Raw genomic sequence first — 72,089 nt, 5'->3', positions numbered from 1 at the left:
GGCAGTCTCGGGGGGCTGTTTTGGGCACTGCGTTGTGTATTGCTGAAGCTGGTCAGATAAATTGTATTGTCTAAGATGGGCAACCCAGGGAGCTGTACCTTTGGTAACTGAAAACATAAAGCCTGAACTAAACGTATACATTCAGTTTATGCAAATAATCTGAAAACCTTTAAAAAGTAAGAGTACAAAATGAAGTTTGAAAGTCTAACTTTCATCAAAATCATGAAGGAGTGTATCATGGTTGTGTGTGTAGAGGTGGAAAGAGTAAAGAGTGAAAAACTGAAAAGGAAGAAAGATGATTAAAGACTTCCCTACCCATTCCAATTTAATTAATTTGAAATATAAATATTTAGAAAAAAGACGTTTTTTCATATACCTTTATTAAATCCCAAGTAGACTTTTAAAAATCCACAACATATTAGATCTATTTTGTAACTCAAAATTCTTTTTTAATCCTCCCCTAAGGATGTGTTTTTATTGATTTTTCTTTAGTGAGAAGGGAAGGGAGAGAGAGAGAAGCATCAATATGAGAGAGAAACATCGATAGGTTGCCTCCCATATGCACCCTGACCAGGACTGAACCCACAACCGGGAATTGAACTCACAACCTTTTGGTGTTCAGGACGTCACTCCAACCAACTGAGCCACCCGGCCAGAGCTGTAATTTGAAAAAAAAATTTTTTAATAGAAATTTCACATAATTTTAATTATAAAATCTCATAGCCGTTCATCTTCAATGAAATGAAAAACTGTTTGTGCCAGTATTTTTAAGGGCTCTAAAGTCAACTATAGAAATGAGGCCTACCAATACATTTAAACTTTTCTGGTACTGGCAATTCCAAAATACTATTACCTTCTCCCCTCCTCCCTCCAACAGGGCTGAGAATGTGACTTTGGGCTGCCTTATCCTGCTTATTCTGGGAGGTGTGCGGAGTAATCACATACTAATCTGGATGCATTGTTAAGTAGACCAGATCCAGATGTGCTGTAATCCGTTTGTACTGCAGTTTTTATGGACATGGGCTCAGCTCATGTGCTTTTTCAGCAGGGGGAAAGCTGTACTTATATAGAAGAAAGTACGGTGGATGCTTAGAGGTTAGCTGGTTTATGTAATATGTTTCTAACCTAGTTAAAGGAAGGAAAGCAAACCCCAAAACAAAGAAAAATAATCAAATTTGGGGGCTATGGTAATCATGTTACTGGCTAATCAGAAAACCTCGTTTTATTTCTGCCAGAGGGGGTGGGGGAAATGCACTTGCTGGTCACCATTATAGTCAGAACATCTACTCCAGGTAATTGCAATAAAGTATACTTAATATATAAATGCTTCATTTATATATTAAAGCTTTGACTTTATAAGAAAATTGCTTGTTTTCCAAAATAAAAAGAAGGTGTCTCAGGTTTGTTTTTTTTGGGTTATCTAAAAGCCTCCATGTCTCAGAACTTAGCCTGTACCTGTGAAATGGTATTATAGCCTTAATATTTTCATATTACATCTATATTAGATCAGATAATTGCATAGCATTATATATTCATTTGTGTGTTTTTTAGCTATGAAACAAATGTGTAATAAAAAGCTATATTTCATTAGATGTTTATAACTCAAGGATGACTTCTTATTTAACCTCTTATTATTTTTGTATTTTATCATGTATGCTTTTAATCTGTACATAGTGACTATAATGCATAGTTGTACCTGAAATAGATTTTAGGGACACAGCATTAATATGTAGCTTTTACTGTTCAATATAGCAAATTAAAAATTCTGAATCTGTAATTACCTATAATAGGACACCATTGCCGAAATAATAAAAATCACTTTCATAATCATAAAGTTTTACTTTATGTTGTAGCAAATACAGCCTAATGCATCTATTCATTTCAACTACTATTTTTTAAAATATATATTTTATTGATTTCAGAGAGAAATGGAGAGGGAGATAGAAACATCAATGATGAGAAAGCATTATCAATTGGCTGCCTCCTACATGGCCCACACTGGGGATCCAGAATCGAACCGTGACCTCCAGATTCATAGGTCGATGCTCAACCACTGAGCCACACTGGTCAGGCCTTCCTATCAACTACTATTGTTAAGTGATTAAGTTAAAATGTTGCATTGTAAGCATTTTATTTAGTCATTCTACATTTTAGGTTGCTTCCTTCCTTCCTTTCCTTTTTTTTTTTTTTTGTTTTTTTGTTTAATAGGCTTATACCACTCAGCTTCCTACCAACTTTGTGACTTCATATTTTTGAATTTGTAAGAACCAACACAGACATTCAGTTTGAATAGCAAACAACACCACCAATGTCAAAATTAATGGGAATTCATTTTAGTTTTGAAAGATTGAATTGAGTGGGACTGTAAGACTCTGGCCTTATATTTCTGCTTCGTCTAAAAAATGGAGGGCGCATTTTTCCTTGCAACAGCACATGAATCTTTTCCTTGATATTTCATTCCTTGTTTTTGGTTTTTGGGGTGTTTTTTTTTACATGTTTTATTTGGTTGATACACATTCATTCATTTGTTTTAAAAATACATACATATTAATTAATGTCCAATAAGATAGAATGGATGAGCATGTTCTGTAATACACCGCACGGGAATACTTTTCTGATGCTTATTTACCTGGGGAGACACTTGGCTTCTCAGGGCCCCTCCGTGGGCTCCAGGCCTTCACGGCCCCACCCTCCCAGAGGGCAGCGCCATGCAGCACCAAGGGCTCTGATCGCTTCCAGACTTTAGCTCCCATTGCTGTGAAAACGAGAAGAGAGATTGTGAAGTAAAATTGCACACCATGTTATTGATACACTGGCTTGAGAACATGACTTTAGCAGCCAAGGGTACGGCTAGGAATTGGTTTAACAGAATACTCACTTATTTTCCAGATGTACTAGCAAAGGATCTTGGGAATGGTAATAAAGTTTCAGGACGATTGAAGTAAATATTTTCAAAGGAAAAACAAACACATTTCTTTAACAAAATCCTAATTGGGGTCAGGTGTTGACAAACATGACAAGCCGAGTTGGGCTGTACCCAATCAATGCGCTAGAACAGCAGACTGAAGCTCAGGGTAGGGAATGAATGCAGCTTGGGACAGAAGACAGGCGTGGTTGTTGCAAACTCAAGGTCATTTCTATAACCAGTCAATCTGTCTGCACAAGGGCTTCAGAAGTTTTGGCTGCTAACGCTCCCTTATTTTGGTTCAATGACTCATATACTCTCTGCTCTCCAGTTCTGACCTATGAGTTATAATTCTTAGAGGGGGGGGAAGGAAATGAATACGATCAAATACATTCAGAAGCAGTTATTTTGAATGCAGAAGACTGGAGAAAAATAATCTAGTTTAAATAGGTAGGGGCAATCTGTAGGCAAGGAACAGCCTTTGTGTGTGGCTCCTTTATTCATGCGCACCCAGTCTCTGTAGGCTTAGTGAACACTCTTCAGTCTGTGTCAGGTGTGAGGGGAAGGAATGGAACTAAAGTATACTGAGCACTTACTGTGTATGAATCACCATGCTGATCACTGGAATGCATACAACACAACCCTGTGAGGAGGCCAAAAGTATACATTTAGAAGTGGCCATTATAAAGTCCAGCGCGGCTAGGGAGTGGACAGGAGTACTGAGGAGGGGCGACGGGGGATTGGGAAACGGAAAGAGACAGACGCAAAAACAGTAGGGAAAGCTGGGACCGGGTGGGACAGCTGTCCTCTGGTGGAGACAAGTGACCCAGAGCCGGTGCAGTGCGTTTATTATATACAGTATAATTCCAGGAAGTTTTACTAGCGTTTAAACTAAGGAAATTATGTGAAATCATGGTTAAAGATCAAGCTGTAATTTTTCATTCTTGTGGCTTGTTTGTAATGGTCACTCCTGGCTAAGCCCAGATAGTTGTGTCGGTTCCTTGGGGTGGGGGGGTTGGGTTGGGGGAGAGATCAGGGATGGGGCCAGATGGGGTGAGGGGCTGTGGGCCGATCAGGGGCAGGGCCAGGCAAGGGGAGGAGCCACGGGAGGTTGGCTGGCCAGCTCCACCCCTGAGCAGGCCATATTGGACGTCATAGCAACAGGTCGTTCTGGTTGAGAAAGCGTTCTGGTCCCTGGCTTCTTATTATAATTCAACTAGCCCTGCGCACGAATCCGTGCACCAGTAGCTCACCAATAGCTCACTGCCACCTCCAGTAGCTCTCTGCCCCTGCCCCCTGCCCCCTCCTGTAGCTCTCCGCCACCCGCTTGTAGCTCGCTGCCCCACCCTCCTGCTGATCCCTGATCCGGGCATTTCTCGGTTGGTCATTTGCATATTACATCTTTATTATATAGGATGCTATAAGTGTTCACTGAGCTTCTGGACATTGGGCATATAACACTAAACAAGGCGACCAGCTCTTAGAGCTGACATTCTAGTGGGGTGGGTGGAGAGAGAGAAGATAAAGAAATAAGACTTTAGTTCATTGTAAGTGTGCTGTCTGTAAAGACAATAAAACAGAGTGAGGTGTGTGTGTGTGTGTGTGTGTGTGTGTGTGTGTGTGTGTGTTACGGAGACTCTAGAATGAGTAGCCAGGGAAGACTTTCTGAAGGAGGTGACATGAAGAGGCAGGATTAGGGACAAGCATCCTCTCCCTCCCTCCCTATGTGAAGTAAATAGGAGCCCTGCGTTATCAGACAATAAATTAATTACCAGAAGAAAAACAAAGCTGGTTGGGAGCCATTAACTTTAATTTATGGTCACTAATGCATCACAGACCGCAGTCTAAAGTAAAATAACCTCAGCACACCCAATGACAGATGTTCCAGGCAGGCCCTTAATCAACCCCGGCTTTTGGTTTTGCCAAATGGCATCGGTGCGGTCCAGACTGTTTCCTGCCTGAGACTCCCAAGTTCATTCTGGACCATGTTCCCCTGGGAGCGCTGGAGCCATTCCTGAGGAATGACGAGGTGGCAGGCGCCCCGTGTCTCAGAGTGTGCTTGGATGCAAGTTAAAATGGCACGCTGGTCCTTCCATTTTACGTGCACCAAAAGATTTCAAATGGATTCTTTGAAACTCATCACGGATCTTCTTCTGGAATACTTGATCAGTCTGCCCCGGCCCTTAAGGAAACGTTTCTTAGGTCTGATGAAAAGGATGTCCACCCTGGTCTCCGTGGGATGCTGAGAAGCCTGTGGGCTACTGTTTCTGGGACACCAGGGCTTGGGCCACACCCAGCTTCGAGAGGGCCACACAGTTCCATCCCACACATGGAGGAAGCTGCCAGGGCTGCCTCGTGTCCGGCAGGCTCTGTCCCCACCGTCCTGGCGCTTCCTCTGGTGCGGACTCCCCCTGCTCACATGTCACTGCTGCTCAGCTACGGGCCAGAGGGCACTTCGGTCCTCTCACTGCCCTCCCCAGCAATCACCATTTTGATCAAAGAATCTGCCTCTGCCGTTTCCACAGCCCCCAAGCAAATCCGGTTGGCACTGCTTTCCCACGTTTGGCATTGACCTTGAGGGAAGAAGTGGGGAAATAACAGGCTGGACAGAGAGGTGGAAGAACAAAGTTGATTTTTTTTACTGTTGTGTTTTCCAACGTGGTTTCCAGAAACTTACTGCAGTATATAAAAAAAAAAAAAAGTAGAGAGAGCCTGCCCACCACTTAGTTTTAATTTCTAATTTCCAGAGATGGTTCCGGAAACACCTACCGTGGCTTTGTTAATAAAATCGACACAGCTGTCCTTCCTCAGTGCACCGCAGGCTCACTGTTTTTGTGACAAAGTGTCAGTGAGTGTGGGTCATGGAACAGGCCTGCCACTGGCTCTGCAAAGACAGACCAGAGTCTTTCTCATTGTCTTTGCCCCTCCCCCCATCTCCCTCTCGTCTGAGCTCAGACCCCACCCAATTAAAGAAGCCTCTCTTGACCACTCGGTTTAACATTCAGTCTGCCCAGCACCACCTCCTCACCCCTCTCCCACCCCGGCACTCTCAACTTGCTTTGCCTTGCTTTACTTTTTCTGTTTTTCTTCCCCTCTGCTCCCCTTTCTCATAACAGTGCCTCCTTTTGATCTCACATAAACTTACACTTTGAATCTTGTGTATGGTTTCTTGTCTGTCCCTATCAGAATATAAATACCACATGGGTGTGCGTATCTTCCTGATTCTTGATCACTGGACTATCCAATCGTCCTGCTGGATTTTCTACATGATATCCAGCAACTGGTTTGCATTATAGTTTCAATTCACATGGTTTGAATTCACTGCCCACATAAACAATCCACTCACAAAAGAAATTAATCATTTGCCTTCGAGCCATGTGCTAGCCAACAAGGTAGTCATTAGTCACGCACGGCTATTGACATGTAGAGTAACTAAAGTTAAATAAAGTTAAACGTGCAGTTCCCTCATCACACTAGCCATATTCCAGTGGCTACTGTGGTGGACAGCACAGATCTAAGCCACTTCCATCCTGGCCGAAAACTCTGTTGGACTGGACAGTCTGCTATGGGTGAATCAGTCTGTCAGCTTCCTGGATTTTCTGGTCAATTTGTTGAATTTTTTCATTTGTCCAGAAACCATGTATTTAGCATCTACTTTACGTAATTAGAAATGTGAGCTGCGCAGGGAGGACTCAGAGACCTTGCTTCTTTCAGCAAATAGGTCTGTAGATACAGGTAACATGAGGATATGAATCAGGAGCCTTGAGGTAAATACAGAGAAAGTGCTGGAGAAATCCAAAGGAAGGAGAGACTCGTGTTTCCCAGTTCAAGGTAGGCAATCAAGGCAGGCTTCTTGGAGGAGGTGGGTCTGAAATGGAACACTGCCTATTACCTCAGTTCTGAAGCAGAGAACATGTAACACCTGATAACTAAAGGAGAGAAACTGTACAAAGTAATAATCTGGTGGGAAGGTTAACTCCAAACAAGGAGTCTCAAAGTTGTGGTTCCCAGAGGTTTGGAGTTATGATTTTAACCTCTCTGCCTTGGGCTCATCCACTCCTTCCCTTGAGCCCACAGGGGCTGACCTGTATGTACCTGGCCTTCACCAGAGTGGAAGAACCCAATGCTCCCAGTGGAAAATAAACGCAGGTTGAAGACACAAGGCATGGGAGGAGAACAATTATTTTCAAAGAAAAAAATTTAAATACCCAAGAGCCAGTGTGGCTTTCTATCGATAATACCATTGTATCACGTTGACTATTTCCTGAGTATTTATTCTGATACTGTTCAGATGGACTCAGTGAGCTCCATTGCAACCAACCATCTCGGTAGGTGAATCCTCTGTGGTTTACACCAGAGGTCCATGGGCTATGGACCAACAATACATTTTATTGGTTTCAGAGAGGAAGGGAGAGGGACAGAGAAACGTCAATGATGAGAGAGAATCATTGATCGGCTGCCTCCTATACACCCCACCCTGGGGATGAACCTGGAACCTGGGCATGTGCCCTGATCGGGAATTGAACCATGACCTCCTGGTTCACAGGTCAGTGCTCAACCACTGAGCCATGCCGGCCAGGCCAAATTTCAATATCTTTAAGTAAAGTCATGTGGGAACAACAACCACACTCAGTTATGGTCCATGACTGCTTTCCTGCTACAGTGGCAGAGTTGGGTAATTGTGACGGAGACCACACAGCCTGCAAAGCCTGGAATATTTACTAACTGGTCCTTTATAGCAGTGTTTTTCAACCTTTTTTGGGCAAAGGCACACTTGTTTCATGAAAAAAATCACGAGGCACACCACCATTAGAAAATGTTAAAAAATTTAACTCTGTGCCTATATTGACTATATATAAAGTAATTCTCTTGAATAGGAATCAAATAAACACAAAGAAAGTATTTTATAATTACTTTATTATGAAATATTAAGTAAACAAAATAGTGAAAAATTATAAAATTCTTGTCTTGTCTGCACCTACGGCACACCAGGCAACATCTCGCGGCACACTAGTGTGCCGCGGAACAGCGGTTGAAAAACGCTGCTTTATAGAATAGGTTTACCATCCTGGTCTATACCATCAACTTCTCAAGGAACCAGCTAACAATGATGATAATCTCTTCATGCAACTCAAGCACTTTGTGGTTAACAAAAGCACTTCCCCACGCATCATTTCTACCTCTGCCTTGAATCATCCAGCACTGAGCCAGAGCCCTGGCACTGCTGCTGCTTCTCAGAAAGACAGGAACCCCCAAAGCCAAATCCCCAACTGAGGTCACTAGGGATCTAGAAGGAGGTCAAAGGCATTTTTCATGAAGGAAATATCCCAGGTTGTTTGAAAATGTAGGCGTTTTACTAGAGACTAGAGAACACAGCAGTTAAATCCCCGCAAAATTCAAGCCCAGGCAATGTAATAACATCACTACAATGAAATCTAAAAACAGACTGTGGCTTCAGGACATGAAGTCCTTGTTCAATTTTCTTCTTCTTACGAACTCTTTGGTCTGTGTAGTTTATATCATCGGAGAGCATGCCACAGTTTCTCAATTAGTACACATAATCTACGATGATGTAGCAATCAAATAAGCTACGTTCTTCCTCATACGATCCCAGGGGACACTCTGGTATGTGTGTTTGAAGAATTCTCATATGTTCTTATGTGCAGAGCACAGTAAAACCAAGTATAACGTCACATGCATTCAGATCAGTCCAGCCAGAATTTATTCAGCACATGCTTTAGATTTCTAAACATTAAGTACTATTAGATCTTGTTGTAAAATAAAGACATCTCCTGATTCAGAGGTCTTCATTGTCTATTCCAGGAGCCTCGCTCAACAAACACCCCTCACACAGTGGGATGGATGGTGTACCAGAGATGCATACAAAGTGCTATGGCAATAAAGTTTAGGAAATACCGCCTTCTCCTAGGGAATGTGGGAAGATGGGGTTAGAGCAGAGGCACTATGTGAGCGAGGCCATGAGAGTTGCGTAGGGGTTGACCAGAGAGACGCATTACTGAGGAAGGCGGATGAAAAGATCCTGGACAAGTCCCTGAGGCATGGAAGGGCCTGGTCCTGTGTCGTGTCCCTGCTGAGTCCCCAGGGCATGGCACAGTGCTGGCACCTCAGATGTGCTCAATAAATACCTGTTGAATGAATGGATATGATGGGGGTGGCAATAACCCAGGGGGAGTAGGGGACTGTGTTATATATGCTTAACACACTATTTGGGGACCATTTTAGGGACTAGCTGAGACTGACTTTTCATTTAATATCTCAAGTATCTGTGGACCAATAAATGGTACTTCTTGGAGCCCTTGAACTCTTTCTTCAGCAGCATTTCTGAAGCTCTCTCCTGCTCTGGCGCATATGGTCGACAGCATGTACATGTCTGACATGCCCATGAAACCCCCAAAACTTCCTAGGGCATTTAAGATAATAATACTGAGATACTCAACTTGTGATTACTAAATGGCCACTTGCCATCCAATATTCGGTCTTAGGTAAGACGGGCTGTGGATCTTGGGCAACTACATTTGGGAGACACTATTTTTTTTTTTTTTCTCACTCAGAAGAGCTTATTATGATTCAAGTGAAAAATGTTATTATAGGGAGTAACCTTAATTCAACCAGTCATTTGTTTGTAAAGGACATTATTTGCACTAGCTGGTACTTTATTTTTAGTAGCACAAAACTGTCAATCTCACAATGAATTACGGTATAATAACTGGGATTAACAATCACTGCTTTGAATGACAACTGAGCCTTGAAATTTATAGATTGGGAAGCCATGGAATGAGTGGCTAAAGATCCATCCTGCATGGTCACTTTGCTGAGATTTGAATCCCATACACAGGAAGGCCGGAATATGGGAGTGAACTGCCCACCCTCTCATGTCAAAGTAGAATGAATGTTTTCTATTTGACTTCAGAGTCCCTATAATTCTTGGGAACTGTTTTTTTTTTTTTTTTTTTTTTTTTTAAGTTTGTAGAAAACAGCCCCTGGGTGGGAGGGGAACAGCAGCTGCTGATAATGGCAGTTAAAAGAAAGAGAAGTAGAGGAAGAAGGCTCCAGAGGCAGGTTCATAAACGTCTATGAAGAATCATCAAGAGGATGAAGGTCACTCTACATTTCTCACTTCCACTTCACTGCCCTGTGCACAAGAAATTTAAAGTCTCATCACCACTCACAGCTGCCTCCAGACATAACATTCTGATTGAATGTGAAGGGTTGAGTGTATCATCAACACCTTTCCCCCAAATTTTGTTTTCACTGTGAATTTGTATGACCCTGAAGGAAGAATTGGCAAATCAAAGATAAACATCAAACCATGCTTCACCTAATTGCATAGATTCCAGATTAAGGAAGCCTGAGCTAATGAGGTGTCATGCCCTAGAATAAATCTTAATCCTTGTCACTGAGGTTGGTGATGTATTTCCTAAGCATGTTCTTTCCCCCTCGGGCACAGCCAGCCTCACCAGGTATAGCTTGTTCTACCCTCGCCACAACTCTGATTCAGGCCTTATAGATAATGTGCCCTTTGTCATGCTTTTCAGATAATTTTTCCAGGTGGAAGGTTCACAGGAGCAAAAGATTACCCAAGAGTGTCCTCGTATGCTACTTTTCTCTCTCATCTCTTTCTAAATCTTAGCCACTGAGACAATTCAGGAGAGTTCTAAAGGATAATGTATTGCTTTTATAGGCAGGAAGCTAGGTTCAGAGTAAGAAGTACTATTCAATTTCAAATCGTGACGCTTCTGTTAGAGCACAGTGTGTGTGTGTGTGTGTGTGTGTGTGTGTGTGTGTGGTGGGGGGACCATAAATACAAATACAAATCACCCCAAATTAAATAAGAGCCCATTACAATTTTTGAAACTCATGTCTTTCAAGTAGAGTCTTATAGTTCAGAGTGCTTACCTTTTTACAATCTTCTTATAGTTATTGCCTAATTTTCTGTTTACATAGATCTTATAGATAATGACATCAATCATAATTTATTAGAATAACACATGTTATTACACCAATTCAATAGATGAGGAATGAAAGTAATCACTCTGAGCCATATGATGAAATTGTCCTTTGTTCCTACTTTAAGAAATACATGTGGAGTTCACAGAGAATCATGTTTTCTCTTGATTCCAAGTTCTTAATGAGCTGACCGGAGATTTCATTAGAAATTGAGGCATCATGGGATATCCAGGCCAGCTTTTCTGCCCAAAACTAGATGGCATTCAGTCAGGCTGGGCACAGGCCCAATGAACTTCTTAAGGCTCCACAAACACATCTGAGGTTTGAAAACAATGTGATGGGCTGGTCACATATTTGCTTTTTCAGCAACAGGAGGGGGAAATCAGAGAAATTAGTGCTGTATGTGGGGATATATAAAGGAGATATGGTCAAGAAAGGTATTTTTTCAAAGGAAGTGATGCTTAGGCATGTGCATATGCTGGGCTCAGTGGTCCTTTTATCTTTCCTTCTTCTTCTTAAATAATACCCTTCAACGTCCTATATAATAAAAGTCTAATATGCAAATCATCCCTCCATCAAGAGTTCGACTGGGAGTTCAAGCAGGGAACAGGGCCACTGGCCAACCTCCCGAGGCCCCTCCCCTCTGCCATCCCTGCTCCCTATCATCCCCACCCCCTCCCAGTCAGGGAACCTCATCTGTGCACGAATTTGTGCACTGGGCCTCTAGATTCATATAATACTGGTTTGGTAGATGAATTCCTTTAGCTTTTTCTTGTTTGTGAAGCTGTTTATCTGACCTTCAATTCTAAATGATAGCTTTTCTGGGTAATCTTGGTTGAAGGTCCTTACTATTCATCGCTTTGAATATTTCTTGCCACTCCCTTCTGGCTTGCAAAGTTTCTGTTGAGAAATCAGCTGACAGTCATATGGGTACTCCCTTGTAGGTAATTAACCGCTTTTCTCTTACTTCTTTTAAGATCCTCTCTTTGTTTTTTAGCCCTTGGCATTTTAATTATGATGTGTTTTGGTGTGGGCCTCTTTGAGTTCCTCTTGTTTTGGACTCTCTGAGCTTCTTGAACTTATAAGTCTATTTGTTTCACCAGGTAGGGGAAGTTTTCTGTCTTTATTTGTTCAAATAGATTTTCAATATCTTGCTCTCTCTCTTTTCCTTCTTGCCACCCCCCCCCCCCCCCCAATAATGTGAATGTTAGTATGCTTGAAGCTGTCCCAGAGGCTCCTTACACTTTCTTCATATTTTTGGATTCTTTTTTCTCTTCTGGTTGGGTGTTTTTTGCTGCCTTAGACTCCAAATCATTGATTTGACTCTTGGAATCCTCTATTCTATTGTTGAATCCCTATAAATTGTTCTTTGTTTCAGTTTATGTATGCTTAATTTCTGAGTGATCTTTTTCATGTCTTTGACATTCTCACTAAGATCCTTGAAAGTCTCATGAAGATCCTTGAGTAACCTTATAACCATGGTTTTGAACTCTGTAGTTTGCTTGCTTCCATTTTGTTCATTTGTGACACGTTTCTCTGTCTCTGCATTTTGGCTGCTTCCCTGTGTTTGTGTCTATGTGTTAGATAGAGCTGCTATGTCTCCTGGAATTGCTAGAGTGGCCTTGTGTAGTAGGTGCTTTAGGGCCCAGCGGCTCAGCCTCCCCAGTCACCTGAGTGGGCACTCGAGGTGCACCCCTGTGGGCTGTGTGCACAGTCCCGTAGTTGAGCCTTGATTGCTGTTGGCATCTCGGGAGGAGACAACCTCCAGGCCAATTGGCTGTGAGGACCAGCTGTGAGAACAGTGGGAGAGCTGCTGTGCGAGAGCCAGTCTCGGGCCTTTTATTGAAGGGTTTGGGGCACCAGCTGCAGCTGGTCTGAAGCCTGAGGCAGCACAGGCTGTTCATAGGGAAAAGCTGCTGCAAGCAGCTTAGGCTGAGCCTGCAAATTAGATGGGGCGGGGTCTCAGGGAATCACTAGGGCAGAGCAAACAGTGAGCTCCAGGCTGATGCCTGCCACAGGGGAGGTCCCAGCACCGGGACAGTGACCCTTGCGAGCACCCCTGTCTGAGAGAAAGCCGCCCGAGTTCCTGCCCTGATGCCAGACAACCCAGTTGCTCCCCGTCTGTGTCGGGGTCCCCAGCGCTGGAGCTCAGAAGAAGCCGACTGACCCTGTAAGTTTGGGCACCGGCCCTTCACACCTGGGCCTCCCGCAGCCTCAGAGTCACCTAGCCCCAGTCCCCGATGGTTTTCACAGCCTGGCCTATAGTTGCGTGGACTTCTCTTCCCAGCCCTGGAACGCGGGGCTGGGGTTTGGTGTGGGTCTGGGACGCCCTGCTCCTCAGAGACAGTCTCCCTGTGGATTAAAAATACAGCACACCTGGGTGTGAGGGCGGCTGGTCCTCGCCTCCACCGCTCCGACCAGTCTCAGAGTACTTGCTTTGTTACTGTTCTAGCGTGATGGAAAGTAGGCCTTCCATTCAGCCAGCTTTCGTGGTGGTTCTGCATTTCGGTTGTGATCTGGATGTGATTGTGGGAAGCGGCGAGTGGGGCGTTTATGGATGGCTTGGGGCACTCTGCCACCAGCTGCAGCTTATTGGAGGATCTCAGCCAAGTCTGAAGCCCAGGCCAGCACATCTTGGTTCTCCTCTACCCCATCTCTTTCTTGAACAAACCAAGTCGCCCAGAACAGGGCCCGTGTCTGGGGAAACTGAGAGCTGGAGGGAATGTTCTGGGAGTCTTAGTGTCTGGGTCAGCAAACTGCGGCTCGAGAGCCACATGTGGCTCTTTGGCCCCTTGAGTGTGCCTCTTCCACAAAATACCATGGCCTGGTATTTTGAAGAAGTGGTGTTAGGAGAAGTTCAAGTTTAAAAAATTTGGCTCTCAGCCAAAACCGGTTTGGCTCAGCGGTAGAGCATCAGTCTGCGGACTGAAAGGTCCCGGGTTCGATTCCGGTCAAGGGCATGTACGTTGGTTGCGGGCACATCTCCGGTAGGGGGTGTGCAGGAGGCAGCTGGTCGATGTTTCTCTCTCATCGACGTTTCTAGCTCTCTATCCCTCTCCCTTCCTCTCTGTAATAAATCAATAATATATATATATATATATATATATATATATATATATATATATATATATATATATAATATATTTTAAAAAATTGGCTCTCAAAAGAAATTTCAGCCGAAACCAGTTTGGCTATGAACATAGGGGTGCATACATTCTGACAGGTGTTTCAGGTTTCTTGTCCTAAGTGGGATCACTGGGACAAACGGAAGTTCCATGTTTAGTTTTCTTAGGAAACTCCATACTGTTTTCCATGATGGCTAAATCAGTCTGCATTTCCACCAGCAGGGTACTAGGGTCTCCTTTCTCCACATTCTTGCAGTCATGTGTTGATGGTAGCCATTTTGACATGTGTGAGGTGACATCTCATCATCATTTTTTTGTTTTTTTTTTTTGTTGTCTTCTTTTTATATATATTTTTTTATTGATTTTTCACAGACAGGAAGAGAGAGGGATAGAGAGTTAGAAACATCGATGAGAGAGAATCATTGATCTCTCCTGCACACCCCCTACTGGGGATGTGCCGGCAATCAAGGTACATGCCCTTGACCGGAATCGAACCTGGGACCCTTCAATCCACAGGCCGACGCTCCATCCACTGAGTCAAACTGGTTTCAGCTCATCGTCGTTTTAATTTGCATCTGATGATCAGTGACTGAGCATTTTTTTCACGTGTCTCTTGGCCATCTGTATGTTTACTTTGGAGAAGTGTCTGTTTGGGTCCTTTGCCCATTTTTTGATTGGATTGGTGTCTTCCTTTTGTTAAGCTATATAAGCTATATAAGTTCCTCATATATTTTGGATATTAACCCTTTTTCAGATGTATCGTTGTTCTCCCAGACAGGGGGCTCCCTTTTCATTTTGTTGACGGTTTCTTTTGCTATGCAGAGCTTTTAATTTTGTTGTCCCACGTGTTTGTTTTCTCCTTAGTTTTCTGCCCTAGGTGATGTATCTATAAACATATTGCTATGAGAGATGTCTGAGATTTGCTGCCTGTGGTTTCTTCTATGAAATTGTGGTTTCCTGACTTATGTTTAAGTCTTTTATCCATCTTGGGTTTATTCTTGTGTATAGTATAAGCTGGTGGTCTAATTTCATTTTTTTGAATGGATCTGCCCAATGTTTCCAACACCATTTATTGAAGACTATCTTTTATGTTATTGCCTCCTTTCTCAAATGTTGACCATAACAGTTTGGGTTGATTTCTGGGGTCTCTGTTCTATTCCATTGATCTATATGCCGGTTCTTGTGCCAGTAGCAGGCTGTTTTGATACGGAGACTTTGTAGTATAACTTGATATCTGGTATTGTGATTCCTCCAACTTTGTTGTTCTTTAAGATTGCTGCAGCTACTTGGGATCTTAAGATTGCTGCAGCTACTTGGGATCTTTTTTGGTTTCATATAAAATTTTGGAGTGTTCTAGATCTGTGAAATATGCTGCTGGAATTTTAATAGGGATTGCATTGAATCTGTAGATTGCCTGGGATAGTATGAACATTTTAATGATGCTAATTCTACTATCTATAAACATGGTATGTTCTTCCATTTGTTTATAGCTCCCTCTCTTTTTTTCAACTTCCTGAAGTTTTCTGAGTACAAGCCTTGGTTAAGTTTACTCCTAAGTATCTTAATTTTTGTTGTTGTTGTTGCAATGGTAAATGGGATTGTTTTTCTTCCTGAGAATTCATTATTGGTGTATAAAAAAGCCATCGATTTTTGCGTGTTGATTTTGTAGCCTGCTACATTGCCAAATTTATTTATTAAATCTATTGAATAGTAGTTTCTTGAAAAAAAAATCACTTATTAAAGTAGGAATAGAGAAAAAAAATTTAACTTGATAGAGAAGGTTTACAAAAATCCACAGTTAACATTCTTGTTAGTGGTAAGAAACTGAACACTGTCTTTCAAAGAACAAAGCATGCATGTCTCCTTTCAAAACTCCTGTTTAACACTCTACTGGTCACCCTCGTTAATACAACACGATTTTTTAAAAGGAAATAAACTTATATGGATTGTGAAGCTATAATTAAAACTATCATTGTTTGCAGATGACATAATAGTCTATGTAGAAAATCCCAAAGAATTGACAAAAACTCCTTAAATCATTAAACAATTAGTGTGAGATCGCAAGTATACCAGATTAATCTTGAAAAATCAATTGCTTTCTCGTGTGTCTGCTATAACAATTGGACTTTAAAGTGAGAAACCATAACACTTATAATAGTGCATAAAAAGGAAGTACCTAGGGCCCTGCTGGTGGTGCAGTGGTTAGAGCACTAGCCCACACATGGAAGGGGCTCAGGTTTGATTCCTGGTCAAGGGCACCTATGTACCTGGGTTGCAGGTTCAATCCCAGGCCCTGTTTGGGCCATGTGAGGGAGTCAATCAATCCATGTATCTCTCTCACACTGACATTTCTCTCCCTCTCTCTCTCTCTCTCTCTCCCCCTCTCTCTCTCTCCCCTTCCCTCCCTTATTTTCACTCTTTCTAAAAAAAAAAAAAAGAGGGGAAAAAAAAGAAAAAAAAATCAATGGGAAAAATATCCTCTGTCAGTATCTGTCTTTTTAAGCGTTGCTCAAAAAATATCATTATTTTCATCGTTACTAACAAAACTCAAGTCAAAGCTGGACACAAAGGCACTCAGGCTTGTTCGGCTTCCAGGGGGCTGCCTCAACGGGAACCACATAGAATCCAGAGGCAGGCCTCGCCCCCACCTGTCCACAGCACACCTGTGAGCACCAGCCCTGTGGGCTGCGAGGGGCCCCGAGGGTAACCCGCCGTCCTCTGTTCCGATTCCAATGGATTTCTACTGTCGCCTGCTATGTGGCAGCTCTATTCCTGACGCTGGGGGCCCAATGCCTGAAGACGTGTGGTTTGTCTGGCTGTCCGCCAGCTCAGGAAGACGAAAGGACACAGGCCATGTCCCCAAATGCTGAGACTCTGTCACAGAAGGCACAGAAGGCACGGGGGGAGGGGTGGGAGGGGGGGGACACAGACAGTGGTAACCAGCTCTGACCACACAGGAGGCAAACTTCCCAGGGAACAGCTTACACAACACGGTATCGGCTTTCTCCCTGGCGCTGACCCCCATGGACCGGGGTAACGGAGCCAGGCACACAGAACACAGCTTACTTGGTTGTCGGGAAAAGCCGCAGACACCCCCAGGGAAGGAAGGGCAACATACTTTGCGAGGCCGGATGCTCCCGCTCCTGGGGATGGGGCTCTGGCCCCATGACGGGCTCCAGAGCCAGGGCAGAGCCCTCCCCTGGAAAGTCCCCGGAGTCCTTCTCTGGGGCTTGGGGCATTTGTGCTGGCTAACATGGAGCCAGAAAAAATAAAATCAATAAAACAAATAAATCAATACATAAAATGGAGCCAGAAAAAAATAAAAAATAAATAAATAAAATGGAGCCAGTACGAGCCTTTCTGTGGTCTAAATCACATGTGTCAAACACAAGGCCCGCGGGCCAAATCCGTCCCGCCAGGCCTTGCAATGTGGCCCGCACCGCGCTGTCATCACTGCACTCCGCTGCGTTTCCATCACAAAGACAGTTTATGACTGTTCAGTAAACCATTCGGTCCGCGATTTAGGCTGGATTTTAGATTTTGGCCCCTTCTCTGATTGAGTTCGACACCCCTCTAAATGGTGGACGAAATGGCAAAGAAAAGAAGGGGGTGAGGGAGAACAGGGCTGAGCAGAGGGAAGGAGGGTGGCAAAAATCCTGGACGCCGGCCTTGCAAGATAAAGTCAGCAACTACCAGGCTATCGAAGCTTCCATGGACTCACAGAACACCTGAAAGCATGGCTTTTTGTTTTTTCTTAACGTTTTTATCCTCTTGGCATCTCCCTGTGAGAGGGCTGTGTCCCGGCTCAGGCATCAGCCGTCTGTCACACTGTGTGGCTTCCTGACCTCGGGGAGCTGGTGCTTCAGCTCAGGGAGCCCGTGGGGAGGATGAGCGGAGCCCACGTGTGCAGTGCCTGTGAAACAGTCTCTTTACGGGCATGTGGGGTTTCCTGCATTTGGACAAGGCAGCAAGAGGTGCTGATTATTCCACGGCCCTCATCCTCCACTTCCTTTGGGGGTGGGGGTCTGGATTCCTGCTGGGTCTACACAGTCCATGTAACCCCTGGCTCACAGTGAGATCAGGCATATTGCCAGCAAGGCTCAACTTAAAGTGAACCATGATCGTACATCAATAGTTTTTGCAACATATACTCCCATTTGTCATGTCACATCCTTCTTTTTTTTTTAATATATATTTTATTGATTTTTTACAGAGAGGAAGAGAGAGGGATAGAGAGTTAGAAACATCGATGAGAGAGAGTCATCGATCAGCTGCCTCCTGCACATCCCCCACCGGGGATGTGCCCGCAACCAAGGTACATGTCCTCGACCGGAATTGAACCTGGGACCTTTCAGTCCACAGACCGACGCTCTATCTACTGAGCCAAACCGGTTTGGGCATCTCATATCCTTCGTATGTGAACCCTGTGAGCTGGACACAGCAAGAGGGAGTGTCCCAATGGTGGATGCTTGGTTTGCTGGAGATCACACAGACCCATCGTGCTCCTGGCAGGTGGTGGCTGTTTCCACACGATGCATCAGGTCTCTGTGATGACATCTCCCTGGTTCTCTATCCTGGGCACCACTTCATCTCTAAGTTGGGCCCATCAACAAGGGTCCACCGATTGTGTGCCAGCAAGGCTATTCTCTCTCCCATCTCCTTGTTTTCTTCTTGTTCTCTTTAATTCTGACCCCTGACTTCCTTCCTCGTTGGCAGCCCTGTCCCTGTTGTGGTAGCTCAGGCTGTGGACCTCCAATGAGCTGTGTGCAGCTCCAGACACAGCTGTGCATGCTTAGAATACAGTGATCCATGTAACACCGCTGGGGCCGTAGGAGGATCTGTGGCCAGCATGGTGCAATGGGGAGGATGGCTCTCAGGATGCTGCTGCCTCCTGCTGGTTAAACTAGATCTAAACCTGTTGCTTCATTTTAGTCTGTCCCATCTTTCCCACTCTCCCTTTCCCCCCATTTATCGAAGAAGGCTCATTTATAGAATGGTCTATTTTACATGTCACCTTTACCCATTATATTAAACTTGCATATGTATTAAAGTATATTTATTGTCTTCCTATATGATTTTACTGCTCTGTTCATTTATTCACAACACTGCTTTAAATATTATAGACTTACAATACTTTTAAAAAAAATATCTGGTAGGTATGGCTTCCCTTCCTTACTCATCTTTTTCAGAATTTCCACAAGTACTCTTGCTCTTTGTTTTTCTACTTGACTCTTAGAACACAAAAAAAAATTGTGTTGGTGTTTTAGTTGAAATTACACTAAATTTCAAGATTAACTGAGGAAATTTTTTATAACTTTAGGATTCTGTCTTCTTAGTCAAAATGTCTTTCTGTTTGTTCAAACCCTTGGGTCCTTAGATGTCTGCTTACCTATCAGGCTGGATTCTGAGGTTTATTCCTAGCTATTTGGTTTTGTTATGTGGTTATGGTAAATGGGATATTACATCTTCTAACTGGTTGTTATTTGTAGATGTGATCCAAATAGGTTCAATTTTAAAATTAAAAACAAAACAAAACAGCATTCCTCATGTGCATGCTGGGAGCTGAGAACATGACCAGCCTGAGACCCCTGTGGGAGGTGGGGGGAATACGCAGCCATTACTCTCAAGCTGGCCTCTTTGTAAAGAAACCGGGTGTTGGTAACACACAGCTGAGTTTGGGGAAATCACACAAACTTTTCCCTCACCCCCAGATTTCTGTGACCAACGCAGACAGCCAAATGCAATAGTCCCGATTGGGGGCATCTGAAACTGTGAGATAGATAGCAATCTCAACGAAGTATGCTGTGAAATGTAGATTATAGTTATGGAAGAGTGAAAATTCACGTAATTGCATCAAAATGCAAAGGGAAACAAAGTAAGACAGAGCAACATCTTGAGGGGAAATTCCCACAGCCAGATGAAGCCAATGGTCCCCCTATGTGGAGCAGGGCTCCGTTCCAGGCGAGCCCCATGAATATATCTTACATGGACACCAAGCTCCCATCCAAAGCCCATCTCAAATTACTGTTTTCCCTCCAGTGAGCCATTTCCCCCCACCGCGGGAGATATTAGTGTGTTCTTGGCTAGGTTAATAATGACACAAATTTCAACAAGTCTTTCTTTGTTTTTAGAAGGCTATCTTCTTAAGCATTTTTTTTTTTTTTTTTTTTTTTTTTTTTTTTTTAGGTAAATGGCAACAAAGGAAACAGTTCCTACAGCCATTAAACCTTAAGTGGTTTAAGATTGATTGTATGGCTCTGACCCTTCTTTGCTCACTGGACAGGCCCCGGCAGGGAGCCAGGACAGCTGGGTCGAGTTCCTATTCTCTCATTTGCTAGGTATGTGACCTCCAGCAAATCTAACCTTTGGTCCAGTTTCTCCATGGGAAAATGAGGATGGCATCACTTTCTTAACCTATGTCAGCATGTAAAAAGCTTTCGTTGAAATAGGAGATGTGATAACCGTTTGAAAAAGTAGTTTAATATGAAGATAAAGCAGGGTTCGTTTTTCATCTGGAACTTTTGTTAAAAAGTATGTTTTTATAAGCTTCAGAGAGAGGAAAAGAGAGAGGTAGAAACATCAATGATGAGACAGAAATCATTGATTGGCTGCCTCCTGCATGCCTCCTACTGGGACTGAGCTCGCAACCCAGGCATGTGCCTTGAGTAGGAATCTACTGTGATCTTCTGGTTCATAGGTCAATCCTCAACCACTGAGCCATGCCGACCAGGCTGTATTTCCTCTTTTACCAATGACTAGTTCACATCCTTTGCCCACTTTTTCATCCACATGAAGGAAATTACTTTGTTTTGTAAAAGTTTCCATCAAAGCAACAATGAAACACTCACCGAAGTCCATTTTATTGGATTGATTTAAGTATTTTATTTAAAGAAAGATTTAAAAGAAAGATTCTGAAGAGTTTATTGATAGGAAAAAATATAAAGCATACATTTTTAAAGATCGTTTTATACTGACATTATAGAAACAGACTTCTCCAACTAACATGATTGGTAGTGTGCTACTAGTGAATGCATTCTACAGAAACATGGCTTTACCTTCAAATCTGAGTGTATTGCCCTTACATAAAAAGAGGATAATAAAAAAACACAACTTTAATAAGTTTAATATTTAGTAGACCACATCTAATTTGTTGAAGAGGAAGTTCTTTTATTTACTTCTTCATCAAGGCCAGGCTTATTTTTTTCACCTCTTCCTCTGCATCTTTATCCTATCAAGAAAGCACAAACACGCAATGAAAACTCACACATTCCTCCTGATACTCAAGGTACTTGGAGGTAGAGCTCCACTGGGTGAGGGGAGACTTTTCTGAATGACCGTTACAATAAAAATGTGGATTTCTGAGGACCAGGCATGTCCCAGATCTCTGAGAACATGAGCACCATGGAGAACTACGTCTCCACCAGGTGTGGAGGGGCAGCAAACAAGGAGGAGAGTGTATTAATGATAACACTGTTTTCTTCTTCAATTATCAGTCCTAGCCCTAGCAGCAGGGTCTGAAGAAATCTGAGATTCCACTGTAAGACCCACATAGGCAAATACACATTTCATTACTGACATTCTCAGGGACTTTATAGGTACAATTAAAAATCATACATGTTTGCCCAGCCGATGTGACTCAGTGGTGAGTGTTGCCCTGTGACCCAGGAGGTCACGATTTGATTCCCAGTTAGGGCACATGCCTGGGTTGTGGGCTCAATCCCCAGTAGAAGGTGTAAAGGAGGCAGCTGATCAATGGTTCTCTCTCATCATTGATGTTTCTATCTCTCTCCCTCTCCCGTCCTCTCTGAAATCAATAAAGATATATATATATATTTTAAAATAATGTATGTTTATGATTTTTAATCTTATACTTTTAGTCATATGTTTTACAGGACTCCATATATACTATCATTTCTTTAAAACAAGTGTGTAAGTTAGAAACAGTGGCAATAAATTCAAGTGGTAGGATATCCTATTCATTTTTATATTTAACAAACATTAACCCAGCACCTATCAGAAAGAATTTAAGGAATGTGCCGAAACCAGTTTGGCTTAGTAGAGCGTTGGTCTGCCAACTGAAAGGTCCCAGGTTCAATTCCAGTCAAGGGCATGTATCATACCTTGGTTGTGGGCACATCCCCGGTAGGGGGTGTACAAGAGGCAGCTGGTCGATGTTTCTCTCTCATCGACGTTTCTAGCTCTCTATCTCTCTCCCTTCCTCTCTGTAAGAAAAATCAATAAAATATATATATATTTTTAAAGAATTTAAGGAATGTAATACATTTAAAATAAACATATGAGGAAAACTTGTCAACACAGATGTCTGAAGTAGCTGCTAGCTAGATTTTTTTTTAACGGAAAGTTCTTCAATAGCTTTAATTATAAACATTAATACACTGACTCAATTGTAGTGTCTGACCAACTAGAAGTTTACCTTCTATCGAAATATTTTGTGAAGGTTGTGGGAAAATATGATAACTAACCTAGGGTGTTAATGTATTATTTAAAAGAACTTATAAAAACACCATCATTTGTGTTTGTCTTTGTTGTCCTAGGGCAGCGGTCAGCAAACTGCAGCTCGCGAGCCACATGAGGCTCTTTGGCCCCTTGAGGGTGGCTCTTCCACAAAATACCATGGCCTGGGCCAGTCTATTTTGAAGTGGCCTTAGAAGAAGTTTAAAAAATTTGGCTCTCAAAATAAATTGCAGTCGTTGGACTGCTGATATTCGGCTCTGCTGACTAATGAGTTTGCCGACCACAGTCCTAGGGCTAGTTCAGTGCCTGGCACCTAGAAGCCCTAAATAAACGTCTGCTAAATTAGTGGTTAGGTGCTGGAACACAAGAACACTAGGAAACCAAGGCTAACCCTAACTCTGGGACACGCCTCCTGGTCTAAGGTGGGCAGCCTGTCCAGCTGTCTATCGCCCGCTCCCCAGAAGTATGCTGTCCCTGCTCTTTAGGGTGGGATTTGTCCCGTTACCGAACAAGCATCAGGATGTCTGAACTGCCAGCCCATGATTTGTGAGTCCCTTAAAGACACGAGGGGTCTCCTAGTGAAAGGCTACCTACAGCAAGCGTTAACGCTTTGTAGTTCACACTGAATCCAAGCTGAGAGATTCTATATGGAGCAGTGCTCCAGAGGTATGCCAGCCACTGTTGACATTTGAAGCTGGAGTAGGTCTGGTAAAATAATAGCGCTCTTTGGCGCCGTCTGGGCTCACCTCTCTGGTTATACAAGGAAGCTGCTTTGCCAAAGCACAGAACTTCCTGGCATTCTCTATTTGCTTAAGATCCCTGTAACACTGGAAAACAAGAGAAGAGCCAATGTTAAAGATAATCGCATTTTATGTAATGGATTCAAAGTGATCTTAAAACAGCTGCTTGCATTACCTTGGAAAGGTAGATGTAATTGGCCTTCGAAAAATCATGCTGTAGCTCTTCAACCTGATTTTAAGAGGAAACAGGAAAGAGAAAAACAGGGTTTTATTCAAGCAACAAAAACTACCGGAGGAGAGGACGTATTTCAATAAATCAAATATTAGCCAAATTGAAGCAAACTGCCCTAAGAACTTAGGTTGGGTGTGTCTCATCTGAATCCTTTTATTGGTTTCAGAGTGTCCTTTGGGTACAAAATAGCTTTTTAGCTTATCCATTACAGTGAAATTATCATCATGGTCATAAAGCTTACAAAGCAATGGGATCCTTTAAGGTTTGGGGGTTTCTTTGTATAACCATCTCCCCGCTTCTTCTGCTCTATCCTTTCTCTCTCTTTCTTTAGAGAACAAAATCACCGGTTGTGTACTCCCAAACAACTGAGCCACCGGCCAGGGCTCAGACCACTAACTCTTCCAGAAAGCCTTCTAGGCAGCCACTAGCCACTGTTCAGAAAGTGCAATGAAATCATCTAGTTCTCATTGTAGACTATATGATCTCTAATTCCCTCTCAGTTCTATAAGATTGATCCTTGAAGCACCCCTCCCCTCAAAAACAAAACAAAACAAAACAAAAAAAACCCCAGCAGGTACAATTTGTTGGACAATACAATTCAAAGCCTGATTTTGTTTGTACTGTTATAAATCTGAAATCATAGGTGGGGGGAAAATACCTTAGTACTAGAAGAATCTCTAATTAGTCCCAGACAAAGATGAGGGGATTAGCACAATGGGAAATTGGTTATATATGTGGGTATATTACACATTTACATGTGTGCACACACATAGTGCTGCTTAGAGTTCTATTCACGTAGCGATTATACATTTTCAGACACCAGTGGAAATACTGATTTGGCCTGATGCCCCAAGAATGTTTCTTAGACCTGTCTGCAACTTATGGAATGGCTTTTAAAATAACTCTTCCTTTTGGCATCTTTTGAGTCTTTAAGATTAAACTGTTGCCAAAACCGGTTTGGCTCAGTGGATAGAGCGTCGGCCTGCGGACTGAAAAGTGCCAGGTTCGATTCTAGTCAAGGGCATGTACCTTGGTTGCGGGCACATCCCCAGTAAGGGGTGTGCAAGAGGCAGCTGATCGATGATTCTCTCTCATCGATGTTTCTAACTCTCTATACCTCTCTCTTCCTCTCTGCAAAAAAAATCAATAAAATATATATTTTTTTAAAAGATTAAACTGTTGTCTACATTAGGCTAATCAGGAGTATTTGAGTCTAATATTGAGGGCATACATTCTTTTAAACATATTCCAGTGACCTGGAGAGTTGCCCTCGGACTTGGTAATAAGGGCCATTGTACCTGTGACCTAGGGCATAACCAGCTGCTGCTTGGATTAAAATATAACTCACAGTATGAGAGGCTTAAAACAGAACTAGGATTCACACTGTTAGAGGTCTACACGTGTAGACAAGAACAGTTTCCTTGACAAGGAAAGGTAGGAAAGGCTGACCCAGATAGAACCCAGTTTGATACTAAAATAATGGATAGATACAATATACAATACCTTAAGGAAATTTTGCAAAGCTTCTTGTATAGTTGAGGTTGGTACTGTTCCAAACAGAGTAGCAGCCATCTTTTTCTCAATCCAGCTCAGTTGTGAGACCTGTAAATACAGAGCAACATTACTCTTAGAAAGTGTTCGCCTTTTGAATGGATAACCTCTCCCCAATTAGAGGTTTGTGCATGTTTCTATGTATTTATATACATATAATATATGTAAATGCTTATCCATAAATAACATATGAGAGGCATCAGCTTTATGGTATTGATATTTTACTTCCTTTTTCATAGTTCAAAAAAACTCTGAACTCTGAAAGCATTGGCTACAAAACCAATTTGAAATACTTGTAAGAAGATTTTCACATTGGGGTGGGGATGAAGAATAATGTTAAATTAACTTTGTTTGTTCATCTGATTCATGACTCTCAGATGATGGCATGATGTTTCTCGGCATAGAGGTACCAGCTACAAGATCCTGCCTTTGCTTTCTTCCCACATCCTCCATGCTACCAACCTGACCCAGAGGGAAGCATCTCAGAAATGTAAACAGATGGACAATTCTCAACCCAGAGGGAATATAGAGTGAGGGCCCAATTTACATATTCACAAGCCAGGGGACATTTTTAAACCAATAACCATCAAAATTAACTACCATATTACCATTTATTTTTATTTTTTTTCTTTGAAAACTTTTTCATTTCCCCCAAATATGAATATTAGATCTTTATTATAAATAAATATATAAAATGTTAATATATCGATAAAACAAAAAATATAAATTATAAAATATATAAACTCAAAGTTTGTAATGTTTTTATCTATTTCCCTATAGTAAGCAATAGGTAAAACAATAAAAGAATGAATAAGTCACTGAAAATATATCACATAATCAGAATATACTCAAATAAGATTTATCGATATAGATAAAAATATTAAACTTACAGCATAACAGTATCTTCCATTGAGGTAATACAAAAGGGGTTCTTCAGGTAATAATTCAATTGCTTTATCTAGATGTTCCTGCAAGAAAATCCCAAAGAAATATCATCTCCTAAGGTTTCAAGGCAGATTCCTCCTCAATCCCTATCATTAACACAACTCATTATTATCAATAATTCATTACCAAACATGATTGCTCAGAACTAGAACCAGAACTGTGACTATGATTTAATAAGACTACAGATAACTTAAAGCCAAAATCCATATATATGAAAGGCTAACATGCAAAGTGTCTCCTTGGGAGTTCGACCAGGAGAATAGGATTTTGATGGTTTGCTATGGGGTGTGCTGACCACCAGGGAGTGACAGAGAACATGGCAGACAACTAGCAGCAGCAGCAGCAGCAGCAGCAGCAGCAGCAGCGATGGGGTGCTGAGGGAGCAAGGGAAGGAGGAGGCAGGTAGGCGGGGAGACAGGGGAACCTGATTGGCCCTGACCACCGGCCTAGGGATCCTACCTGTGCACTAATTTTGTGCACCGGGCCTCTAGTGTCACATTAAAAACAGAAAACACCCAGTCACATTATTGTCTGCCCCTGACTAGTGCTCGATTCAGAGGAAAGCTTATAAATATCAAATTGTGAGGGTACAATGGAGGAAAAAATAGCAGAACTGGATGGGATAGAAATCTACTCCACTGATATCATCAAATGGTTACAGAGGGTTGAAGAACAAAAAAACTCTCTGCCCATCACTATAATTATTGAAACTGAGGGGTTACTTATTGAGCTATGACAACTATAGGCACATTATACATAATGTGTATTACATTACTTATTTTATTCATCTACCATGGTCATTTTAAGGCAGAGATTGGATTCTACTCTAACTGCAAATCAGAAATGCAGAAAATGTTAACTAATTAGTCCAGTCATGTTTACAGTATTAGTGAGCTCATGGCCAACAGGCTAATTCTCTATCTTTGAATATACTCGTTTACTATGTGACTTCTTTCGGGATCTAGAATAATAAAATCTCTAATTACCTAAACAGTTTGATTCCTTTTGGCACAATCCTATTTGAAGAATGTCATTTCATTTTATTTAAATAAAAAGGATGACTTCCTAGAGGTTAATTTGTTGAATAATTCCATTTAGACATGTTAATATGGCTACATTAAAACATTTTTGCCCCGCCCTGGCCCAAAACATTTTTCATATCAAGAAATACCTTGAAGCAATATCCATAGTTGATTTTGTTTTGTAAGCCCTCAAACTCGGATACATAGCCACACAAAACTGCGTACCTGAAAAAAGTAAAAACAGTGGATGTTGTGTGAACTTTTATTCAAATACCACCAAATAAAACAGTTAAAAAATGTCTTTGGCCTAGCTGGTGTGGCTCAGTTGTTGAGCGCTGACTTATGCTCCAGAAGATCGTGGTTTGATTCCCAATTGGGGCATGTGCCCAGGTTTCAGGCTCAATCCCCGGAGTGGGGTGCGCAGGAGGCAGTCAATCAATGATTCTCTCTCATTATTGATGTTTCTATCTTTCCATCCCTTTCCCTTCCTTCTGAAATCAATTGAAAGTATATCTCTAAAAATGTCTTTGAAGAAGTCATTAATATTTAACAAAAGTATTCGCGTGGATGCAAGGGCCCTGGAAACAATGAATATTTGATGTGAATGTGAGACCAGTTTCCTCATCTATAACTGAGGATACCACCACCATCTGCCTCATATGCATGCTGGGAGGGTAGATCCCCAAAACATGCAATTGCTTAGAATACTGCCTGGCATATAGTGAATTTCAAGAAATGTTAGCTGCCACTATCATCATCATCAACATAAAAGTCACAACGAGGCTCTCAGGAAAAAATCTAATCATGCAAGGATTAAACTGAGAAATACATTGAATCAACAAATCCCTGCTTCTTCTTTAAAAGTTAAAATTAAAATGTCAAGGCCTCCTTTAATGTCATTTGAAGATAAAAATAAATATGATGACTCAAACTAAATAAAAATCAAGGTAATTGTAGAATATGCTTTTTCAAAAAATTCCCCATGTCCTTCTATCCTTCCTTGGAAACCCTGCATTACTAGAACAGAGCAGACCATGGATTGTTTACTTTTTTTTTCCCATTGGGAACATAAAATTTATATAAATACTTGACTGTAAATTGAGTATGTTGTCTGTTCAGCAGTTTGCTTACTCTAAAAACTGGAGATGTATTACTTTTCACATTCCGAGTGCTTCTGTCTATGCAAAAGTCTTTGGAGTATTTATTTCAGAGTGTTTCTTTCTTAGGCAAAAATATTCATTTACCTAAGCATTTCAAGAGGAGGTGTTAATTTTCACTTGCATCATCCTAACTGAAACGAAAAAGGGAATTCTAGGTGCTACTGATCTCTGTTGTTTCTGTGGATAAGCATAACTTTCAAGTTTAAATATGAAGTGAACAATTTTCTTATTTTGGAACAATAACACTGTTTCTGAACAGAAGATCACATAGTTCACATACCTTAGGCACAACCAATAAAAAATGACTACTTTTCTTTTTTTTAAATATTTTTATTAAATTATTATCTGTGTACATATTTTAACATTGCCCCTCCCCCTCCCATACATACCCTCCCTCCCCAGAGTTTTGTGACCATTGGTTGTACTTATATGCATGTATACAAGTCCTTCGGTTGATCTCTTATCTTCCCCAGATATTCCTACCCTCCCCGCTGTAATTTGACAGTCTGCTTATTGCTTTACTGTCTTTATATCTGTCTTTTGGATCATCAGTTTATAATGTTTTTTAAGATCCATAAATGAGTGAGGTCATGTGGTATTTCTCCTTCATTCACTGGCTTATTTCACTTAGCATAATGTTCTCTAATTCTATCTAGGTTGCTGCAAATGATGAGAATTCCTTCTTTTTTATGGCAGCATAGTATTTCATTGTGTAGATGTACCAAAGTAAAAAATGACTACTTTTCAATGATGACTTTTTGGAACCTCCGACCGCGGAAGCAAGAGTGATGACTAAGCCAGCCTACTAAAAGTGATGTGAACACTTACTAGATGAGGAGATACTACTACTACTCGCAAATTGTCAACTCAGAGTGCATTTCACACACATCTCTGCAGCCACAGAGAACTTCTGTTGAGATCACGGGGGGAGAAAGACTCTTGAATTCACCAATGGAAGCCACTACTGCCCCTTCCATGTTCTTTGGAAATGTTCTCTGTTCTGTCATTCCTCCCAAAGAGTTCCAGAATGTGGAGCAGCGTCCCACACACCAGTGTCTCCAAACTCCCCGTTTTTGTTATGGGTGTTGTAACTTATTTGGACTGAAAACCTTAGCCCACTTTTAAAAAAATAAACTTTTATTTTAAAGAAGCTTGTGATGTTCAGGAAAGGTGCAAGCAAAGACAGTACAGAGTTCTCATATACCCATACCCAGTTTTCTCTATTGCTTTCATCTTACATTACTAGACTATGTATATCACGACTGTACCAACATTGACCTACAATATTGATCCATCTTCACAATGAACCAATATTAATAAACGATTAACCAAACTCCACTTTATTCAAATTTCCATTTGTTTGTCCCAAATGTCCTTAAATTTTGACACTTTCTCCCCCATCCATTCTTCCTTATTATTCCTATTGTTTAACACCTTGTTCTGTATTTTTTAACATGTGACAATCTTTTGAATTACTACTGTTATCCATCATATGCCCTGTTCCTCCTAATTCGTGTTATTTTTTAACTTCTATATCTTTCCCCATTGACAAAACTACTAACCACACTAGTGTTTAAGACATAGACCTGGAACTCTAGAATCATCTCCAGATTGAAAGGATATTGACAATAGCTATTCTATGGAATAATGAGGCCCAAACCCTCCTGTCAGCATGGACAGCTCAGAAGCTTGCCCACATTTCTACATCCTGTTCACAAAAATTTTAGGAGTGAACTTGCACTAATGCCTTGCTTAAATCCAGATACACTGGCTCCATTTCCCTATTCTATCTACTAGCAAAGAAAAGAAAAAAGACCATGTCACATTTTAAGAAAATCCATATTGGGCCGGGACCGGTTTGGCTCAATGGATAGAGCGTCGGCTTGGGGACTGAAGGGCCCCAGGTTCGATTCCGGTCAAGGGCATGTACTTTAGTTGCGGGCACATCCCCAGTAGGGGGTGTGCAAGAGGCAGCTGATGGATGACCCTCATTCATTGATGTTTCTAACTCTCTATCTCTTCCTCTCTGTACAAAAATCAATAAAATATATTTAAAAAAAAAAAAAAAAAGGAAAATCCATATTGGGTCTATTTGAACGTCCTTATCCAGAGATTACAGAAGAGCCCAACTAACCATCAGGGCTGGAATCAAAGGAAAAGAATCTATGCTCACCGATCTACAGCGGTGGAATCTATCTTCTATTTTCTCAAAATGAGAACGACTTAATGCACATGTAGTAGTTCTAGGCTTTTATAGTGCTCTCGGCACATTCTCTCCAAGTTATTCTTAGAAAGAAAAAAACGTATGAAATATGTACATTTTCCCTCACAAATAATCTGTCACTAGAGTCTTATGTTTTGTTTTGTTTTTATAATCCCTTCCAAAGTCTGCTTCTTTAAAGTCTAAAGTACTACTGATCTTCTTACATATCATAAATTCACAGTACACATGACCACTCTTTCCCAAAGGATTGTCACTTCTTTCCTGGCAATTAATTCCACCTACATCTCTGGGTGGGTGCTGTTGTTTTTTACACTGTTCAGCACTAAAAATGTAATTTAAATTGTTACTTCCTAAACTCTCAAGTCAATGGGAACTCTGAAGGAAGTTAATTCACAACATGGTCTATTGCCTCCATCTAGAGGTCATTCTAACTACACACATCTTGACAAAAACTCTGTATTTTATTGACATTGGTGTGGAATATATCTTTAATAATCAACAAACAATCTTGTTTCAACAACTATTAAAACAACTCAGTTCATTTTCCTGTAGCACTTCTGCCTGAGCATGAATGCTGTTTATACTGTACAAAAGCAGAGGAAGAATATAATGTGAGAGAATACTGAGTATTTAAGAATATAAGCTCTGCCTTTGTTTTTCCATTTGTTGTGTGAACCTTGGTTATTAATCTACTCATCAATACACACACACAGCCTTGCTTACCTCATCTATGAAATGAAAACAAGTTGTTCTGTGAATCACACGCTCTGAGGCATGTGGATACAATTTGTAAATAGTAGATCACAACACGTATGTAAGACATTATTTATAATTAAGGTCAGGCCAATTTGGCTAACAAACTGCAAACCATTGGTGGTTTTAGTTTCTTCGTTCCAGAACTCAAAGCTTGTGTAGCCTTAAGGTTACAAAGCAACTTAATTCTGGAAAAGATGAAGATGAAAAACAAGTCTTTAAAAGAATATGGTTTTTCAGTTATTCCCTCAATGTTAGTCTTTTAGGATAAATATTCCTGAGGATTTCGTCTTTTATTTCAAAATGAAGGCTTATAAACCATCACATAATCCTGTAAACCATGGATCTGCAAACTTGCTGCAGGGCCAGCTAGCGACCATGTGAGACTGTGAAGTCAGAGCATTTCTGCTGCAACTATTCAACTTCATCGTTATATTCTGGTTAGAAACAGCATCATTTTAGCTTTTTTTTTTTTCCTGTTAAATTAGTTTTAATTAGAATTTATCAAATTCCAAGCTACTGGACTTGGTAGATTCACTTATGAAATCTTCAATGAAAAGTTCACCTTAAATGTATTGAAAATATATACAATGAAAAATTCCTGAGGATAAGCAGAACAAGAACAGCTGCTGTTATCTACTAAATAGGTTTTGCAGTGAATGTGACAAATAGGTTAAATTAAGTCAATCATATTTTTACATTTCATTCACAGGGGCATGTTAGAAATTGAAGGCTGCATAGATTTTACGTACTTACCACAGATGACAACATCCATTCTCGGGGGCTTTAGTAACAGCTCTTTCACCTAATGTCCTTCCTGAAAGATAAACGGACTTACAATTAGTACCTCTGTGTGAGTTGGTAAGTTATTGAATTAAACTAGTGGTTTCCAAAGTATGGTCCCAAGACCAAAAACCTCACTTGGAAACTTGCTAGAAAGCTAAAGTTTTGGCCACAGGACAGTGTTTAAAATTGAGGACTCTCAGAACATTTAATATTGATATACTTTAATTTTTCTCAGTAGACATTAAAAAAAAAAAGTTTGTTCCCTGTGGTTAAATTTTTATTTACCTTTGAGTTAATAAATCTTTTGTCTACATTTTGTCTATGGCCTGTGCGATGAATTGCTATGGAAAAACGGGTGGTGACTATGTAAAGAACAAGAGAAACCTCAGAGGGAAGGTAGGGGAAGGTGGGGATAAGGGGGAGAGATCAACCAAAGGACTTGTATGCATGCATATGAGCCTAACCAGCATCCATGGGGAGGGGTTTGGGATGGGAATGGGGGGATGAGGACAATTATGTGATACCTTAATCAATGAAGAAATTTAAAAGAGAGAGAGAGAGAGAGAGAGAGAGAGAGAGAGAGAGAGAGAGAGAGAGAGAGCTGCTTCCCACCCTCCTCCCACTGAAACAGAATTATGGTGCAGAAGTCAATTGGCAAGGAAAACTACGGTTCGAGAAAAGGAATTACTGGAAGTTTGAAAATATTTCCTACTTGGAAACAAAGATGACAGAGAGACTTGGAAGAAGGTCTGGAGGGCCCTGCCTTCCTGCAGATTCTTCCTCCAGCTCTTAGACAAGGAAAGTTTGGAAAAGGGAGGACTTTGGAATGAAGAAATTAAAGAAGTTTAATGTCAAATTATTACCCTGAAGGTCATCACAGAGATGGCAGTTAAGGAGCTTTTTGCGAGAAAGGGTTTTGTTATGCAGTGTGAGTCCTGGGGCCATGTGTATGTATAGACAGCTTGATGTTCTGGCTGGTTTCCTTTCATTGTTGTTATTACTGAGAAGTTCAAAAATATGCAAGAGTATAGAGTACAGTATTAAGAGCCACCATGTACTTCTTATTCAGCTAAAACAATTATCTGCTCAAGGCTAATCTGGTTTTATTATGATCAGTTTTGAAAAAACATTCAAGTCTGAGCAGTTATTTCTTCGTGGACCTGGAGTTCTCAGATCTATAATAGGCAGTAAGAGCGTTGTTTTAATTGCCGTGAAAGACTGTTGCCTTCTGCCTGGCATTGGTTCATGAAAATTACTTCATGTCTCTTCTGGGGTTTTATAAACATTTAAAGCTAAAATCTGAGATTTTTAGTCGCTATTCTTTTATGCTCACATGTTTTTAAAGAACATATACTTTAGTCCTAAAAAAAAAAAAAAGTTCCTGTCCTTAGACTATGTGTATTTTTTAGTACCAGGATATACTGAAATAGAATAAACATATTAGTTTTAGCTAAGATACTTTAGCTTTAATTAAAATTCACTAGTGTTTTATTATTGGCAACAACTGTCACTTAAGGAAAATCAATCTTTACAAAGTACTTACCGATATTAGCATAATGTTTCTTTTCTTCTGTATTTGTAGACAGATCATACATGTCTCCATAAGCACGAACTAACCGCCAAATAAACTCTATTTCATCTTTAAACTGAAAAGATAGACCTGCACATTAGATGAACTCACTCACTTGACCAGACTATAACTGTTTTCCACTGAAACATCAAAAAGATTAGGCAGGTAAGCTGGTATTTATAGATGACTGAACCTATTCCTGTGCATATAATGTTTTCAATTAAAATATTCCTGGCTACAGAATGTGATTTAATATAGTGTAACATGTGGAACTGAAAACTAAGTAATACTATCCAGGCACTAGCTCCCACATACGTGGAAGAGAGAACTGACAAGTGCCAGAGTCCATACCTCCCCCTCGGTTGTAGTATCTTCTCGTTTCCTTTATAAGATATCGACTATCGATATGATGCTTCAATGAACATTTCAGATAATATCAGTAAGTTACTACAGATCACATATGCTCAAAAGAGCAGACTTTTTTTTTAAACCTAAATTACTAAAATATAATTCTAGAGATTAAAAAACTTTTAGACAATGTGTTTAGAGTTGCTAGATCCTCAAAGATCAGGCTTGTTCATGGGAAAGAGATTTCTTGCTCCTTGACATACTGCAAACCCTTATTTGGTGGTAGTGGTGGTGGAGTGATGTGGTGGTATGGTGGTGGTGGTGGTGATGGTGGAGTTGGTGGTGGTGGTGATGGTGGAGTTGGTGGTGGTGGTGGTGGTGGAGTTGGTGGTGGTGGTGGTGGTGGTGATGGTGGAGTTGGTGGTGGTGGTGGAGTTGGGGGGGTGGTAATGGGGGGGGGGTGGTGGTGGTGTGGTGGTGGTGGAGTTGGTGGTGGTGGTGATGGTGGTGGTGGTGGTGGTGGTGGTGGTGGTGTGGTGGTGACAATGGCAGAGATGAGCTTTCCCAATTCATCCCAACATTAAACACTGAAAACCAATCGCTGGTAGAAGTAGATTAAAATACTGCTGGTGTCCTGGGTGGCTTGGTTGGTTGGAGCATTGTCCTGTACCCCAAAAAGGCTGCAGATTCGATTCCCAATCAGGGCACATACCTAGGTTAGAGTGAGGGATTGATTCCCAGTTAGGGTACTTACTAAATGATGTTTCTCACATTGATGTTTCTTTCTCTCTCCCTTCCTCTCTAAAATCAATAAACATATCCTTGGGCGAAGATTAAAAAAAATACTGATGGCTATTACATTAATAACTCTTAAGTTAGAAAACTTCAAATGTAGCTCCCCTCTCAAGAATAGCAGTGTGTCTTGTTATTTAGGTTATCAAATAGTTATTAAATATAACAAAGTAATAAAAATCCAAGTAAATCTATATACTCATATCTCTGGTTCTCATTTTATAATCTTAGAGCCTAACAAAGTCTCATGTAAACTTTTTAAAAACTATACACCTTTTATTTATTTATTTTAATCCTCACCCAAAGATAATGTTTATTTTATTAATATATTTTTATTGATTTCAGAGAGGAAGGGTGAGGGAGAGAAACATCAATGATGAGAGAGAATCATTGATCAGCTGCCTTCTCTGCACACCCCCTACTGGGGATCGAGCCCCCAACCCAGGCATGTGCCCTTGACCGAAAGTGAACCAAGGATCCTTTAGTTCACAGGCTGATGCTCTGTTCACTGAACCAAACCAGCTAGGGCTATTTATTGATTTTAGAGCAAGGAAGGGGGAAGAGAAAGAGAGAATAAAACATTTATGCGAGAGAGAAACATGGATTGGTTGCCTGCCACTCAGACCCCAACCAGGGATGACCTTTTGGTGCAAGGGAGCATGTGCCAACCAACTGAGCCACATCACACAGGATTCTCATATATACTTTTTTTTAAATTTTAGTCATATTATAGAAAAATTTTCTATCAGTCATTTAGCATTTGTAAACTCTGATACAATTGTTATGGGCATGATATGAACAGAATCATGGATTAAATATAAATTAAAGCTATATACAATCTTGTTAACATATATCTCTTACCTTTTCTTTGTGGTCACAAAGTAGTTCAAAACTCTCTATCTTTTTAGACTCGTCCATACGTAAGTTATCTGCCTTCTGAAGAAGGGCATCTAAGTTTAATTCCTCAATATGTATGTTAAGTGCTTTAGGGTCTGGAAAACTCTGTTCTTCTGTGTCAGTGCTAGCTGTAATGTACCTAAAATTGCAGAAATAATATCAACTCTCTTAAAAGTTATACTCTAATAACCAGAGTGATCCTTTTAAAATGCAAATCAAATCGTTCCACTCTTATGCTGAAACCCTGCTATGGTACCCCCTTCAGAGAAAAAAATTCAAGCCCTCACTAGTGACTACAAGGCCCTATATTTGTCTCCCAACCACATCACCTCTCTGACATTTGCTCCATACTACTCTCATCCTTCATTCATCTCCACACAGGCTACCTGGCTATTCCTTAAACAGGCTAGTCACACCCCGACCTCAGGACCTTTGCTTGCTCTCACCTCCTTCAAGTCTCAGCTCCAATGTCATCTTCTCAATGTGGCCCATCCAGACCACTCTATTTAATACTGCAACCTCCACACTCCAACCCACCCACATTCTCTTTATGGCCAATCTCTCCTAGCTTGGCATTTCTTTTCTGTAGCAAGTACCATCTTCGGATATACTATATAATTTACTAATCTACTACATGTGCTACTTTTATCAGTATCACCCCCACTAGAGTGCATGCTCCCCGACAACAGGATTCTTTGTTTTATTAACTGGTGTATCAAGTGCCTAGAACAGCATCTGACTCATAGTGGATATGCACTGAATATTGCTGAATGTATGATACAGCATTGTAGGAACTCAGCAGGCACTCAAATACAAACACACACACACACACACACACACACACACTCACTTATATATATTTATAGTTCAAGATAATGTTCTCATTCTCAACTTGGGTTTTTAAAACTTCATGCTATCTTCCATATTTCCTTTTTTTGTGTGTGTGGCATACAAAAACAATTTATTCAAGCCTTGCCCTGTTCTAAAAAGATTTTAGAAAGGTATGTAAGAATACATAACATATAAGAGAACTAATTAGAAGTAGTCACACCCCGACCTCGGGACCTTTGCTTGCTTGAAAAAGATAAAACCAATGCCAAATGTGAGTAAGGTCAATAAAAACAATACATATATTTCAAATATCTATATCCTTGTTACGAAGGATACACATGCCTGTATCTTCCAGCAGCTATTAACAAAGAAATAAATGAAACAAGTTTTGAGAGAAGTGCAACTGTTTCCAATATAAAATAAATTTATTTCAAAGACCTTATAAAAAAGACACTAGATGAAATGATATTCAACCTCTTCTACAATATTATTAATGGAAACTTCACTCTTCCAGTTGCCCAGGTGAAAATATGTAGAGTCATCCTTGAACCTCTTTTTCCTTCCTAAGCAATATCACCTGTTATAAATTCCCTTTTGGTTCTATCTTCAAAATACATCCAGAACACAGCCACTGAAAACTACTACACATTGAGAAAACTATAGCACATTGAAAAGACTTCAACACATGTGAAGGCACAAATGGAAATCTCATGTTATCAGTTTGAAGACTTAATATTGTCAAGATGTCAATATTACCCAAAGATTCAGTGCAATCCTCAAACTCCCAACAATGTCTTTTGTAAAGACAGAAAAATCCATCCTAGAATGCATATAGAAGATCTTAAGTAGCAAAAACAATCATGAAAAAGAAAAACAGAGTTGGAGGTCTCACACTTCCTGATTTTAAAACTTACTACAAAGCTACAGTGATCAAAACAGTGTGTACTGGCATAAAGTCAGACATATACATCAATGGAATAGAATAGAGCCCAGAAGTTGAACTCTCACATATATGATCAAAGAGTTTTGACAAGACTATTTAATGGAGGAAAAAAGAATTCTTCAGCAAATAGTGCTGGGGGGGGAGGGGAGAGTAAGGGTGGGAAGTAAAAAACAAAAATAACATCTTAGCCCAATGACAAATACAGGGAACATTTTATTACGATAATTGAAAATAATGCAAATCCCTTTCCTCTAAAAAGGTTAATTCTATTCTAACTTAAGCATTTTTAATTGCTTCTCTACATTGTCCATTCATTATTTAATCTGATAAATATACTTATAAACTTTGTATGATATAATAGATAAATATAAAATAAAAATAAAAATTTTGGAAAACACCTAAAATGTATTAACTTTAAAAAATAAAAATTACTAATATATACATTTTTTATTTCGGAGTTCTCTGAATTCCCAGACACATGCATACATAAATGTGTATTAAAAGTATTTAGTTAAAATATCTGGTTTTCAGTAGTCTACATATTTCCATGACAATGTTTTTACATATAATTTGGTCCTTGAATTAGTAAAAACATCATCTGTCAGCGAAATGTGTGGCATGAGAAATATAATTAACAAGTCTTATGTAAATGAAAATTTCTGAACTGATAAATATGAAAATATACAGGGTGGGACAAAAGTAAGTTTACAGGTGTGAGTATTATTAACTTGTTATATTATTTTCCATAGGAACAACTATAAACCTACTTTTGCCCTGCCTTATATGTTATATAAGAAAACTAACTCCAATCATGAGATTAGGATAAAAAATGTTAAACTCTCAAAGAAATGTAATACATTTAGAAGACCTACAATATATATCAAAGCTTGATGTTATTTTCAGACCACAAATGTATTACAACAGTCACTCAGAAATTTGGGACCAGCCAATCCAGGAAACCTGTTAAAACCCTGAAACACATGCATTATGTTTGACTTCCATATTCCAATAATACTAATGAACTATTTTTCAGAAAACACAGAAATTAAAATTAAATATAGATTGCAACATGGCAATCCTTTTCAGAAAATGTAGTGAAGCTTAGTGAGGGACGAGGCTTCGGTGAAAACTGAGAAGTGATTTCTACAGAGTATGCCGGATAGGAAAACTTCTGATTTGAGCTGCCCTTCTAAGAGAGGTTAAAATCTGAGGTGACCTTAAGTTAGGAATTTCACTAGGTGAAGATTTGTCTTCATCTTCAGATGACTTAGCATTATTTCCATCATCAAAGGAATCTGTAACTTCTTTTAGAACTGGGATAAATTTCTTAGGGTGTTTATAAGGCGAAGCAACTTTATGGGGATCAGAAGTCGTGTTTCCAGAGGTCACAGCTGGGGGTTGACTTGCACTGTGACTTTGCAAATCAGCAGGAAGGAGCTCCTTCTTTGGTTGGCTTCTTCTTTCTTGTGTATCACTGTCACTGTCACTTATCAAAGACTGGGAAATGAGAGGTGGGAGAGAAAGGAAGGTTGCATGTCCGTGGCTATCTCTAAGTGTGGAGGAATGAGATTTTGTGTCAAAATTTAGAAAATGTCTAGTGTTATAGTCAGGAGGACAAGAACTTAGATCTTTTTCAACATCAACGTTACTTGAGATTTTAGAAGCTGTTTCAATTTCATTTGGATCCACTACGTTCTCAACACTTGATTGAAGATCAGTAAACATAGCACTTTCATAACAGGAGATTATACTTAGTTTAGGGGTGGAGAAATGTCTCCAGGATCTAAAAGCAAAATGCTCTGAGCAAGGTTTTAGTTCAATGACGCTGCTTTTGTCTTCAGATTCAAAGTTAGCTCTGCTTTGTTGACGCTGAAGGGAACCAATGCTTTTTGGAAGTTTACCAAATAAAGAAAGTCTTCTATCAGAGGAAGATGACAAAGATATAGTTGATGTAGTAGTAAAATTACTTCCTCTCCTTATACTGACTTTTCGTATTTTAAAGTGGCTTGAAGGGGCAGTAAGAAAATTAAGTTGGCAAGAAACAGGAGAGGTCCCATGATGCAAGGGTTCTTCAGTAACTTGAATGGCAGGGCAATTTTGTTGGAAGTTCTGTTCCTTTTTGAAGCAGCTAGAGCGAGAAAAGTGTCAGATGAGAAAAAAAAAAAAAAAATAGGCAGCCAATGTGGAAACCTCCCAAGCCGCCTGAAGGTACTATCCGCCTTATCAATATGGAAACAATAGGGAAATAGAAAACCAGGGCAGCTAAAGTGGATGGTCACACTGAAGTACCCAAAAGGATGCTAAGTCTAAAAAATTGTCTCTACCTCTATGTACCTGCCCGGTCTATTAAACCTTGGGGAAGATAAGTTGAAAGACTTAGAGAAGCAGGCAGAGAGAAAGATCAGGGAGACACATGAGAGGGCACAAAACTAAAGGATCCCCTGAAGGAGAAGGTAGAACTTTCCATCTTCAAAATAATAAGCCATAATATCTGTTTGCAAATATTAAATTCCTCTAGTGATAGGAGTCAGTAAAATAAAGGTATACCCTGTTGACTCATGCATTTTAAAATATGAACCACAGATTAAACAGAATCACTCGCAAGACTATTTCAGATAAATATCCAGATATCCCAGTTATTCAGTTACAGTGAGAAACTAAACAAAGCATTAAAGCTTGGCTTATGAATATATCAGTGAGCTTAAGCACATAAATATACAGAGAAAGATTTATTTATTTTTCTTTTTAAAGGCTTACCTTACACATTTTCCCATATTACACTTAATCAAAAATAAACCTCTCCCTTCCTTTCTAAGCCATCATTTTTAAGCCATAAAATGCCTGTATGGATGGAACAGGTCAGAAGACTGAATGTTTAAGTTGCTTGTAGAATTAACCTGGCAACAGCACAGAATGTGATGACAAGTAGACTCTAGAATCTAATGACGTCAGATTAGAATAAAATTGTCCTGCGGCTCACCTTTCTGAAAAGCTCCAATCCACATGACTGTGGAATATTCTAATTTTGTCATGTTCAAGGAGTCATCCAACAAATCAAGTGATGAGAAAACAGCAAAATGAAGGCCATATCATATACACTGAGTGGCCAGAATATTATGATCTCTGAATGCAAAATAGTCTGGCCACTCAGAGTATATCCAATATAATAAAAGGTTAATATGCAAATAGTCCCATCGACCAGGAGTTCCACCAGCAGGCAGGTTGGCCAACTGCACATGTCCCCTCCCCCTGGCCAGGCTGGCCAGACCCCAGCCATGCATGAATTCATGCACTGGGCCTGGCCACTCCGTGTATATCTGCACAATCCTTTACTTGGGACTGTCTCTCCTACTGGCTGCTCTCCATACCCCTGGCCTACCGTGTTTCCTCGAAAATTTAACATCCTCCGAAAATAAGACCTACTTACAGGTTTCCTTCTGAGTGAAATATAAGGCATCCCCCTGAAAATAAAGCCCCCAGGCTCTGTCTCAGAATGAAAATTAATTTACTGTAAACTGGTCACTAGGGCCGCCCCGACTGGCGTCTAGCAGCCAGTGACCTTACACGGAGTCCTGACGTCACTGCTGTGTGGAGGCGGAGTGCAGGTCAGAGTGAGCGGTGAGCATGGGGCGGGGGAGAGGAGGAGACTTTCACAGATGCGTGTAGAAGAACAGGAGGATTAGAGCGGATGGGACGCGGCGAAGGTAGTGAGTGCTGGTCTGTCTCTGGTGACACTACCTGATGCTCGCGGCCGCCCTCATGATGACTGAAGGTTCTCAGTCAGTGGCAGACCCTGCTCCAGCCCAGATCCAGGCCCCAGCAAGCCCAGTGACAGTCCCCAGGGGGTAAATGTCTGATAAAGGGGTAAGGGGGATGTCTGGTGAAGGTGTTAAGTGGAACAGGGGTAGGGGGGAGGGGGATCACTTAAAATGACACAGGAGGATCAGAGGGGAAATCAAAATGACACGGGAGATCAAAAGGGGTTACTAAAATGGTAATCCCCCCTCTGATTCTCCTGTACCATTTTGATTTCCCCCTCTGATCCCCCCTGTGTCATTTTAAGTGATCCCCCTCCCCCCACCTTGATACCCCAATTCCTTCTTTTTACCCCTAGAAATGAGTGCAAAAAGAAAAAGCTACTCCGTGGAGTACAAGAAAGGAATCGTGGAAGACTCTTGGGGCCAAAGTCTTACTGCTTTCTGCAAAGAGAAGATGTTGAGTATCCAATTGGTCTGAAAATGGCGAGCAGAGTATGGTAACCTCATTGAACAAGTGGACAAGGGAAATGCTAAAAAGCACAAGTGTGGATCAGGACGGCAACCATTATTTTCAGAGCTGGAAGACCTAATCTGTGAATGGGTTGTTGACAGGGGAGCAAAGGCTTTGGTTGTGAATAGGGCTCAGATTCAAGAATTTGCCCTTGCAATGGCACCACAGTTTGACATAGCCCCCGAAGACTTCAAAGCATCACAACGCTGGCTGGATAATTTCCTTCAGCAAAGTGAATTGTCTTTAAGAAGATCTACAACATTGTTTAGGTTGGAAGATACTCAAGTTATTAAGCAAGCACTTGCATTCAAGTCCTTTATTGATGATGCTGACTTCTCTAAATACAATCTTTCCAACATGATTGCTATGGATGAAACTGCAGTGTTTATGGGCCAATCATCTCAAACAACAATTGAACAGCGGGGTGCCTCCTTAGTGTATTTTGGCAATTCGTCTGGATGGCACTAAAAATCCCACCTTTAATCATTTCTAAGGGCAAGAAGGAAAAGATTGAATGTGTTTTGGGTGTTTTTATTCTTGAAACTGAAAAAGCCTGGGCCACACAAGCAGTTATAAGGAAGTGGGTCAATTTAATGCTGCCGCTTGTTATGCAAGGGAGCCAAAGAGGTCTGCTAGTCTGGGATGCAGCCAGCACTCACTGCACTAAAGAAATGAAGACATTTCTTCATGAAAGAAAAATAGATCAGATAATGATTCCCGCAGGAATGACGGCCTATCTCCAGACTCTTGATATTGCAATAAACAGCCATTCAAAGACAATTTGTGCATGGAAATTAATGACTACATTGAACATAGAATGGAGAGAAATCAGCGTGGAAACTTTGTGAAACCTAAACTGCAAGAAGTTGTGACTTGGGTGAAGAATTCATGGGAGAAAATCACTGACAGTTGCATTGCAAATGCACTGCGAGCAGGCTACCTTGATAAGAAGTACTCATTTAAAGACAGTGCTATTGCTAAACATGAGAGATTTGGTCCACTGATTCTGAAAGAAATGGAGTCACAAAAAATTCACCAGGAAATTCAGAAATTGGATTGTTATGATGATGTTCCAGAAGATAATGACATGATTGTCAATGAATAAATGAGTAAATTCTTGATACTGTAGGATTCACAGTTTGTCTGGTTTGTGTTGACAACTACCACACTACCATACCGTATACAGGTAATAAATTTCCTTTATTTTAATTTAACAATAAATGTGTACCGTATTCTTCTTCATGGAAAAATAAGACATCCCCTGAAAATAAGACCTAGCGCATCTTTGGGACCAAAAATTAATATAAGACACTGTCTTATTTTTGGGGAAACAGGGTACTAACTCATTCTTCTTTCACCAAGCATGCTTTACCCCAGGTTTTTATCTACATGATCCAGTAATAAGGAAAAGTGACTATTATAAAATTTGATCTGAAGATATACTGAAAAAGTAAAAACAAAAAACAAAACTAAACAGCAAATGCTATTGCCCCTTTCTACCTTGCTTCATCTATCTTAACAATACAGTGTCCCATCTGACTGCATGGACCACATGAGTAGACTATGGAGACCTGCTGAGCCACTGTTTATAACCCCTTGAAACAACTTAATGCCCATTTAAAGGCAAAGTTAACAGAATCATTTTCCTTTTCTAAACCAACTTGAAGTACTGTCCACATAATAGCTGTATGTGTGCAGCCACTCATGGCATAAAACACCCTCTAAATTATATTTCTTTTTACTTCTCAGTATCCTGAATACCCTGCTCTCATCTGTTTTTGTTTCATTCCTAACAACCTTCTTTTGGGAAACCCTTGGGGAACAAATTCCTTTCCAGAGGCCTAAAACTCTCCAATTCCCTCCATACAGTTGATGGTCAGTTTATATTATAGTTTTATTTTACCCTACACACAAGTTAGTAAATCTGTCACTGTCTCGTGGATGCTGAAGACACATGATTCTTGGGTCAGAGAGAAAGGACTTTATCACTCACAGCATATCAAGCAGTGTGAGACCCAGTATATTTGTGTCGATTCCCCAGAACAATGCACAGGGCCCAGAAACTCAACATTCGCGATGAGTTGAGTTACAAAGAAAGGAACACTGAGCTTTGGGAACCCACCACTTTTATAGCAAGCCGTGAGTAAATCTGCTAAGCCTGATGTTGGTCCTGGACAAAAACATTCCCTCATTCCTTAAGGTTTCTCATCACAACCCTGAGAAATGGCCAGGACAAAGGAGGGTCATGTAGACCTTATATCCCTCAACAAAAATTATCTCAAAATGGATCGCAGACCTAAATAGAAAATGCAAAACTGAAAGTCTTCTAGAAGATAACATTGGAGAAAACCTAGATAAATTTGGGTATGGCAATGACTTTTGAGATGCCATGCCAAAGGCACAATTCATGACGGAAATAATTGATAAGCTTCTGCTCGGTGAAAGACAATGCTAAGAGAATGAAAAGCCACAGACTAGGAGAAAATATTTGCAAACTATATATCTGAAAAAGAACTGCTATCCAAAACATACAAAGAACTCTTAAAACTCAACAACAAGGAAATGAACAACCCGATTTAAAAATGGGCCAAAGACCTTACGAGACACCTCACCAAGGAAGATATGCAGATGGCAAACAAGCATATGAAAAGATGCCCCACATCATATGTCATCAGAGAAATGTGAATTAAAACAACAGTGAGATACCACTGCACACCTATAGGAATGGTCACATCCAGAACACTGACACCACCAAAATCCTCATGAGGATGTGGAGCAGCAGGAGGCCTCGTTCACTGTTGGTGGGAGTGCCAAGTGGTTCACGTTGGAAGTGAAGACAGTTGAAAGGTTTCTTACAAAACTAAACATACTCTTACTATACAACCCAGCAATAATGCTTCTTAGTATTTACCCAATGAGACAAAAACTTATGTCCACTCAAAAATCTGTGCATGAATGTTTACAGTGATTGTCTTGAGAATTGCCCAAACTTGGAATCCACCATGACATGATGTCCTTCAGTAGGTTAATAGATAAAGAAACTGTGGTACATCTAGAGTCTAGACAATGGGATATTATTCAGCACTTAAAAAAAAAAGTGAACTGTCAAGCCATAAAAAGATGTGGAGAAAACTTAAATATATTATGAAGGAAGTCGATCTGAAAAGGCTACATACTGTATGATTCCAACGATATGACATTCTGAAAGAGGTGTGACTATGGAGACAGCAAAAAGATGAGTGGTTGCCAGGGATTGAGGGGAGAAAGCGATGAACAGGCAGAGCACAGAGGATTTTTAGGACAGTGAAAATAGTCTGATACCACAACATAATGCTTCATGTCATTAAACATTTGTCCAAATCCATAGAACGTACAACACCAAGAGTGAACCCTAAGGCAAACTATGAACTCTGAATGATTATGATGTATTAATATAGTTTTTTTTGGTATGGGGTAATGGGGGGGGGGGGCAATGTGTAGGGTCAGGGGCATATGGGAAATCTCTGTATTTTCCCCTCAATTTTTTCGCTGAACCTAAAACTGCTCTAAAACGGTAGTATCAATTTTTTAAGTATCAAGGGGAGAAAAAAAGGGCCTTACGTTCTTAGGACACATGCAAGATGTGCAAGAGAGTAAGAAGCCCCAGAGCCCTGCTGGTGTGGCTCAGTTGGTTGGGTGTTGTCCCTTGCATCGAAAGGTTGCCAGTTCGATTCCGGTCAGTAAACATGCCCAGGTTGCAGCTAGACCTCTGATAGGGGATGTGCAGGAGGCAGCCAATCAACGTTTCTCCCTCTTTCTCTGTCCCTTCCTCTCTCTCTAAAAATCAATTTAAGCCGAAACCGGTTTGGCTCAGTGGATGGAGCGTCGGCCTGAGACTAAAAGGTCCCAGGTTCGATTCCGATCAGGGGCATGTACCTTGGTTGCGGGCACATCCCCAATGGGGGGTGTGCAAGAGGCAGCTGATCAATGATTCTCTCTCATCGATGTTTCTAACTCTCTATCACTCTCTCTTTCTCTCTGTAAAAAATAAATAAATTAATTAATTAATTAAAATTAAAATTAATTAAAATAAAAAGAAGCCCAAAGAGCATGGCTCTCTCCCCAGCAATCTACTATTTCCCCTCCCCCACCCCAGTGTTGTAAGATGGTTGTCTATTGTTCCTAAGTCACACTAAGATCCATGAGTACCTTTTCCAAAAGGAAATCTTTTGCAACTGAATCTTTAAAAAAAAAAAAAAAAAAAAAGCCAAACAAACAAACCTAGTTCTAAACTATAATTGACTGAGTTAATTTGCATAGACAAATTCAAGTTTTCCCACATTATCAAAAACAGCTGGTGAGCCGAAACCGGTTTGGCTCAGTGGATAGAGCATCAGCCTACGGACTGAAAGGTCCCAGGTTCGATTCCGATCAAGGGCATGTACCTTGGTTGCAAACACATACCTAGTAGGGGGTGTGCAAGAGGCAGCTGATCGATGATTCTCTCTCATCGATGTTTCTAACTCTCTCTCCCTCTCTCTTCCTCTCTATGAAAAATCAATAAGATATATTACAAAAAAAAAAAAAAAAAAACAGAGCTGGTGAACTGAATCCAGTTACATCTTTAGCTGATCTGAGTGTAGTGAATGTAAATTATTCAAACTATTACATTAATTATAGTAAATTGTACAATTGGCTTACCAGATATATCCAATTATGCAAAGAAACAACAATGTTCATCACTAAATTAGCACCATGTTAAATTGTTTGTTTGCTTTTTCCCATTACAATATTAACCTCTTGTGACTTGAAAAGTAGAAAAATACTTCTTGGGGATTACCAAACAATTTATTAGTCTATCTCTAGAATTTCCCTTTCCACCATTAGTTCCTTTAGAAAGAGAGTTCATTCATTCACTAGATAGAAGTTACTAAATGCAGTTTAGTAAATATAAAGAAATAGTACATGGTCAAGGATTTGAACTGATCCAATAATAAACTGCAAAAAGTTTTAAAAACAACAGAAACAAAAAGAAATACATATTTTAGGTTAACCAGTACAGATGTGTTCCAGCAACATCAGATTCGAGGAAGATAGCAATGAAAACACGGGGGTCCCCACCCTCAAGAATCTGGGCTTTGTCATATCCACTGGTGCTGCTTTACTTACTTGCCTATTTTGCTCCTCAAAAAAACTAGTCAATCACAACTTCTTTATTCATGAATCAGTTGTGTTTTCCTCTAAGACAATATTCTGGATATTCTTGGTTTTAGAATTCAGTGGATTATCCCATGGGAGGAAGAAAGTGACTCGATTGAACATTCTCAAATCTTTTTAGGTCTACACTGCCCAATCCAATAGCCATTAGTCCCATATGGCAATTTAAATTTAATTACAATTAAATAAATTTTAAAAATTAGTCCCTCCGTTATGCTAGCTATACTTCAAATGGCTGCTACACCGCACAGCACAGATTTGACCATTTCCATCATCGCACAAGGTTCTATTGAACTTATTGGATCATTCTTATATAAGGGGCTACATATAAAAATAGGTTACAAATTTTAGCTAACAAATATGGTCTTCTTCAATACTCACATGCTACCACCTAGCACTAATAAGTTACTTATATTCTTTTTGTCAATGCGGTCTACACTAGCTTAAATACTGACCTTTATTGAATATGGTTTTAATTGTAATGTAATAATATTACAACTAAATAATCACTTTTTTATATCTTGTTTGTAGCAGAATACAATGAGTATGCAAAAAATGTATCCTTATATTATTTGTTAATTTTTGTATTACCTATTATTCTTTACCTACTTTTTCCCACCCCTATATGTGACTGGGAAGGCATAATGGAAGTACCTCAATAATAGTAATAATGCAATCAATAAGCAATTCAACATGGAAAACATCTTAAACTTACCCCCCTTCACTTTCCGCTTCCTCTGAACTATTGCTTATTCCTGAACTCTGAACTGTGGTAAGTCTTCTTTTCCTAGCTCTGTGCTGAGGGCTGATCCTATGAGCAGTTGCCTTTCCTCCAAGCTCACCGCGTACACATTCCTCCAGCTTTGGAATGGTTTCTTTAAGAATTCTGATTTCCTCTCTGAGTTCTTCCATATTTGTCAGTAATTCGTTTAACTTCTCCAGTATCTGAAGCTGCCTTCCATGAAAGGTCGCTGCTGTTCCTTGATCCTTCTGCATCTCATCTTGCAAAGTCACTGAATCAAATGCATTACCCAGAGTAAGGAATTTAGGTAAATGCATTGCTGTCTTTGGTTTACAAACCTTGTGGTACCACAAAAGAAGCAAACTGATTCCAGTAGTTCCCACCATGATTCCAAGTACCAGTTCTTTGTTTGTGGAATGAGGCATTTCTTGTCTTTCTGTTTGTTTGTTTGTTTCTAAAATTAAAAAGCATAAATGTAAATGAATGCTGTCTCAGACTTTGTACAAAACAGCTTTTTAAACAGCAAAATCCAAGTCTATATCATCACACAGACACAAAAAATAATTGACAAATCATAAATCATAAACTAAAATGTATTACCTTTATAATGGATGTGGCCCAGTGGAAATATTTACTTTAAGGATATTATTGAAGTCCATTGTAAAGTATCAACGTATTCTACATGACTAATCTGACGTTTTCTCTACTGTATCTTTGTAAAGGGTGTGATAGAGGTAAAAGCATCATCATAAATTTTTTGGGGGAAAAACTATTTATGAATTAAAATTATGCTTAACTGTGTTTGAACCTTCTATTTGTATAAAATTAACTAGTACTGTATGCTGATGTCCAGGTCTTACCTAATCTTATCTAACCAAAAAGAAGCTCTTCCTTAGCACCTCGTTCACATTTGTATTTGTATTTGTATTTAGAGTGCTAAACACTTTAAAATTCCAGAGCTTTGAGGTTCAAAATATATTAGAGAACTTTGGCAAGTTTCTAACCCAACTCCCATATCGTTTTTTTCAACATGGAAAGCAGAGATGCGAACATAGGTGCAGCCTTCGTCTCCTTCCTTCCTAGGACCCAGAAATCTTCTGCTGCTGACATTTCTATTTCTGTCTGGATCTTAATGTTTTCCTTTCTTTCAAATTTTTACTTAAAATGTTTTCAATTTGTTTTAGAAAGAGAGAGAGTGGAGGGGAGAGAGAGACATAGCTTTGTTGTCCCACTTATCCATGCTTTTACTGGTTGCTTCTTGTACGTGGCCTGACCAGGGATCATGCAACCTTGGCATTGGGAGGACGATGCTCTAACCAACTGAGCCACCCTACCAGGGCTCAAAGTTTAACTTTTAAAAAAAGCAACAAGAAGTCATTTAATTGACTCTGTTCTGACTTTCTGCATTCAAGGCCCAAGCTTTGGCCCACCTGATTCCGTATAACCACAGCTCCTTTGACTATCAGGGGTCCTCAAACTTTTTAAAGTGGGGGCCAGATCACAGTCCCTCAGAGAGCTGGAGGGCCGGACTATATGAACTACTAATTCCTACTGTAACACCTCGGCTGCGCTCACTGCCCAAAAAACCTGGCGGGCCGGATCAGACTCCTCTGCGGGCCGCATGTGGCCCGCAGGCCGTAGTTTGAAGACACCTGGATAAATGCACCTAATCATTCTTTAGTATATCTCATCTTCACTAGTCTTATTGCTTATCTCTGTTCTTAAAGTCAAAAGACCATTAAAGGAAAATAATAACATAAAGCCCCCTTTCCTTCTGAGACGTTAAAATGGCACTCCGTATATTAGCACTATGATGAACTTACGTAATTAAGAGTAAAATGTAGTAAGGCTTTTTTACAGACTGAGAAGTTCCCCAAATGGTTTTCCCATCAATTCCCCCTATTTTGTATTAAATTTTGTGAGCAAGCTGGGAGAACATTACAAATAATGGTAGACTGTCTATGATAGAACATAAGATTTGTAAATTGTTTTATTTTTCTCGACACTTTCTAAAGCAGGTCATTACAGCCCTGCCCCCTATAATCCCCGAGAAAAAGGAAACAAATGAGGCAAATTCTTGAATCCCCCAAGCTTGTAATTAAAGGGGAAAACCAAACAGAGCCTGGTGGTCTCACTGAGTTGGCCAGAGATCAGAGTTCAGAAGAACTGAAGCACCTACAGTCTGTGTGGCATGCTCCTGAGGATGACGAGGGATGCAGAGAGAGAGCTCCAGAAATAGGTATTGGAGTCTCCTTAAACCTGTGATTGAATACCAGTGAGCACCTGCACAGAGTCAAACCCCATCGGGCCAGGCAAAGAACCATTCCCTGGAGCTGTTAGCTTAACCATTCCTAAGGATGACACAGAACTGGGACGTGTTTGAGTTCAGTGCTTATGAGATACGTGAGGCTTTCAGCAGGGCAAGCCTTGGCAACCCTTAGTAGTGGGCTTAACTAACCCTAGAATTAAGGCGATTTAGATTTGCCCTCAGACAGCTTTTAAAATGGTCTTTAAATTAAAGGATCAAACTTATTTTTAAGTAACTTAACTGCCTTAGAGAGAGAGAAAAGGTCAATACTCAACAGATCTCAACAACATAAAAATCAGTGTTGATCATCCAATCAAAAAGTACTAAACATGTAAAGAAGCAGAAAAATGTTAAAACTACTATTACAAATATGCTCACCCTTTAATATAAATATTAAACGTATGTTAACAGAGGCCCTGGCCAAGGTTTCAGGCTCACTCCCCAGTCAGGGTACATAGAAGAACCAACCAGTGAATGCATAAATAAGTGGAACAACAAACGATGTTTCTCCTCATCTCTCTGCCTCTGTCTCAAATCAATCAATAAAAGAATTATTTTACAATTTATTAACTATATAATTAGCTATAAATATTATTCTGATTACAAGATTCCATTTGTAATGACAATGGAAAGTGACAGACATTATTTAAATTTTTGCCATCTGAAATTAATGTGTAATACATTAATTAAAGGTTATTCAGAGATGAGAATCAAGAATTCTACTGAAATAGATCAAAATGTTGACTGAAAATTTTTTTTTTAACTTTGTTGTTGACACTATTACAGATGTCCCCATCCCCATCCCCCCTTTGCCCACTTCCTCCCAGACCCCCCCTTCAGCCTGGCCATCACTACACTATAGTCTGTGCATATAAGTTCTTTGGCTAATCCCTTCACTTTCTTTCATCCAGTCTTCCCTCCCCACCTCCTCTGAGGGCTGTCTGTCTGTTTACTTTGCTCATTAAATTCCACACAAACGTTAAATCATGTGGTTTTTGTCGCGAAAGAAATGTTCATATTAAAATTTCTTTGTAGACAGTCATGAAAAATTAACTTCAGAAAACATTTAATTTTTGTGTTCTAGTTTAAATGAACTTTTAAGTAAAAGTTATACTTTACTAAGTTCATTATAATGCTCTCAGCAATATCTAACACATATTCACTTAATTCATCAGCAGATTCTTAGGGGAAATACATAAAATATGTAACTGATAAAGCCAAGGGATGAATGAAAAATCTTGCAGGAGGAGGAGGGGGAGAGGGAGGGTAATGGGACATTCTGGGTTAAGGACAAGCCTGAGGTTTAAGATTCCCAAGGAATCGCTCTACGATCTTGAATTAGCGATCAGATTTCCTACAGTGGCCTGGATAATGTGATCCTGTTAAGTGTATTCTAACACTCATATTTCACCATGTTTTTTCATTTATTATTATTATTTGTTTGTTTTTTATTATATATATATTTTTTTAATTATTTTTTTTTAGAGAGAGAGAAAGGGAGAGGGATAGAGAGTTAGAAACATCCATCAGCTGCCTCCTGCACACCCCCTACTGGGGATGTGCCCACAACCAAGGTTGTGGTTGACCAGAATCAACTCGGGACCTTTCAGTCCGCAGACCAATGCTCAGGGCCATTTCACCAGGTTTTCACAACTTTTCCTATTTTACAATTTCCTTTTAATTTAAGGCTCTCTGGTGTTTGGCTTATTTGCATATGTTTGTGCTACTGAACATCTAGTCTTCGTTTGGGGTAAACCAGGCAGGAAACGCGAGTTTGTTTTGAGCAAACCCAAAATGTGTGACAGGTGAGACCGAGGGGGCCCAGGTGAGAGGCGACAAGTGCCTCCAGATAAGGTGACCAGACGTCCCGCTTTTGGGCGGGACAGTCCCGATTTCTAACAATTTGTCCCGCGGCGTTTTAAAAAAGTCCCGATTTTTTTTAAAAAAGATTCTTTAAAACGCCGCGGCACGCGGGACAAATTGTTTTTAAAAAAATTGGACGTCTGGTCACCTTTCTCCGGCAGAAACTCCTCGGGGTTTGCCAGGACCCGCCGGGCAGGCAGCGCCCACTCATCCCTCCCCACACACCCTGCGCCGCGGGGCTGCATCCCCCGGGAGCCCCTCCGCCGCCGGAAGAAGGGCCCAGCGGGCCGGGGCCGCGGCCGCGACCCGGAAGTGCTTTCCCACCGCGGCACACCCCGGGCCGCGTCCCGTCCCGGCTCCTGAGCGCCGCCTTCGCCTCGGACGCACCTGTGCTCCCGCGGGGGCTCCTCTGCCGTCGGGGGCCGGGGACCGGGGACCTCGGCCGGGCGAGCGGCCGGAGCCCCACAGCCCTCGGGCCCTGAGTCCGGCGCCGGCCGCGGCCCGACCCTGACCGAGGAGGCGCCGGGGGAGGAGCCCGGGCCCGCGCCCTCGGGTCCCGCCTCCGTTTTACCTCACCTGGGCGGGCACCCGGGAGCCCCGCGGAGAGAGCTGCGCCCGCCCGGCCCGCGGCCGCGCCGGACCCCGGAGCCCGGATGCTGCCTCCCCCCGAGCGCGTCCCCCCCGCGGCCGCCCGGGCGGAGGCCTGGCGCGGGCTCCCCGCCTCCCGCGCTCCTGCCACCGCCGCCTCCCCCGGCGTCACCCCTGCTGGGGCCCCTTCGTGGGCACACACAGCGCCACCGGGTCAAGCCAGATGTCATCCACCATCACGGCCACAGCGCCTTCCCCTCGCTTCATTTTATTTTATTTTTTAATTACTTTGTTGATTAAGGTGTCACATATTTATCTCCCCATTCCCATCCCAAACCCCTCCCCACGCATGCCCTCAACCCCCTGTTGTTCATGCACACTGGTTAGGCTCACGTGCATGCACACCACCCCTCGCTTCATAAGGATCATGGACAACAGGGGGGAGGGGTCCCCCCCCTTTATTTTTTCCCTAAAATGTATTTTGATTTTTTAGAGAGATGGACAGAGTTAGAAACATCAACCAGCTGCCTCCTGCACACTCCCCACCCGGGACGTGCCCCCAACGAAGATACATGCCCTTGACCGGAATCAAACCTGGGACCTTTCAGTCCTCAGAGGATGCTCTATCCACTGAGTCAATGAGCAGCATCCCCGACCTGCTCCTCTCTCCCCCTACTCCCCATCCCAAGCCGTCTTTAGATGAAAACCGCCATCTTCCCAGAATCTTCACCTTGGAGAACTGAGCTTCCCTCTCTGTGGTTCTTATAATAACGAAAATAAAGTTCTGCCAAATAAACTCAACAACTGCTCTCGCTCCCTCCCTTCTGTGTTTTCCCACAACTCCTGCATAAAAAAAGCCGTCAGGCTGGTTTTACAGGCCACACAAAACTCTACTGCTGGGAATCCTATGGGACAGTAAGACTGAAGATGGCTTTTGAGCTTTAAGGGAGCCACTTTCAAGAATAAGTAAGCCTGGCCATTGTCCTAATATTTGAAACTAGTAAAGCACTTTCACCCCACTCCCCGCTTTTTTCCTTTTTAAAAAAATATGTTACACTTCAGGAATTTGTGCATCATCCTTGCATAGGCACCAGGCCAGTCTAGTGTTAATGCTAGTGTATGTGCTGCCCAAGTAGGCAGGCACGCCCTTCTCTGAGAACCACGTTCAGCGCTATTTTATTACCGTTTGCAAAGACATTGCAATGCAATGCTAAAATTTACGCCATTCGACCAGAATACCATATAATGTAAACCTGGTATGCTTAGTGGTAATTGCTTTTATAATTTGAAAAGAAAGGCCCTGGCCGATTTGGCTCAGTGGTTAGATCCTGGGCCTGCGGACTGAAGGGTCTCGGATTGGGGGGCACATGCTCAGATCTAGGGCTGATCCCCAGTAGAGGATGTGCAGGTAGCAGCCGATCAACGATCCTCTCTTCATTGATGTTTTTCTCTCTCTCCCTCTTCTTTCCTCTCTGAAATCAATAAAAACATCTTTAAAAAAATATTAAGGGAAACAGGGAAACAAGTTGACTGTTTCTTCAATACTTAAAAGGAGCTTAAAGACCCTTGAGATTGAATCTCTCCCGGGAGGAGCCCAGGGAGCCGCTCACTGCTGCATCCCCAGCCCACAGCGCAGAGGAGCCCTCAGTACAAGCACGGGAGTGTGGGCGAAGAGCAGGACCCTGCCAGCTCTGCTCCAAGAGGGCGATGGGTGCTGGCAAGCTGGTACTCACTCGTTCTTCAAGTTCAGGAAACAGAGTAAAGTGGCTGGATGCTTCCTGTCTGTCCGCCCTCTAATTCCTTTGGTTCTGCTCCTTGGTGAGTATAATTTATCTAGAGATAGAACTCAGATCATGGTAAAGTTAAAACTACGTAGCAAAGAGAGGAGCTATCCTTATCACGCACGGTGGTAGGGATTACCTAAAAAAAAGAAGAAATGACTCACCACACCCTTAATAGGAGTGTACGGTCTTCAAAGAGCTTCCCCAAAGAATTTCATCCATGCCCCCAAATTCGTATTTAAGCCTCACTCCCCGGGTAATGGTATTTGGAGGTGGAGCCTTTGGGAAACAATTAGGCCATGAGGTTGGAGCCTTCGTGGATGGGATTGCGGTAATACCCTTCTAAGAAGAGAAAGAGACCAGAGCTTGCTCTTCGCACCAGGTGAGGGTATTATAAGCAAGCTGTCTGCAACCCAGAAGAGGATCCTCACCAGAACCGAACCACGTCCCTGTGATCAGAGACCTCCAGCCTCTGGCAGTTGTGAGACATAAATGTTGCTTATTGAAGCCGCCCAGTTGATGATGTGCTATAACAAACCAAATCAAGATGCTTTAATTCATCACACCCCATCGCAGCATTTACCAGCATCAGGCACCAGAGGCATTCCATCTGCCCCACCTTTGTTCGCAGCTGTTCCCTACCATTGCTCAGGGCAGCATCCTGTACTTCAGCTGCAGCCAAACCTCCTTACAATCTTCCATAGCCAAGGCAAAAAAATGCTTTCTTTGATACTAAGAAAATAAAAAAACCTTGGTGCTATCAAAGCTAAGCTAACCTATCACACATTGGAATTAGATTTGCTGTAATGCATGTTGACAACGGTCTTAACATTTTGGGGTGGATAGGGGTGGAGATATAAAAATATTTTACAAAGATTCGCTACAACAACATCTTTCAATAAACCAAAATCTTGCTAGTATAGCAGGTAAGCCTTTCTAAGCTACAGGGTATAAAGTTATTGTGAAGAGGTAAAATAATACTGTGTTTACTACATACATTTAAATTATTTTTTCTCTAGGACATAAGGAAATGATCCAGAAATGTTTTGAAAAATACTTATAACTAAATTGGACTTCCCAAGGCAAAAAAAAAAAAAAAAAAAAAAATGCTTTCTTTGGGAAAGGCATGAGAATACATTTATTAACTATTTCCATAAGACTAAGAATGAGAAATAAATTATTAAGCACTTAAGTACAAGAAAATAGTTGACCCAATATGAATGTACTGAATAAATCAAAAATAGCATTTTAGAAAGATATGCATGAAAGAAAAGTTAGCAGCAGCATTTATATAATGGCTCTGAGCAATTCAATGTTGAATCAATTTATTTTAAAAAATCCTATCTAATTAATACACAGAATTCTTATTAGAAACTTTCTGTTTGTTGGAAAAATTAAGTTTTTGTTCAGAAAAGCATGTATCTTGCTAGGTGATACTGACCTTGCTCAGTGATTACCAGCAGTTTTTGATAACACTTCAAGATAGGGATAGTTTCTTCAGAATTTGCAGAAGATGTTGTAAGTCATATTCTCACTGATTTTCTGTGCTCAGCTTGTTCAGAGTGCAGCCTTGGGTTCACTCTGAAATGGAAACCAAGAGAGTGAGCGCAAAGAGAAATTTTGCCCCTCCCTTCTGCGTTCTTCATCGGGAGAGATGACGTTCAAGGCCATCCTTGACCAAGTACGTATATGTCAGCTTCACAAGTCAAGGCCAGTTTCATTGTTGTGACAGATTAAAACTAAAGTTCAATGTTCCATCCGTTAGGCAAAATGTATTGCAAGAGAACTACTCATTCAGCCACAGGGCTCTTTGCTCTCACTTGAAGCAAAACAACTCTCCCACTGCTCCTTGAAAAAAAAGACAATTCTGACAATAATGACATTTACTCTCTCGCTTAGTAATGGAAAGCTCCCGTTTCTCAAACGGCAGGGCTGAAAAAGGACCTTTTCTTCTGGACGTAATGGCTGGCCAGTCACTCGTGGTACACAAGGACAACTGAAGGGGTGACCTTGAATGAAAGACTCTTAACAAACTACTTAAATAATGTAGGTATTTACAAACACAAATGCAATAAGATTTTACAGATTTTTCAATAGCTTATTTGATTTTCATATTTTCACTCAGTGTTTAATGGTGAAAATACAGCTTTAGACATACTAGCAAAGGCACTGCCATTTTCCTTTGCTAAATGTTAGCGATTATGCAGTTATGACTGCAATCAGGTATCGTTATTTTCCCACCTTTTTCAGATGTGGATTATGTAAAGATCTTTCATTAAAAGAATATACTGTTGCTTTGGAGGCTCAATCATCTTAATGAAAATGCAAATGTTAGTCGATCCAGACACTTTTAAAATACGTTGGTTCCTGCCTCCCCTTGTGTGTTACTACCCTGTTTCCCCGAAAATAAGACAGTGTCTTATATTAATTTTTTCTCCCAAAGTTGCGCTAGGTCTTATTTTCAGGGGATGTCTTATCTTTCCATGCACTAGGTCTTATTTTCGGGGAAACACGGGTACATTATCTCACCTGCACGCTTCACTCCCAGAAACTAAAGGTTTTCACTTGCAGGCTTCACCTGCTGACTGCTTTCCCTTGGTTAGTCCACTGCGGAAACCACCAAAATGGTGCTGAAAGGTTTTATCCAAGAAGGACAGATGCCACCTGAGTTCTCAAGAAGAGTGGCTTTTGACCTCAGTAGAAGAGGGTTCCTCGATGTTTCTGCTTTGGGTAGCCCCCCTACATCTTTTACGGATCACCTGTAATTAAGAAGGCAAACTGAAAGTCTGGGGTATTTGCATGCATATAAATCCACTGGGTTGTTGCTGATTACGTATGTAGGTTGCCTGACCAACATACCCTGAGATATTTAGTTCTGAGATGGGGCCCAGGGATTCCCATTTCAAAATACTACCTGAATTGCTGTTGCATGGACCACCCCTTGAGAAACATTGCATGTAAGCAGTGCAGGCAACGATCTGCTGGATTTCTAAAGGAAAAACGAGAGCAGGTAGCTTTATTCTAGAAGAACTGCTGTGGAACTTACTCTTTATTCATGTTTGGTCTTACGCAAAAAGTGGTTCAAAGACCATGTTGAAAAAACACAAATGGAATTCTGTTTCTGGAAACTGGATACTTAGTTAGGGATTCTCCTTGCAATTGAGACGGAGAGGGAGGGAGGGAGGAGGGGAGAGAGGGAGGGAGGGAGGGAGAGAGAGGGAGAGAGGGAGAGAGAGAGAGAGAGAGAGAGAGAGAGAGAGAGAGAGAGAGAGAGAGAGAGAGAGGAAACAGCATTGGAGGAAACTATCCCTGCTTCTTCCACCTCTTCCAGCAGAGGCGCTTTCTGCCCCCGTCCTGTCTGGCAGCTCTCAGAGCCACGTGTTGAAGAAAACCGGTGTGGCCTGGAGTGAGGTGATCATCATGTGAGCCGCACCTGCTTTTTAGTAGCCGGCCAACAGGTTTACTGTCATCACCCAGATTAATCCATTGTGTCACAATGGTCTCTGTTTGCCAAATCCCTTTCCTTCCGCAAGTTAATGCTCAGGCTGGGAACATTCAGGGGACACAACAAAGATTTGATGAAAGAGGTATGAGAATGCTTTCTGCCTCCTTTATTGGACACATAGCACTCCAAATTCAGGGGGCACTCTACAGCTTTCAAAGCATAAGCTTCCCCTCCCCCCCAAATTATAAAAATTTGTTTTCAAAGCTGAGTGGCACTCAGTACACATTTTTATTTACTTCCCATTGAGAAGTCTGTGGGAGGTCTGATCATGGGGTGAGACACAGCATGAATTTCCTTATAAGGAAATAAGGTAAACCTTGAGTGAAAGTGGGGTTCCTCCCCCAGTTTTATAATAAGCTAGAGGTTCTGGGCTTCAGACTCCTTGATCCTGGGGGTTTCTTAATACTTGGGGGTTACAACGACCATCAGAGCTGGAATGCACCTTTTTGTGCATCCGCAAAACACATAAACCAAGCAAAAGGGTTGAGTGGTACCTGGTTACATGGTGGGATAAACATGCTGAACACCAAACATGTGGTCACTCTTTTTTTTTTTTTAGGTTTACATTGTAAGTACATGAAACAGAATTTATTCTTGTATTCTTGTTTATTAATTATCATATTTTTTCCCATATGAACAACTGTAAATCTGTATGTTTACTTTAGATTCAGTTCTAAAGCCTGGTAAAGACTAACTAAAAGCTTGAAAGGAACATAATCATGTCCTAGCTGTTTTGGCTCAGTAGATAGAGCATTGGCCTGCAAACTGAAGGATCCCAAGTTTGATTCTGGTCAAGGGCACATGATTCTGGGTTGTGGGCTTGATTCCCAGTAGGGGGAATGCAGGAGGTAGCCAATCAATGAGTCTCTCTCATCATTGATGTTTGTATCTCCCTCTCCCTTCTCTGAAATCAACAAAAATATAAAAAAAAAAAAAAAAGAAACATAATCTAACAAGAGGGTTTACGGAAAGAGCTGAGAGTAATGGAAGTTATCGCTTTCTATGTAATCACAAGAACCCTCCCAGAAGAATTCTGTTTATAATAAAGCTCTGTGGTTCTAACTTCCTCTCCCTTTAACTTTCTTTTTCCTCCTATAAATAGCTCTTCCTCTTGGCATGTGCGCCAGAGGGTGCATGTGGCTTGCTGTGTCTTCGTGTATGGGGTTGCAATCCATTTTCCTGAATACATCCTTTTTTGCTAATGAAACACTTAGTATTTTTTTCAGCCAGTAAGCCTAAGCATCTGGCATCTGGGTTCACTCTTAGAAGAGCAATTTAGTTTCAGCAAAACAGCATCAATTATCATTAGATTAATATTGTTACCTTGAATTATAGGGTATTGCCTCTATTTAATGTTTCTTTCCTTACAGTTACAGAGGTGTAAACGAACACAGGTTAGGCTGCCTGCCACGAAGAAAGCCGCATGTATGAGACAGGTGCTGGTGAGAAGGAAAGTGGTCAGCCGAAACCGGTTTGGCTCAGTGATAGAGTGTCGGTCTGCGGGCTGAAAGGTCCCGGGGTTCGATTCCGGTCAAGGACATGTACATTGGTTGCGGGCACATCCCCTGTTGGGGGGGGTGGGGCGGTGCAAGAGGCAGCTGGTCGATGTTTCTCTCTCATTGACATTTCTAGCTCTCTATCTCTCTCCCTTCCTCTCTGTAAAAAAATCAATAAAATATATTTTAAAAAGAGAGAGAGAGAGAGAAAGAGAGAGAGAGAGAGAGAGAGAGAGAGAGAGAGAGAGAGAGAGAAAGAGAGAGAGAGAAGTAAAGTGGTTTATTCAAGTGCCAGCCACCTGAGATGACGGGCGACTCTTATCACAAAGCCCATCTCAACATCTCAGTGCAGGTTGGGGTCTTATACAGGAGGGAGAGGGAAAGCAGAACAAAGAAGTCAAGGGGAGGAGAGTTGGAAGTTCTCTATGTGTACGTCAGCACAGTCCATGCTGATGATTATCTTGAAACGGGTCAAGCAGAGGTCCACTTCTTATGGTTGAGAGTCAGCAAGTCTCTAGAGTTAACCTCCTTTCCCCCTAGCTAACTTTCTGTAACATGCTCAAAGGGCTGTCAGCGATTTATGGCAGTCATGACAAACCAGGCCTCTGTTTTTAGGTATATATAACCTGTTCCCCGATTTGGGGGGAAGCATTGTTCATTATAGGTTACTGAATTAAGAAGGTTATTTTGTTGGTGAGCATAAGATTGCATATAACCTCTGTAATAAAAGGGACATCAAACGTAAGGATTTTATGTATCTATTTTATGTTTGTGCCTATTTAAGAAACATTGTAATAGAAAACTTCAACACAGGGATTCTGCTTCTTTCTCTTTAAAGGCCCTGCCAGGACCCAGACCTCAATCCCCGGCTCCGATCTACCTCCTGGTCCCAGACCATTATGGTGAGGACCAGAATGCCATTTCGGGGAACCATACTGGAAGCCAGTGCCCATTCCTTAATTGGAGTCCAAATATCCAGGCTAGTCCTGACCGCCATTTCATCATCCCGTTTTCCTGCCCTTGCCCCAAACCTCCCACCTGGGCCCATAGCGCCCCCTAGTGACCACACCTTGCTAGAGCACCCAGACCTACATCCGGGGCACTGGAGAGGAAGGAGTGGGTGAAACCTGGGCCCTCCCAGGCTCCTTTGGTGTTGGGTTTTCAGGTGAAACCCCCTTCTGTATCAGAGAATAAATAGATGAGCTGCGTGGCTCAGGTGAAGCGTCTGTCTCTCCAGCAGAGGAGGTCGGCGATCCACCTGGGACCCAGCTTGAACCTATTTCTGCGTCAACTCTCTTCATTTCATTATCTCTCAATCCTCTGACGCCTCTACGAAGAACCAATTTCATCTCTCTTTCCATGCTGGCCACGGAAAAGGGAGATCCCCGCCTCATCAGGCCCTGCAGCGAAATAATGGTCTGTGAACAGGAGGTAGGTCTGAGCCCCAGACTGAGGTCTGGGTCCTGAGAGGGCCTTTGAGGTCAGGGAGGGACGTCTGGTCACCTGGGGGCGGTATGGTACCTCCGCTGGACATCTGGGCTATGGAAATGCTGCTCTGGGTTACAAACTGAGAAGTACACACCTGATACAAGACTGGAATCTGCGTTTGAGGCCTGGGCCCCAGGATAATCTTCTCGGCCCCAACGTGATAGTCTGGGTTCGCGATGTAGGTGTGAGCCCCAGGTGGAGCACTGTGCCCTGTGAGTGCAGTTCAGGCCCGGAGGGAAGTCTGAGCCCCGGGAACGGTCTGGCACGTCACCTGAACATCTTGGTTAAGGAATAGTTGTTGGGGTTACACATAGAGATCTAGTCCCCTGATACAAGTCTGTGTCCCAGGTTTGTGGCCTCAGCCCCAGGTGGACCTATTAGGCCCCGCCAGGAAGGTCTGGGGTCCCGATGTAGGTCTGAGTCCCGGATGTAGGTCTGGGTGCTCATGCATGGTGTGGTCACTAGGGCGCACTATGGACCCAGGTAGGAGGTTTGGGGCAAGGGCAGGACAATGGGATGATGAAATGGTGGTCAGGACTAGCCTGGCTATTTGGACTCCAGTTAAGGAATAGGTACTGGCTTCTAGTATGGCTCCCTGAAATGGTATTCTGGCCCTCACCATAATGGTCTGTGACCAGGAGGTAGGTCTGGGCCCCCAACGGAGGTCTGGGTCCTGGGCGGGCCTTTGGGGCCAAGGAGGGACGTCTGGGCCCCTGTGGGAGTCTGGTGCCTGAGCTGGACCTTGGTTGTGGGCACATTTCCAGTAGGGGGTGTGCAGGAGGCAGCTGGTCGATGTTTCTCTCTCATCGATGTTTCTAACTCTCTATCCCTCTCCCTTCCTCTCTGCAAAAAAATCAATAAAATATGTATATTTTTAAAAAGCTAAAGAAATAATACACATGCTCAGGTATAATACACATGCTCACCCCCATGCTCCCTTACCAGGCCTGTATAGCTCAGTTTTAGCAAGAATCCTGCCTAGCTAGTTTAGAGAGAATCCCCTACTCTGACTGTCTGATAGCCCTCAATGTCTGCTCAAGTTCTCCATCCCCTACCGTTCACATTGGCGTCCTCCATCTACCTTCAACAAGAATCTTGCTATGTCCTCTCTTCGTAAACTTTCAACTGGCCCCCTCACTTGGCTCCTTCCTTGTCCTTACTGTATTCAGACTTGAGCCTGATCTCTCTCCACATTGCAATAGTCTTGAATAAAGTCTTCCTTACCATTTTAACAAGTGTCAGCTTTATTGGAATGTAATCCTATTTAATAAAACCCTAAAATGCAAATCGACCGAAGGGCAGAACTACTGGTCTCATGATACACACCGACCACCAAGGGGGGGGGGGGGCAGATGCCCGATGCAGGAACTGCCCCCTGGTGGTCAGTGCGCTTCCACAGGGGGAGCACTGCTCAGCCAAAAGCCAGGCTCCTGGCTGGTGAGGGCCGTGGCAGTGGCGGGAGCCTCTCCTGCCTCTGTGGCAGTGCTAAGGACCCCTTGGGGGATGTCCGACTGCAGGGAGTGGGCCTAACCTGGCAGTTTGGACATCCCCCAAGGAATCCTGGACTGCGAGAGGGTGCAGGCCAGGCTGATTGTCCCCCCTCCCCACTGCAGTGCATGAATGTCATGCACTGGACCTCTAGTTGCCATATAACATTGTATAGATTGAAGATGAACATGATGATTTCATACACATACATATTATACACAAAGTGTTGGTTAACACATCCATCACCTCACACGGTGCTTTTTTTTGTATTGGTGTGCGGAGGACTTTTAAGATTTACTTTCTTAGCAGTTTTGAAATAAACACTATTGCCAGGACCGGTTTGGCTCAATGGATGGAGTGTCGGCTTGGGGACTGAAGGGTCCTGGGTTGGATTCCGGTCAAGGGCATGTACCTTGGTTGCGGGCATATCCCCAGTAGGGGGTGTGCAAGAGGCAGCTGATCGGTGACTCTCTCTCTCATCGATGTTTCTAACTCTCTATCTCTCTCCCTCTCTGTATAAAATCAATAAAGTATATTTTTCTAAAAAAGAAATAAACAATATTGTCAGAATAATTTTTTCTTTAATAACCCTGGCAAACCAAGCTTAAGTTGGTTACCTGAAAGAACCACTTTTTAAAGTGCAACCACTTAAATAGGAGACAGAAGGAAAAGACATTCCACGTGTAAGCAAATGCTTTTAACCTTTTCATTCCTTCCATCCTTTGCTCCCCACTTTGCAATAAATCCCCAGAATGTCTTTGACTAGTATCAGATTTCTTGCTCTAACTACAGGAATGGAGTTTGTGTGTGGAAATCCTTGGGCTCCCCCTAGTGGTTAGAGTGTGCATACACTACAGACTGGCGAATTGGGTGGGGGAGTTGGAGGTCCATGGTTGTAGTCTTTGTTGTTTTATTGTTAAAGTCAGGAAATCTAAGGTGTTGCTTTCGTTCTCCAGGGAGCTTAGCAGAATATCAGAAATATCACGGATGCCACTTTATGCAGCCAATTCTTCACTCCTGGCTAGTTCTCTACTTGGGACTCATGAGATGGATGGTTTAGCTGGTTTTTGTTGTTGTTTTTTTGGAAAGTTTTCCTTGATGTTCTACGCAAGGTGCCAGAGAGCTAGGTCATGACGTCCTGTCAAGTGCAACCCAAATGTTTTTTCAAGTGTGTTTTGAGGACACAAGAATATTCTAGGGCCATGGTCGGCAAACTGCGGCTCGAGAGCGCTCTTTGGCCCCTTGAGTGTGGCTCTTCCACAAAATACAAATGCCTGGGCGAGTTTATTTTGAAGAAGTGGCGTTAGAAGAAGTTTAAGTTTTAAAAATTTGGCTCTCAAAAGAAATTTTAATCGTTGTACTGTTGGTATTTGCCCTGTTGACTAATGAGATTGCAGACCACTGGTAGGCAAAGCAGAAACACCACACTATAGAACGAGGTTAAGACAAAGTCCATATAATGAAGAAAGACCCTCCATCCTCCCTCTTGAAATTTTTAGTGCCAAGCAAGCTGAAAGGCAGCAGGCTGATGGCTCTGCCCCCTCGAATCTACCAATCAGAAGGTTCAAGCTTTCTTCTCTGGAGAAAGTGAACAGCCCTAAAGAAATTTGAGTAAGTGTTCAGTCATTCCACAGCAATGTTCCCCAGTTGCAAATCCAGCATACATACTCAAATCTTCCAATTAATGGGTTAGTGCCTTATTTTAAAATCTGAATGGACGACAAAAGATCACTAGATACTTGAAAAAGACAAACAAGGGAAACAAAGACAATTAACACTAAACCACAAACAAGCCATAACAGGAATTTAAAGGAGGGAGAAGCAATTCAGGACTCAGAAAAGCCAAACCAAAACAAACTAAAGAACACTGGAGGAGTCTAAGGGGGAAAGTATAGCAGTGCCTCAAAATTCTGAGGAAAAAAATATTTCCGATCTAACATTCTTTACCTAGGCAAATTATCACTTGGGTATGAGGGTAAAATAACGACATTTTTACTTAGAAATACTAAATGATGTAAAAAAGGAAGAATCCAAAAAAAGAGAAAATATATTCAAGGAACAGAAGATCTGACACATAGGCAAGGCGGGGGAAGAATTCCCAGGGTTTTAGTGATGGCAAGCTCCAGGGTGACAGTTGGGCTGCAGGCCTAGTAAACATCAGGCACAGAGAAGAGAATGAAGGCAGAGTGCTCCAAGAGAGATTTCTAGGGAGAAAACTTAATGTGTGGAGTTTCAAGTATTTGAATGTATTCAGAAATAATTTTTAGTTATATTGGACTAGAGGGTTGGTGCATGTAGGGTTTCTAGGCCTGGCTGACAACCAGGGCCTTCCAGCTGCCAACCAGGGCTTTCTTTCACTATGTGCCGCCCCCTGGTGGTCAGTGCATGTCATAGCGAGCAATAAAACTCCTGGTCTCCTGGTCAAACTCCCAAGGGGACACTTTGCATATTAGCCTTTTATATATATAGATTATGTATAGAGATAGTTTGGAGTTGAGTTCGTGATTTCGACATGGATACATCAGCAAACAAGTAAGAAAAACCGAAGCAATTATTAATACTGGAAAAACACGAAGTTGTTCAGGAAGGAAATGTTATACACTATCAGATCTGTGGTGAATAATAGATTCTAATACTAATAATATACATAATAAATATTTATTTAGGGAAAAAAATGCCAACGTAACCTGATTTGGGAAAATGGGAATGAGGAAACACAGGTTAGTGATTATATTTGAAGAAGATGATTTAAGAGAGCTAAATCTTTACTTACCATAGTAGCAAATCAGTGTGTGATAGCATCAATAAAATCTAGAAATGGCAATGGAAACACGTCATTTAAATAAATAGAGATAAAGCCAGAAGAAATAACCAAAAGTTTTAAAAAGTTCCTTAAAAGGTATGGGAATTTGGGGATGAAAATAAACGGGGGCTGAATTCTGCTATTTTTTTTTCTCCACTGTAAGCTAACAGTTCTATTAATTTTTTTAAAAAGAGATACATGTCGTAATGTAACAAAAATGGGAAAAACACACATATCCCATGTGTGATCTGAGGTCCCAAATAATAGTCACATAGCAATTTCTCTTTCTCTCTCTCTCTCCCTCCTCAAGAGTTCTTAGACTCCCTGTGTGTTGTTATCTCACAAGTGTTGTGTGAATTTGTTCTCTTGGCTGCTTTGGCCTCTCTGTCCTTGTTCTTCTCTCTTCAGAGGCCGGCCGAAGGGCACACCACTGCCGTCAGCTGCTTCTCGTGGTCCTCTGTTCCAAGGCTGCCAACACCTGGTGTCAAATTGTTGATGTTTGTGCCAGCAATGCTCCTTCTCGCCACTGCGGAAGCTGCTGGCTGCTGGCTCCCAGGCCTTGGGCCTTTGGCACCCTCGCTGCCCCCACACAGTTGTTTTCCTGCCTGGGAGATGTTTCTCTCATTCACAGAATTAGGAAATATTTCCCTTTGAGCGTCTGCTTTTATCTTTTACCTTATGAATACTACAGATGTGCAACAGACTTTCTTTCTTTCTTTGGGCTGGCTTCGAGAAAGCTAAATCTGCTGGTTATTCTGGAGGGTGGCGAGGATCTTACGGTTGGTATGTTGTGTATTACTTCTTTTTTTTTTTATAAACTATATTTTATTGATTTTATTACAGAGAGGAAGAGAGAGGGATAGAGAGTTAGAAACATTGATGAGAGAGAATCATCGACCAGCTGCCTCTTACACACCCCCTACTGGGGATGTGCCCACAACCAAGGTACATGCCCTTGACGGGAATCGAACCCGAGACCCTTCAATCCTCAGGCCGATGCTCTATCCACTGAGCCAAACAGGTTTCGGCTGTTGTGTATTACTTCTAAGTGACTTTTGGACTTTGTTTTACCCTCATGTTTTCACTTGCCATTCATTCATTCATTTAGTCAGGACTGTATTTATTTTAATGACTCAGATCCTTTTTTGGGGGGGAGGAGGGGAAGGGAAGGGAAATATATACACAAATAAATAATAGATGTTTTTATCTTTAAGAAAACTTTTCCTTTCGTTAAAATCTCTATATTAGGACTGAATTCATGGTAGCTACTTTGGTTATTTTATAGTAAGCTTTATTGTAAGTCTTAATATTGGATAGTGTCATTCCTTCCTACCCTCTTGCCCTGTGACCCACCACTCATTCCCTTGAATCTACGTGGACCTGTGTTTTGTTTGATTAAAATATGATAGAAGTGACACTTGGTGATTTCCAAACCATGGCTTCAGGGAGCTTTGTTCTTTATATATATTTTAAAATATTTTTTTATTGATTTTTTACAGAGAGGAATAGAGAGTTAGAAACATCGATCAGCTGTCTCCTGCACACCTCCTACTGGGGATGTGCCCGCAACCAAGATACATGCCTTTGACTAGAATCGAACCTGGGACCCTTCAGTCCACAGGCCAATGCTTCCACTGAGTCAAACCAGTTAGGGCTATCATGAACTCTTCTGTCAAGGTTTTGATGTGAAAGTAAAGTTAGCCTCATAAAGTGAATTATGTGTATTTATTCTTTTTTTTTTAGCCTCTAGAATAGTTTGTAATAAGACTGAAATTATTTATTTCTGGAATATTGAGAGAACTTATTACTAAAATTGTCTGGGTCTATTTTTTTCTTTGTGAGAATAGTTTAAACTGACTCAGTTTTCTTTAATTGTTATAAAACACTGCAGGCTTTCTATTTTTTCCTGAGTCAGTTTTAGTGAGCTGTATTTGTCTGTTTTCAAATTTTTTGGCACAAGGTTCTTAAGGCCAGCCAGCATGGCTCAGTGGTTGAGTATCGAACTATGAACCAGGAGGTCAGGGTTTGATTCCCGATCAGGGCACATTGTGGGCTCAATCTCTAGCTTGGGGCATACAGTAGGCAGCAAATCTATAATTCTCTCTCATCATTGATGTTTCTATCTCTCTGTCCCTCTCCCTTCCTCTCTGAAATCAATAAAGATATGTATATTTTTAAAGTTGTTAAAACTATTTCTTTTAAAAAGTTGTTCAAAATGTGTTTTTATGTTTTCAAATCTCTTAAGCATTTGTAGTTATATCCTATTTTTTATTTCTAATGTTATTTGTACCTGTTTTTTTTTTTTCCTTGATTAGTTTTTGAAGAGGTTTGCCTTTTCAATGACTAAACTTTTGGCTTTGATGCTCCTCTATTTTCTATTTAACTATATATGTGTTATATGTATATAAATAGGTATAATTTCTATACAAAATATGAAATTTATGTATAAAATAAAAACTTATATATAAACATATAATGTATTTTATAGATATACAAAATGTATAATACATATATTATATATTCTATATTATATAATATTTTGCTTAGGTTATTATTTTTCTTCTCTTTGCTTTTATTCTGTAATTCTAACATCCTAAGTTAGATGCTTACCTCAGTAATTTTCTAGCTTTCTTTTGTGTGTATATATATGTATATTTTAATATATTTTATTGATTTTTTACAGAGAGGAAGAGAGAGAGATAGAGAGTTAGAAACATCGATGAGAGAGAATCATCGATCAGCTGCCTCCTGCACACCCCCTACTGGGGATGTGCCCGCAACCAAGGTACATGCCCCCGACCGGAATCGAACCTGGGACCCTTCAGTCCACAGGCCGACACTCTATCCACTGAGCCAAACCGGTTTTGGCAAAAAAAAAAAAAAAAAAAAAAAAAAAAATATATATATATATATATATATATATATATATATATATATATATATATATATATTTTTTTTTTTTTTTAATATATTTTACTGATTTTTTTTTTACAGAGAGGAAGACAGAAGGATAGAGAGTTAGAAACATCAATGAGAGAGAATCATCGATCAGCTGCCTCCTGCACACCTCCCACTGGGGGTGTACCCACAACCAAGGTACATGCCCTTGACCAGAATCAAACCCAGGACCCCTCAGTCCGCAGGCCGACGCTCTATCCACTGAGCCAAACCGGCTGTATATATTTTTATTATACATAGAATACATACAGAAACATGCACAAACTATACATGCATAGTTTAAGCATAATTTATAAAGCAAACATCCATGTAATCATCACATGTCAAGGAAAAGAACATTGCCAACACTCTAGAATTTCACTGCGTCCCAAATCACAAACCTCTCTCCCACCAGAGGTAACTGCCGTAACAAATTTGGTGATGACTGACCCCTGCTCTTTTTAATGTGTTTGCCATCTACATGCTTGTGTCTAAAAACACATATTTTAGTTTTGCTTGCTTTTGGTCTTCACACCATTGGAAGCAGAAAATAAGTATTTTTGCTTCTTTCATCCTTCATATGGTTATGAGTTTCCTCCATGTCCCAGTGGTTGCTGTAGTTCATCTCCTTATGTTGCTGATCAATAGTCCTTCGTAGACCTACACCACAATTCACTCATCCACCCAACTATTGATGGACATTTGGGTTATTCCCATTGCTATCGCAAGTGATGCGCTATGCACTTACGATAGCAATGGGATATCATGTGCCTCGGTGCCCATGCACATGAGTTTCTCCAGGGCATATAATATGGAGTAAAATCGCTGGGTCCTAGAAGATGTACCTTAAAATATCTATATATATATGGCTAATATGCCAAGTGTCTGACCATCCGACCAATCGATAAGACATGCACTGACCACTATGGGGCAGACACTCAATGCAGGAGCTGCCATGACATGCACACAGAAACAGCACTGCAGATCTGGAACCCACAAAGCAACACTCGGCTTCCTCCAAGTGGGACACAGGCCACGCCACCACCCCAGAGCGATAGCCCACTAACTCACAGCTCACACACAATTATAGCCAACTGCTGTAGTTGTGAGCTTGAACCTATGGTTTGAACACATGGCCCCATGAGCCTGAGTGATAGAGGCTGCAGGTAAACAAAGCTTAATCAGGTGCAACTGAGTAGGATCGAAAACCAGGAGAATGTTGTAAACATCTTGACCATGCCCTTACTTTGCCTCATGGCATCTGGCTATAAAATAAAGACGGCTTGTAGTCACTGGCACTGGCGCTAGCTCTCCGTAAGAGAGGACAGCGTCCCACTGAGACCCAGCTTTCATTCTCTTGTCTGTCTTTTCTCAATCCTTCACTGCCCCCTCTCAGGGTCACTGAACCTGGCTGAGCTGCCGTGGCTCATAAGGCATCCTGGGGCTAGGTATTCCATGGCCGTGCCTACCTGCCACAATCATTATGAAGTTATCCTCGGTAATGGTTTTGCCTTGAAGTCCACTTTGATAATAATAATTATAGCTACTCCAGCTTTTAGGAGATTAACATATTCATATTTATTTTATCCTATTAAGTGTGTTAATGTACAGTCTGTTTTTAACGATCATTTATTTTCACCGAGAATACTGATATTACATTGATAAACAACTCTAATTTTTACTTCTGATCTCTTTCTTTGATAGACAAAACTTCATAGGCCAAGATGATTGTTACTTTGCTTTATCCTCATCCTTTCACCTCCCAAATCCATAATAGTTCTTGGGATTTACAGACTATGACTTGCTACGTGGGATCATGACACGGGGATACAGATTCCCCTTGCATAATTGGAATTTCTGGATTTTTCTCAGACTCAGGATTCTTGGAGTTTCTCCCTGCCTTCTTCAGGGCTTAAAGACTTAACGGAACAACTGATTTTTATGTTTATAAAATATCAAAAACAACTTTAATTAGCATTATTCTAGCCTGGGATGAAACAACGGTATGCATTGTGTTTAGAAGTTTCCCTGGACAAAGTGGAGGGAGGAGGACGATCCTGGTTCCCAGGACTCCAGAAAACCAGACAGAGCAGGTTTGGAGGTGGGTTTGTTTGTTTTTAGCTGGTAACATCACATTCATCTGTCTTAGGAAGGTTTTCTGGGTTCAGCAGAATCAGAGTCTCTCCCTAATTTCAGGTCCTTGGCCTTAGCGGGCAGCTCGCGGTGGGAGGCCCAGCAGGAGCTGACTCCACCTGAGCCAGCTCACCTGGCTCCAGGCTCGCCTTATCTGGCAGTTGACCCTGAGTACCCTCTTCTCAGAGCACAAAATCTATCAGGCTCAGTTCCCAAGCTGCTTTTCCTTAAAACAATGAAGACAAAAGTGTGTGTGTGTGTGTGTGTGTGTGTGTGTGTGTGTGTGTGTGTGTGTTTTGTAGTGAAATATAATGGAATTGACAAGCAGTTTAAAACAAAGCAAGATAAGGCAAGCTCAGAACTAATTGAATCTTCACCTTCGTGGCAGAGACTGTGAATGGAGGCTGCACAGCTGCCACCACATGGGAACTCAATCATGTTTCCCCCACAGCATCTTTCTTCCCTGATCAAAAGGGATTACTAAAATGGTAATCCCCCCTCTGATTCTCCTGTGCCATTTTGATTCCCCCCTCTGATCCCCCCTGTGCCATTTTAAGTGATCCCCCACCTTGATATCCCAACTCCTTTTTTTTACCCTAGAAATGAGCGCAAAAAGAAAAAGCTACTCCGTGGAGTACAAGAAAGGAATCATGGAAGACTCTTGGGGCCAAAATCTTACTGCTTTCTGCAAAGAGAAGATGTTGAGTATCCGATTGGTCTGAAAATGGCGAGCAGAGTATGGTAACCTCATTGAACAAGTGGACAAGGGAAATGCTAAAAAGCACAAGTGTGGATCAGGATGGCAACCATTATTGTCCGAGCTGGAAGACCTGATCTGTGAATGGGTTGTTGACAGGAGAGCAAAGGCTTTGGTTGTGAATAGGGCTCAGATTCAAGAATTTGCCCTTGCAATGGCACCACAGTTTGACATAGCCCCCAAAGACTTCAAAGCATCACAACGCTGGCTGGATAATTTCCTTCAGCGAAATGAACTGTCTTTAAGAAGATCTACAACATTGTTTAGGTTGGAAGATACTCAAGTTATTAAGCAAGCACTTGCATTCAAGTCCTTTATTGATGATACTGACTTCTCTAAATACAATCTTTCCAACATGATTGCTATGGATGAAACTGCAGTGTTTATGGGCCAATCATCTCAAACAACAATTGAACAGCGGGGTGCCTCCTTAGTGTATTTTGGCAATTCGTCTGGATGGCACTAAAATCCTACCTTTAATCATTGCTAAGGGCAAGAAGGAAAAGATTGAACGTGTTTTGGGTGTTTTTATTCTTGAAACTGAAAAAGCCTGGACCACACAGCAGTTATAAGGAAGTGGGTTGATTTAATGCTGCCGCTTGTTATGCGAGGGAGTCAAAGAGATCTGGGATGCAGACAGCACTCACCGCGCTAAAGACATGAAGACATTTCTTCATGAAAGAAAAATAGATCAGATAATGATTCCCGCAGGAATGACGGCCTATCTCCAGACTCTTGATATTGCAATAAACAAGCCATTCAAAGACAATTTGTGCATGGAAATTAATGACTACATTGAACATAGAATGGAGAGAAATCAGCATGGAAACTTTGTGAAACCTAAACTGCAAGAAGTTGTGACTTGGGTGAAGAATGCATGGGAGAAAATCACTGACAGTTGCATTGCAAATGCACTGCGAGCAGGCTACCTTGACAAGAAGTACTCATTTAAAGACAGTGCTATTGCTAAACATGAGAGATTTGGTCCACTGATTCTGAAAGAAATGGAGTCACGAGAAATTCACCAGAAAATTCAAGAATTGGATTGTTATGATGCTGTTCCAGAAGATGATGACATGATTGTCAATGAATAAATGAGTAAATTCTTAATACTGTAGGATTCATAGTTTGTCTCGTTTGTGTTGACAACTACCGTACTACCGTACTGTAAACAGGTAATAAATTTCCTTTATTTTAATTTAACAATAAATGTGTACCGCATTCTTCTTCATGGAAAAATAAGACATCCCCTGAAAATAAGACCTAGCACATCTGTGGGAGCAAAAAGTAATATAAGACACTGTCTTATTTTCCGAGAAACAGGGTAGGTATATATAAAATATTTAAGGAGAGATTATTGTAATAAAACAGTTCTGTAGAATCAATCAAAATAGACATTGTTTATTTTAAATTGTGAGATCCTAGCCGAAACCGGTTTGGCTCAGTGGATAGAGTGTCGGCCTGCGGA

The 72,089-nt window shown here is 41.3% G+C and overlaps 2 protein-coding genes across 3 annotated transcripts in view; one reads left to right on the top strand and one right to left on the bottom strand.

Annotated features, from left to right (window-relative positions):
• LOC118717247 (cytochrome P450 1B1) overlaps positions 1-273 on the top strand; it is a 7,076-nt gene extending 6,803 nt beyond the window's left edge. Inside the window, exon 4 of the mRNA XM_036435053.2 lies at positions 1-273. This exon is cut by the window's left edge and continues 1,018 nt beyond it. The gene's annotated coding sequence lies outside the window, so the exon portion shown is untranslated.
• Positions 274-20,861: 20,588 nt separating this feature from the next.
• On the bottom strand, positions 20,862-52,192 carry RMDN2 (regulator of microtubule dynamics 2). Of its 2 annotated transcripts, XM_045580654.1 has the most exons (12): positions 52,033-52,192; positions 47,448-47,928; positions 38,484-39,395; positions 35,458-35,632; positions 33,430-33,532; positions 31,857-31,917; positions 27,113-27,188; positions 25,887-25,964; positions 24,949-25,047; positions 23,389-23,442; positions 23,220-23,300; positions 20,862-21,226 (listed from the first exon to the last, which is right to left on the bottom strand). In XM_045580654.1, exons 2-12 carry the CDS (start codon positions 47,897-47,899, stop codon positions 21,170-21,172), a joined length of 2,148 nt encoding a protein of 715 aa, XP_045436610.1. In that variant the 5' UTR covers positions 47,900-47,928; positions 52,033-52,192; the 3' UTR covers positions 20,862-21,169. The 2 variants fall into 2 exon arrangements, with proteins under 2 accessions (XP_045436610.1, XP_045436609.1); XM_045580653.1 differs by lacking the exons at positions 38,484-39,395; positions 52,033-52,192 and having other exon boundaries at positions 47,448-47,939.
• Between the last annotated feature and the right edge of the window lie 19,897 nt (positions 52,193-72,089).

The sequence above is a fragment of the Pipistrellus kuhlii genome, unplaced genomic scaffold (assembly GCF_014108245.1).
Source record: "Pipistrellus kuhlii isolate mPipKuh1 unplaced genomic scaffold, mPipKuh1.p scaffold_m20_p_13, whole genome shotgun sequence".
In the NCBI taxonomy this organism is placed as follows: Eukaryota; Metazoa; Chordata; class Mammalia; order Chiroptera; family Vespertilionidae; genus Pipistrellus; species Pipistrellus kuhlii.
The sequence above is the reverse complement of the archived record's forward strand: the minus strand, read 5'-3'. Positions and strand labels throughout refer to the sequence as shown.

Bases quoted from the DNA above. Each gene is read 5' to 3' on its own strand.
- RMDN2 (XM_045580654.1), bottom strand. From the start codon at position 47,899: ATGCCTCATTCCACAAACAAAGAACTGGTACTTGGAATCATGGTGGGA. The intron at 39,396-47,447 runs GTAAGTTTAAGA...TTCTCGCTCTAG, and splicing joins GAAGCGGAAAGTGAAGGGGG to CTGCTTCAAAAAGGAACAGA. The intron at 35,633-38,483 runs GTCACCTCAGAT...CTGCAATTTTAG, and splicing joins AGTGAAATTCCTAACTTAAG to GTACATTACAGCTAGCACTG.